A 72,089-nucleotide genomic window follows, 5' to 3' on the forward strand; every position below is an offset into this window, starting at 1 on the left:
TAATTGTCACCATCCATCTTCTGGAGCCGCATTACAAGGTCACGTGCACCCTTGGTAAAATTTTTCAAACCCACCCCTCAACCAATCTCTCTCTCACCCACGGGATTGACAGACACACACATGCACTTTCTGATGCAAAATTGTTTTTTTTTTATTTTTTTAATCACCCCACTTCCTCTCTCTCTGGTTCCTTTTTCTCTCCCCCAGAACCACTTTAATCATCTCCCTCATTTGCCTTCCTTTATTCCCCCATTCATCCATTTTTTTATTATTCCTTCCACTGGCTTCCCACACTTCCTTTTCTTTATTTTTATTATTCTTATTTTCCACACACCAACACACCAAACCAACAAAAAAAAAATAACTAAATAAACAACTCAAAAAAAAAAATACAAATAAAAAAAAAAAAAAAAAAAAAATACAGATTTGCACAACAACTTTGTTTTATTTATATTAAGGATCCACCCTGATCACCGTTCTCCACAAAAAAAAAAAAAAAAAAAAAAAAAAAAGAAGCAGAAGAAGCAGGAAGATCTGCACACACACTTCTTTTATTCATGTCGGGGCTCCTCCCGTTCACCATTTTTACATCAAAAAAAAAAAAAAAAAACAAAAAACAAACAAACAAAACAACCACACCCACAGTGGGATTTTTCTCCTCTACTCAGCCGCAGGTCTCTTCTTTTTGCCTCCGTCGTGGCCGGCCCTTGACGGTGTTGCCTCCGTGCTTCCTAGTCCACCGAGCACGTTCACTCCCTGCTCCTCCACTGCAGCATATGGCGGCCCTCCAAATCGGAACATCACGGTGGCCTTCCGCTTCAGCTCCTTGTTTTCTGCCCTTAGCACGCTTATCTCTGCTCGCGCATCCTTATACATGCGTTGGAGCAGCGCCAGCTGGGAGTTTAAATGCTGCACCTCATTTGTCCTACTCTGCAGCCGGTTCGACAAGTTTGTGACCGCCGTCATGCTTTCCACACATGCCTTCAGAGTATACTGATTGGCCTCCACATCCGACTGCACAGCCATTTTTTGCTCCACCGACTGCATCGGAAAGTTCAACGGAGCAAACCCAGTGGTGTTTGGTTGAGGTTCACGGGACACCGCACCTGCTATCTCTCTTGTGGACTCGTTGAGGTCGGGAAAGAGAGTAAGTAGACCACGGGACGACGAAGCCATTTTCTCTCGCAACAGAGTGTTACAGACTCTCTCTCTCAGCACAACAGTGTTACAGCCTCTCTCTCTCAGCACAACGCAGACTTCTTCAGAGGTTTCTCTCAGTTTCTTGTCTCAGCCTCTGCCTCGGCCTCAGCTCCGTCTTGGTTAAATAGCCGAGGCAGCCACGCGCATCGCGCGCCTCTTCTCGCCGACAAACTGGCACGCCTTTTCATGGCACGCCTTTTGATGCATTCGGGCACGCCTTTTGATGACACGCCTTTTGAGGGTGCGGGCACACCTTTTGAGGGCACGACTTTTGAGGGCTCGATATCTACATCCATGTATATCTTTTGGGCAGCCTATATACACACTCATACAGTGTCTTCTACACCAGCCAGCTTTATCAATCCCTTTGTTTCAACCTCAAATAGGTTTCTATCTTCACACCTATTTGAGTTTGAGGGGGGGTTATACACAGTATCATGTATAAGTCACTCATGGCGCACTCCCTAAGTCGCCCCCTTGGTACATCACCACAACATTCTACAACGGTCCGACATGACCCCATAAACTGTCCCGACATTGATTCCGGTCAGCTTCTACAACGGTCCGACATGACCCCATAAACTGTCTTCTACATCGGTCTGACACGACCACACAGTGTCTGCTACAACGGTCCAACATGACCCCGTAAACTGTCAATTAACTCAGAATTTCAATCAATTCAATTACTTATCATGATCAGTCTCAGTTTAGTAGTAATCAGTGGTATTATCAGTAAACAGTAGTGAGGGTTGTCACAGTCTCCCCTCCTTATTTTTCTTATTTTTTGAGAGGTATTTATCCATGGAAAAGGCTACCGTGTGTGTGCACTGTTCTTGGGCGCATATAGTATGCACTATATAAAATAAAATAAATAAATTTTTATTATAAAATGTATAATTTTTATCACAAAAAAATTTAATTTTTTTTTCTTTACAAAAAAAAAATGTAACTTTTTGTTTATCACAGAAAGTATAATTTTATTTCTATCAAAAAGAGAGACCTCAACTTTTATATTCTCTTTTATGTCAATTCTTTTAATTTTAATATTCATAAAAACGCCAGCACAGATCTGCCCCACTCTTTTGTAATTACTTTTAATATATTCATTTAATATAAGTGAGAGACTCCACTAAAAAAAAAGCAATGGATTTCTTTGTTTCATTATTAGATTTGAAGTTATCATCATTTATTAATCCGGGATTGTCATGCTCTAATCCTCTAATAAAGTAAACTTAATTAATTGTTTCATCAAAATCAGTTTTCTTTTCTCTAAAAAATGTGAGTTATACATGAAATGAGAGGATTACATATATCCAAAAATTAATTAGAACAAAGTCACCCCTTCATAAAAAATTTAAAATAAAAAAAAGCTTCAGACACCTTTATAATTTTATTTTATTTTATAAAAAAAAGTAGGTATGATGAGAGCAACAGATTAGAAAAAAAAATTAACAGAGAGAGAGTCCCATATAAAAGTGATTTGTCTATGTTCTTTGCATTTAATTATGAGGTATTAAAAAGCAGCACGTTTTAAATTCATATAGTTGCCCCTATGCCCCCAAAAAGAAAAATAACCAACTTGTTGATTTAAAAATAATAATAATATAATAACATAATAGATTCTAAATGACAGTGCATACAAAAAGAAAGATATATAAAAATGATATATATTTAATTGAGACCTATCACTTTGATAGGACTTTCAGATACAAAAATGTCAGAACTTATATCATCTTAATAGAGCGCGGATTCTCGGCCGCATTACCCAGCAGTCGTTTCCAACAGCCCCCAAAACGACGTCGTTTTGGGGGCAAATTTTCAAAAAAAAAAAAATGCAGAGGAAGGAAGGAGAGGAGGAGGGAGGAGGGAGGAGGAGGAGGAGGAGGAAGGGAAGGGAAGGGAAGGGCAGGGCCGGACTGGAGGGGGCCATAACCAGTGGGGGAGGAGGAGGAGGAGGAGGAGGAGGCGGCGCCCGAGGCGGAGGAGACGGCGGCTGCTGCGACGAGGTGGGTTGGGCGACGATCGGACGGCTGTGACGGCCGGCGACGAGGCGACGGTCGCAGCCTCCTCCCTCCTCCTTCCTCCCTCTTCTCCCTCTCCGCTCCTCTCCCTCTGGTTTCTCTGCGAAGAGAGAGAAAGCAACAACGAAAAAAAAAAAAAAAAAAACCCCCCCAAAACGACGTCGTTTTGGGGGCTGCCGGGTAGGACTGCCGGGTAGGGCGGCCGAGGATCCGAATTCATCTTAATAAAGGATTTAATAAGAAATACAAAAAAAAAAAAAAAAAAAAATGTGGCTGCTTTATCATTAAAAAATGTCTATATAATAATTATAATTATGTAAGAATAGTGGTTAAAATATATAGACATGATGTCACTACCATGTCATCACTTGGATTGGGCGAATCGATCATTTGGTTGCATCACTCAAATAATTTTTATCATTTAGGCCAATCGTGGAGAAATAATTTTTTATTTTTATTTTTTCACTTATGATTGTACTGTTTTAAAAACCAACTTGTTATTCATTAATTCAATCAACCAAACTTTGCAATAATGATGAATGTACTCTCTGAAGAAATTATGGGTGTCTAGATTCATTTGAACGATGACTATGTCAAATTTTTTTTTTTTACTATCTTTTTCATCCCACCAATATAATTATCTCTTAATTCTTAACAATCATATCAAATAAATTGCAATTTTTTTCCGTGATTCATGTGAAACATGTAACCCAAGAGCAAAGGCCTCCAATATAAATATATATATGATTTTTTTTGTTTTAAATTTTTTTTTTTATGTCCAATAACATTACATATCTTTAAAGGTGAGTGAGTTGCTAGGGTTCTAGCACAACAATTTATGGAAAGATGATTCATGGAGTGAATATAGTTTTTTTTTTTTTTTTTCCTTCTAATTTTTGGGGTTGTCTTTACGACATTTGCAACACCATATTTGGTGTTAAAATAAATTAAATATTGTTTGTATTTTAGGAAAATTTGTTGTTTGCAAAGAAATGAAAAAAAAAATCAAGTTTTATTTGTGTAAGTGATTTTCTGACCACACTGCCCGCTTAGTAACCAGCTGGAGAGTACCGACAGAATAGATGACACCTGGCTGACCTGCAACAGAAAGAGAAGATTCCGGTGGTGGTTCGTCCACCCGGGGGCACTCTGACGATCAAGTCAATATATCTCTCAAAGATAAATCAAGTGCTAAACTTACAAGCTTGAGTATCAAAAGCATACCTTGGACCCATGGGGGTGCCTCTCTTTTATAGCCAACATAAATCTAGTCCCAATAGAAGCCTAACTTCTATGGACTTAGGATTATTGCTAATCTTAGACTTCCAGTAAGATTAAGATAAACTCTCTAAGAGTCTTATCTTAATACAAACTGAAGTCTTCTCTCATTCTAGGACTCTTGCCCCTCATCTGCTTATCTCGAATTCCGATATCTTCGGAGGTAACCTCGGCCTATCCGAGATGACCTCGGCATAACAACCAGGACACGTAGCACCTCGGCTGACACGTCGGCGTCACCTTAGCCACGTGTTGGTACTCAGAAAATATGTCCCCACAACTGCCCTCTAGGTTCTATTACCTCGGCATCCTGAGGTAATGGAACCTATATCTTTCCTTCATTTAATTATGACCCCGGTTTAACTTCAACTTGTAAACTTTTCTCAAGTTTCAACAAGTGTTAAACATAATCTCGGTTTAACTTCAACTTGTAAACTTTTTTCAAGTTTCAACAAGTGTTAAACATAATCTCGGTTTAACTTCAACTTGTAAACTTTTCTCAAGTTTTAACAAGTGTTAAACATAATCTCGGCAAGCTCTTCTCTTCTCGGACTTAATCATCTTAGGCTGAGATCTTGTCTTCTGGGATCTCGGATCCGAGATCTGGAATTTGGGATCGGCTTACTTGGGCTGAGCTCTTGTCTTCTCATATCCAGTGTTATCTCGACTTCGCTACGGCAAACCATTTCTTTTCTCTGGTTTGGATGCCTTTGTCCCTGGCGTGTCCTCCTCGGCTTTGGCATACTTTTCTATCCTGGCCATCAGCTCCTCCATGCTTTTCGACAATATTTTTGCCAGTGATTTTCGAAACAGGCAGTCATCCTTCAAGCCGCTTTTAAACGACATGACCGCCACCTCTTGGTTGCATCTTGGTATTTGGTTGAATACCTCATAATACCTTTTGGCATAGGCCCTAAGGCTTTCATCCTCGCCGATCTTCAGGGCCATTAGGGCGTCCACCCTCAACGGCTGTAACTTGTTTGTTACGAACCTGGCTACAAACATCTCGGCCAGGCCTTCCCAAGTTTTCACAATTCCTTTCGGCAGCTTATGAAACCAGTCTGATGCAATTTCTCCGAATAATGAAGGGAACACTTTGCAGAGCAACGGCTCGTTCCCAGTGTATAACGCCATTGCGTTTAGGTATAATTCAATGTGAAAGTTGGGGTCTGACTTCCCATTGTATATCTGGAACCTCGGCATACTGAATCTCTTCGGGGCTTCAAATTTGTCCAATTCTACCGAGAACAGTGTCCTCGGCTTGACAGGTGAGGTCACCTCGGCATCTTGTTGCTTTCTCTGGAGGTAATCCCTCAGATCCTCCTTGGTTCGTCCAGGAGCTCGGCTATTTCCGGATTTCAGCCTCTTTGGTGCACTACTTCCTGTGTCATTGCGAGTCCTTTTGGACCTCCCTCCATTGGTTGCGTCGAAATAGAGGTCCTTCCCCTGAACATGCCGATGTTCTTTGGAGTCAGCTTCCTTGGTGCGATGTGTCCTCTGTGAATCTCCCCTTCTTGATTCTCCTCGTCCGACCTCCCTTGAAGGCCGGTGAGAATGTTCCTTGGTCCTATCGTGCTGAGGAGTCGTAGGAGTTGTCTTCTGCCCCCCTGCCTGGGCATCTTTCTTGGCTGCTGGAATCGGCGTGTCTTGCGACGGGAACGGTGGCTGCATGACGTTGTTCTGCGTCATGAAATTGACGACCGTTTGCAAGTCCGCCAATTTGTCTGCCATTCCCTTTATCTCGTCGTCCCTCTACAAGCATTTATCTTTCCATACCTGGAGGTCGTCCTCGTTATAATACCCGCTCCGGTCCGATTTCTTCGGTACGTCGCCCTCCTAGCCAACGTCCTTTCCTCCGTGATTCTTATCACGAGTCTCTTTGTTGCAGTTGTCTTCTTCGACGTCAAGGTCAATATGTTTCCCACTCTCGGTAGGAGTGTCATTCCCAACCTTCTCTTTCTGTCCGTCGTTGGCCATCTATTCTCCTTTCTTTCCCACAACAATTTATGTAAAGATGATTCATGGAGTGAATATAGTTTTTTTTTTTTTTTTTTCTAATTTTTGGGGTTGTCTTTACGACATTTGCAACACCATATTTGGTGTTAAAATAAATTAAATATTGTTTGTATTTTAGGAAAATTTGTTGTTTGCAAAGAAATGAAAAAAAAAATTCAAGTTTTATTTATTTATTTATTTATTTGCCTTTTCAGCTCAAAAGGCTAAAAATAAACTCAAAAATCAACATTTTTGAAGCCGAATTTGAGACATTGTTTAAGCAAAAAATAATAAAGAAGAAAAGTTTCTTTTTTTTTTGAGAGAGATAGTTGGGTTGGCCCCAAAGAACAGGGGAAGTGAAGAATAGTTGGGCTAGCAAAGTGTTGTCGGCTACAACCAAGCCCATTAAAACTACTAGCCCAGCCCACATCCTGTGACATTTACTAACGACGTCGTCTTATGTGATTATTAAACAGACTATGGCACCGCCATAAGGCCTGTGATTTGGATCGGACTTTAATTATTCGATCCGGACACGGCCCACATATATTTTATTGTTCTCTGTTATCCGTTACAAAAACTCATCCTTACAACCCCATCTCTCTCTCTCTCTCTCTCTCTCTCTGTGTTCGTCTTTCTCTCTCTAGGGTTTCTCTTCCCTCTGTGACTGCCCAAATTACTCGCCTTTCCCTCTATCTAGGGTTTCGCAACTTCAAGGTAAACCATGGCGACTGCTTCAGGTACGTTTTCTCCAACTTTTTCTTTTTTTCCTTTTGATATATACATATAAGTCGATTCTTGCCTTTCAAATTGATTGATTTCTTTGGTATTTATGATTACATGAATTTTCGATTTCATCATTTAATCTATTGGAATTGTTCAATTCTGCAGTTTTTTTGGGTTCCTTCTCATGATTATCTATGTTTTTGGGTATTTGTTTTGACTAAACCGTGATCTGACTAGTTTCTCAAAAGTCAGCTCTTTCTGCTAATTTAAACGTGGCCTTAGGTTTTTGAATTTCAATTAATCTTTTATTGTTTGTTTTGGGATCAAATCGTGGTGGTCTAGTTGTTCCCTACACCACTGTTGGGAGGAAATGTCTTGTTAATTGGAATTAATGGCATGGGATTTTATTGGAAACAAACCACTCAAGTCTTCGGTAGTTTAAGCACACACATTTTTTGAGTCTTTTCAGTACAATTACTGATTCTCAATGTATGAAAAACTTGGTTCTTTTGTTTGTTTATTTATTTTTTTATTTCTCTTTCTGAAATACAGGTTTTCCACTATTTGTTTCTTCTTTTGTAAATATTGACATTGACATGTGCATCTTCAAGATATCTCGTTGAACTGGGCTTTCCAAATTTTGCAAACTTAGTACCTGCCTGGCAATGGTTCCACAACTATTGCTTCTAAACTTTTCTGAACTATAAGTGTACACACTTATAAAGTGTTTTAGGTTTTAAAATAAAGAATTTTATTTCATTCTTCTTTTTATTATACTCTATATAGGAGACTCTATATAGGATTCCTCCTGGGTCCAGTTTGTGGGATTTGGACCTACATATTTTACTATGAAGGCAATGTCTTCCCAATTAGGCAATCTAATCATGTGCTTATATATGAACTATTTTATAATGTATATCAAAATTAATATATTTCATTATTTTTCATATATACGATTGTTTGGCATCATTCTCTGTAGTTTGTATTGAATCTTAACAATTCTCGATTTGATTCGATTCGATTCAATTCACGATTTCCAAACTTAGGATTTCGATTCACTGTATGATTCTTGATTTGGCATTGTGATACTTGCAGTGGCATTCAAATCTAGGGAGGACCATAGAAAGCAGCTGGAATTGGAAGAAGCACGTAAAGCAGGTCTTGCTCCAGCTGAGGTTGATGAGGATGGGAAAGAAATTAACCCTCATATTCCTCAGTATATGTCATCTGCACCTTGGTATCTTAATGCAGAGAGACCGGTATGTTTTCTTAAGTAATCTTGTTTTGTTACATTTACTGTTTTGCGAAGGCTGGAGATTGAAAACTTTTGTTATCTTTCTACTTGTTAGAGTTTAAAACATCAAAGGAAATGGAAGTCAGATCCAAATTATACCAAATCATGGTATGACAGAGGTGCAAAAATTTATCAGGCTGAAAAGTTTAGGAAGGGCGCTTGTGAAAAGTAAGTGAAAGTTGCTTTCTTTCTTTGTCTTTCTATGTATGGTGCATGCATGTGTTCTCTATTCTTTTCATTAATTTTCGCAATAGCTAGTCATTGACATGAAGATGTAATCAATATAGATTTTAGTTGTAGAAGAGTTTCATGTAATCCGCTTGTTTCAGTACCAAGGTTTAAACTATGAAGGTTCTACCCTGCCTTATGGATGAGAACTCTGCCTTGGGGAGGGAAGAAGGGGTATTGGTGGGATGGGGATAGTGTGGCTGGGGTTGGTTGTGGTTAAGTCTTAGTATATCATTTTGTTTAATATATTAAAAATTTTAACGTGCCAATTTTATGATGATTGTTAGATTGCTTACTGTTAGGGCTGCAAACGAGCCGAGCCGAGCCGAGCCGAGCTTTGCTGAGCTCGAGCTCGAGCTCGGCTCGTTTACTTATCGAGCTCGAGCTCGGCTCGATAAGGAACTGGGCTCGAGCTCGGCTCGGCTCGATAAATTTTTTTAATATTATTTATATTATTTAAATATAAATATTTAAATAAAAAATATTATTTATATTATTTAATATATAAAAAATGTATTTATATTATTATTTATATATATATTTATATATTTTTAATATATAAATAATGTATTTATATATATTTATATATTATTTAATATATAAATAATATATTTATTATACAATTTAAATAAAGATAAACAAGCCGAGCTTATGCGAGCTCAAGCTTAGCTCGTTTACTAACGAGCCGAGCCGAGCCAAGCCCTTAATGAGTCGAGCCGAGCTTGTTCATGAACAGCTCGGTTCATTTGCAGCCCTACTTACTGTACATAATTGGATTTATTTAATTATTCTTTTGATATCTTGTGTTGAGGAATTAACTTCATTATAGCATGTGCTTTGCACACTATAGGGACGATTGTCTGGAGATGCCCTTGCTAGCAGGAGAGTTATTCATTACACGAGACATAGCTTGTTGTTAATGCTCATTAGGTCTTGTATAGTTTAGTTAATTCCATCGTCACATAGTTGGTACCTTTGGGGGAGATCTTCAAGAGAGCTCTTCTCTTTATTTTCAATACCATTTAATTAGCTCATCATAATCTTTTTGAATTTATGACATATCATTGCTGGAGATGGCAAATTTGAATGCTTGAACTCTACGTTGTGCATTTTTTTTTTTTTTTTCCAGCTATCAATAACTTACTTTGACTATAATTTTGGGAAAGCTATACCACATATTTGTTATGTGTATTTTTTAATATGAATGTGGGGAACTACAGTTGAATTGATATGAGCTCTTGTTACGCTCTGCTGCAGCTGTGGAGCCATGACACATGACTCAAAGTCATGCATGGACAGGCCACGGAAAGTGGGAGCAAAGTGGACAGACAAAAACATTGCGCCAGACGAGAAAATAGAGACCTTTGAGTTGGATTATGATGGCAAACGGGACCGTTGGAATGGCTATGATGCAGCTAGCTATGCCTATGTCATTGAGAGATATGAAGCGAGGGATGAAGCTAGAAAGAAATACTTGAAGGAGCAACAACTTAAGAAATTAGAAGAGAAAAATGGTAACCAAAATGGAGAGGATGAGGTTAGTGATGATGAAGACAATGAAGATGCTCTGAAGGTAGATGAAGCCAAGGTTGATGAGAGCAAACAGATGGACTTTGCAAAGGTTGAGAAGCGTGTGCGAACAACAGGTGGTGGGAGTACAGGAACTGTCAGGTGATTGTTCTTTCTTGTCTTTATTTTTTTCTTCCTCCTTTTATTGTTTTCTTGTTCCTGCCATTTATTAAAAACTGTCATACAGCCTAGTTTTTTGCTTTTTGTTTTGTTTTTGGGGTTGAGGGGTTCCATTGTTGAACAGGTGACAGGTATACCCTGTATGCATGCTTGTTGGTTTTGTGATGTGGAAATAGTTTTCTCAATTTTTTGTTGGATATCATTTCACTTACCAAATTTTTTTTTTTTTTCTTTTTCCTGTCAGGAACCTGCGTATTCGGGAGGACACCGCAAAATACCTTCTTAATCTTGATGTAAACTCTGCCCATTATGATCCCAAAACCCGTTCCATGCGAGAGGATCCTCTTCCAGATATGGATCCAAACGAGAAATTTTATGTTGTGAGTATACTCAAAAGTGTAAAACATTTGTATCAATGGGTTTGTCGCTCAATTGCATGGTGTTGTTTTATGTACTGATCACATACATAATTGTTTGTTTCTTTTCATTAATAGGGAGATAATCAAAACAGAATTAGTGGTCAAGCTTTGGAGTTCAAGCAGCTCAACATCCATGCTTGGGAAGCATTTGAGAAGGGGCACGATGTTCACATGCAAGCTGCTCCGTCCCAAGCTGAATTGCTTTACAAGAATTATAAGGTCAATAAGGAGAAATTGAAATCTCAAGTGAAGGAGACCATTATGGAGAAATATGGGAATGCAGCTTCTGAAGAACAACTTCCAAGAGAGCTTTTACTTGGACAAAGTGAGAGAGAAGTGGAATATGATCGCGCCGGTAGGATTATTAAAGGCCAGGTAAATTTGAATAACAATCTATGCTAGTTGTTTTTATCCGAACTTGATAGTTTTCAATAACTTTTTTTTGTAGGGATGTCATAAATTATTGGAGCATGCTATTGGGGCCTCCAAATTACCCACTTGGTTTTTTGGGGGGAGTGCATTTAGTGTTTACCTAATCATTTTGCATGTGAAAATTTTTGTGGTCTTGTGGGTACATGGATTGAGTCTTATTATCCATTATAAAATCTTTTAAAAAAAGAAAAAAAACTATGGTTTTGCATTGGCATATTTGCATTATGAATAACAGAACAAATACATGATTGAAAACCACCAATAAATCATGAAATTAAAAAGCGAACTTGTTTTAAAGAAACGTGTATGTCGAGTTGCAGTTAACGTAAATAATTGACTCCATACGCTATCTCCTCCTATATAGCTTTGATGGACTGATAAGCTTGCTTATCTCTGAAACATATTGAAACAATTGGAAGTAACATCACACAACCACGTGACTTCGACCATGAACCCCCCCATATGTTGTTCTTTTGATTTGTAGAATTACTAGCGTAGTTAACATGCTTTGATTTACACTATTTTCAGGAGCAAGCCCTTCCCAAAAGCAAGTATGAAGAAGATGTTTACATCAACAACCATACAAGCGTTTGGGGTTCATGGTGGAAGGATCATCAGTGGGGTTACAAGTGTTGTAAACAGTTTATTCGGAACAGCTATTGTACTGGTGCTGCTGGTATTGAAGCAGCTGAAGCTGCAGCAGACCTAATGAAGGCTAATATTGCTCGTAAAGAGGCTACAGAAGGCTAGTTCCCCCCCCCCCCTTCTCTCTCTCTCTCTCTCTCTCTCTCTCTCTCTCTCTCTGTTTGCATGCACGCTAGCGCGCACACATTTATCTGTTGTATTATCTTTTGAAGTTGCAAATGTCTTCTGCTGAAAGTTGATGGTCTCTGATCTATATATTTCACGAGCAAGAAGATTGTCCACTATGTAGTTCCTTTTACTTTAATTCTATTAGCATTTTTCTCTAGTCTGATGCATTTTGATTGTGAAAATAGAGATGCCTGCACCAACTGAGGAGAAGAATCTTGCCACTTGGGGAACTGAGATTCCTGATGATCTTGTTCTGGACCAGAAATTACTAGGTGAAGCACTAAAGAAGGTAAAATTTCTGTCTGGTTTTTTATGTATTCTTGCCTTCTAACTATTTGGGTTTCTGATTTTTCTCAACTACTTGAACATTGGGAAAGCATTGCCGAATTTTTTCCATCTAGACAATATAAGAAACTTAGGCTCTGTTTGGAACGATTCTCAAAATCGTTTTCCATGCTTGAGTTCGCGTGCGGTGTTTGGATAGAGTCGTGGAATTAATTTTTCACAACTTGGCAGAAAACTTTGTCAAACAGAGCGCGATTTTCAATTTTTTTTTTCGAAATTTGGCCTAACCGGTCGTCCGGCCGGTTGACCGGAACAGTGATTTTTTTTTTTTTGCAATTGTTATGTTAATTTTTATATATTTGAAAAACATATTTTCTAATTTTTTTAAAAAAATTTATGTGTTTTAAAATAATTTTGAGTTGTATGTTTGGTTATGAGTTGTAAATTTTTGTATCGAATATCAAATGTGACATCAACGATTCCCCACTCAATTCAAAACTCTTTTTAAAACTATTTTCAAAACTCTTTATCAAACAAATTTTTCACACTTAAATCATAATTTCAAACCTCACAAACTCAAAATACAACTCATACTCTCAAATCATAATTACAAAACTCTACCAAACGCAACCTTAATTGAGTTTTCATTATATATATTTTGACGCAGGATATGTATAAGCTTCTGAGATGTATTTCTAATCAGAATTGTAGTAACAGTTTTGAGTGTTTTTATATACATAAATGTACTTCTAGCCACTGATGTGTTGAAACTTTTGTAATATTTGGTCTGGACAGGAGGATGCAAGAAAGAGAGAAGAGAAAGATGAAAGAAAGCGGAAATACAATGTGAAATGGAATGACGAGGTATGCTTATTTTATAGTATTGTTACATTACATCCTATTTTAAATAAGCACTATTATAATAATTTTACATGATATAAGAAAGTAAATGAAAAGTTTGAAAATGCCCATCATTTCATATTGTTTTCATTTTTGTGCAAAAATAACTTTTTGGTGTTTCCTAAATAGTGGGTTGTTTTTTGGTTTTAAAAATAAAATAAAATAAACCCTAAAATAGTTTTTGCAAACATCTGTAATTTTTTTTTTTTTCCCCTCCAGAAAATGAAAGCACAGGCACCAAACAGGCTCACTCATTGATTCGGACAAAATGGATTGTTTTTCTTGCAGTATCACTCACCAATATATATCGCTATTTTGCAGGTTACTGCGGAGGACATGGAGGCATACAGGATGAAGAGAACCCATCATGATGATCCAATGAAAGACTTTCTTCACTAAATTTAGACAAATGAATAATATTGCCAATTAAATCCTTTGTGGACCTGCAGAACTTCTTTTGCTGTTTATTTGTACAGGAAGCTGGATGGTTGTTCCTTGGTTGCGTGTGATTGTTTGGCTTCAATTCTCTACCATACTTTCTTATGCATGTAAAACATCTTATATTTTCTTTAATTGTTCCTTTTTCCATTTTATTGTGTGCGCTTGCTTGTGTGTGTTCCCGTGGGGAGTGAAGGAGAAAGATCACACTGAAATGCTTACATCCATGCATTGGTGTCTTAGCTGTAACTGTTTAATAGATAATTGCTGATGTTTCTTTTTAAATTAATAAAAGTATGATAAGTATTGAATTATTTATTTTTTTAAACAGCTTTTTTTCTTTTTCTTTTTTTTTTTTGTTGATAAATCTATTTGTTTCAACAATGCTAATGGTATCAATTTATGAAAAACTCTCAAAAATTTTATATAATACCTATATAATTCTATATAAAAAAAAAATCAAAATTCAGTGTAATACCCAACTTCGTTTGATTTGGGAAAAAAAAAATGATATGTAAATATTTTCCATGGCAATGAGAAAAACCCAGAGAATGCTTGCATTACATCCATCAATTAGAAGACAAATACACAAAATTAAATAAGGGCCTTGACGCCAAGTTGTTGCAATTCTCTCTGCCTCCATATTGGGAAGAGAGCACCTTCGCCTAGTTCTTCTACATCAAATTGTTGCATAGCCCATGCGTAGTATACAGTGTGGATTGTATCCTGATTAAGCAATAAGTATCACAAAACTGACATCAAAATCACTTTGCTTCGGAAACTGAGGGTAAAACATTAAATAAGTATTGGCCAAGATGACTGCTTTGATCAGTAAAACAAAAAAATGTTAACTCCTGCTACTCAATAAGGTTTAAGGAATTCAGACCTGTAATTAAGCTGTGCTATTTTTCAGACCCAAAAATTAAATAAGTAAAAATTGGCGGCAGTAAATTTAACATGAATGATAAATGAAAATAGTAACTACCACCATACCATAATTTCAAACTGCAAGAAAGTGAAGATTTGTCATTTTTACCTTGCCCCCTTCTGTTACTGAACCATTTCTATCACGCACACAATAGACCTGCTGTGTTTGGAACTGTGACAATAAGAAACAGGGGCCATCAATATCAGACTTTAATTCCCCCCGAAAAAAACTGTTAATTAGTTTTGCCAATAAGGTGCCTACCACCACAATGATGATGGGTGTCCCCCATCATTTTGGTTTCTCTTACTTCCACATCAGATATGTGTAGAATCTGCTTCAATAAGAAGATATGAATAAGTAATCAAACTTCACAAATTGATATTTTGAGTTGGTGCTTACCCTATAACTAATCATCTTTACGATTTCTCTCAAATATGTTAATCCAAGTGCATGAGAAGAAGAAGAAAAAAAAAAAAAAAAAAAAAAAAAAAAAAAAGAAGAAGAAGAGAGAGAGAGTACTTGCTCAAAAAGAAGATTGTCAGAAACAATTTTTTACAACATATATCTAACCGACAAGTCATATCAACACCTGCTAATATGTATAAAGTGGAAAATGAATATGACCAAAACAACCAAACAAATTAACCTAACTACAGAAAAGTAGTTAATTGAAATCAGTATAAAGATTCTCCTTCTAGCTACAAGGATCCTACTAGAGTATAAAGCTTCTTTCTCGACATGTCTTCTCCTATAGACTTATTGTTCTATCCACCTCTAATAACTTACTCTTCAATATTCTTATAAAATTCAACCACAAATCCCTTGATTTGAAATCCGCATCCATCCAAACGGACTCTTAAGTTCCTATAACATATTTGAGCATACCCAGATTTATGTAACACATCAATTAACATAAAATTGGCGCATTGCTATTTAAGGAATATTTCCTATTATTTCTTCCATTCCAATATCAACTACTTCACCATATCATTTAAACAACAAAAGTAAATAGTCAAATATTACCAGTGCTCTATGTGTGATTAATGTTTTTATTCCTCTCAACCTCTAGCACCCAACTTTCTTTTTTTTGTTGCTTTTGAGCTTTTTTTTTTTTTCCCTTGTAACTTCATTTCACATGCTTGAAAGAATGTGAAATTCTCTCCAACTTATCAACATACATGGCAAGAACAACTGAACCTTTGTAGCACCAAAACATAAATTAATAACTCAGTTCTCTCTCACCTTGTTGTCAAAGAAGATACCCTGGCTTTCAAAAGCCTCGTGTTCTGCTTTACACCGTTCAATCACTTCGTTTCTACAATATTTCTTCAGAACTTCAGCATCTCCCTGTAGTCCGTGAAACATCTCTTATCAGATAGATTTCAGAAACTCCATTAACAAATGGTCATCCCTCCCTATTTCTAACATGGCAACTAAAAACATTAAAAGAATATAAGAAATCTTCATGGCCATCTTACTAATAACTAACCTTGAAGTAAGCATTAAGAACCGGTTTGATTACTTCCTCAACCTCAGCCACAAATTCTGGCAGAGAGAAAGACCTGAAGCGTGCAAATTTCACGTCAAGTAGTTAATATAGTTTGTTGAAAAGAGACGAAACATTCTAAAACAGAAACCAGTATATGATCAGCATACGGATCGCGGCGATGTATTTCCTTAAATGATAGTGCAGTAGATGTTTCTCCAAAGACAGTTTCGCTAAGACTGTCAAAGAGAGGTTGGTCAAATAATTACTCAAGAGTGTCAATCTTTTATAAATAAATCATATGCAGAACAGAAGGATGGATAAAACTTGAGAAGCATACTCCTGAATTTTATGAACAACCGGATTATCAGTAGTATCCCATCTGTCCCGGATGTCTTCTGCAAACTGCAAATTTCCACGCAGACAGCAATTGCAACAAATTTCAATACGGAAAATTGTTAAATTGTATGTATTTTCAATCATAAGAACCATAAAAAGGTAAACTTATCGTAGTTGCACAATTAAATGTTACCTACAGAGAAAACATCAACTTTGAAAGGTTAAAATATTCCCAAAAATGAATAAAAGATTGCACATAATGCCTCTCAAAATCAGGGTCAAGTACAATAGCCATCAGACAGATTGGAGCCCTTGAAAACTATAAGTATTGTAATATTTTCCTAAAATAATTCCAGCCTTTTATGGACCTGTTTTTTGTTTTTTTTTGCAATAAACAAACTCCATCGACTGCATCATTCAATTATTAAGTTCAATACAGCTCAACCACATTCCTCTTATTCAATTAAAAATTTAAAACATAAGATGAGATATATCTACAAAATAATTCTAAACAATTCATGTAATTGGACTCTTTAGCGTATTCAACATATTTCAGCCACGTTTATCATCTAAAGGCATTCAACATGATATAAACAACACCTGAGGTCTGATCCTATTCATCCATTCTCAAAGATAAGCGTATTAAGACTAAAACTTAATGCTCAGAGCCCTGCATTATAGAGTATGCCGGTCTGGATGAAAAAACTTGACCAAATGACAGAATAATTAGGCAATAGAAGTAGAACTGATTTTTTTTTTTAAAAACATATTATCTTGTACCTCCTGACTCTTTACCACCACAGGTTCACTTAACCCACTCGTGCGCTTGAAAATAGGATGACCCTGCATCTGGAGGAAAGAAAAACATTATGGTCTTAAAAAAAAGGAAATTAAAAATTAAAAAAAAAATTCAAATATATCCATATAGAGTTTGTAAGACTAATAATTTACCTTCTCTTTGAATGCTTCCCACTTCTTACTCCATTTTGACTGCTTTGAAGGTACAACAGCAACATCTGTGCTTGTACTTCTTTCTACTGTTGATGAGGAAGTTGATGAAGAAGCTCCATATTCAATCCGCTTTCTCTTATTTGGATTACTACTCAACTCATCCTTTACAATGTCATACCCCTTCTTCGCCAGGTCAATGGGCTTCGCTTCCTTCAATTTTTGGAAGGCCACAGAAACCTTAGGAGAAACAGAAGAAACACTAGACTTAAACTTGCCAAATAATGTATTTGCAGTATCACTAGACCCCGGTTTCTGCTGATTTTCCTCTCCAGAAGTGGCCTTGCTACCATTTTTCACATCCGTGCCATCTTTAGCTGAAAATTCAGAGTATTCTTGCTTCCCAACCTCCAATGTCTCTTTGACCTGAATCACATAACAAATTAAACGTTTCTAGTATTTCATCATTTGCGGATTGTGGTAGTACTCAGTGGTTATGCACACAATTTATAAAACCAATTTCACCTCCTCTGTGGCAGCAGAAATTTTCTCCTTCAGGTTGGCAGAAACCTGCAAATAACAAAATTACAGATGAACCGTGATATATTCAATATGAACTAGAGGCGTGATCAGATACAGAGCTTGCAGACATGCTGAATAGTAAGCACCTTTTGTGCCACCACATCTTACCAAATGAGCAGCACAATTTAATAAAATATATCACCCACTAGGGAAATAAATACTAATGATATATTTTGGAATCTTACTTGAATACTAGAAGCAACTAAAACAAGCAACAGTTAGCAATTAAGATCCCCGTCCTATCAACTAAAAGGATATATTTTGGTATCATATTTGAATACTGAGCTATATTCCCGTCCTATCAATTAAGATCTAAAATGGAGTGTATTGAGTAATCATACAAGAAAAATGTTCAAATGACATAAGAAAAAATTGACTAACAATGCAAGTACATGAACACAATGTTTTTTCTTATTATGTTTTTTTTTTTTTTTTTTAAATTTAGAATTAAAATTAAATTTTAAATTAAAAAAAAGAAAGGCATTCATGCAGGCATGAAATGAATGCATGCAACATCAGTCACAAGCTAACAAAGCAAAGCATCGAGGCCAATTTTTCAGGCTTGAGATATAAACTTTACACTTCTACAAAGACACCAGGAAAAATCCAACATTAAGTAACATATATGGGGGGGGGGGGGGGGGGGGGGGGGGGGTAAGTAGTAGAACCATGACAAGGCAAAAGATTAAAGTTTCCAATAATTTGCCCAGATGAATTCAATCTAATCCATGAGTTCAAACTGGAAAGTCACAGGGAGTACATCATCAATATGGAGAAATTTGGATCAGACCTTCTTTGCCATAGCTTCAGCCTCCGTCCACACACTATCCTCCTGCTTGTACAACTGCTCAGTTGTCTGCTTGGTTCTGCATTCGCCAGTTCACCACTCAGGGCCTTCGTTAGAAGTGTCTGCCCAGCCTTGACATATATGTCTCAGCTAAAAAAATCTAAAATATTATATAACCAAAAAAAAAAAAAAATTGTGACCAAAATGGGTTAGAAAATTACCTGACTTTCAGATCTTCTGTCACCCCTTTTAGTTCCTCTGCTTTCTCCTTCAGTTCCTTAACTGACCGTCGGAATTCCTGATTTCTGCAAGCAAGTGAATTGAAAGGTGAGCACATAACATCCCAAACAATTAGGGCATGTTCGGGTGCCCATAATAAGTTGATTGAATGGCCCGACCAGCATTTAACATAGAATTTCAAGTAAAATCCACCATCTTGAATGGAACCATGAAAGGAAAATGACAGCTACAATGCAAATGATTTTGAAAATTCAGATTTTTGTCATTTCAAGGAACCCAAAAATCTTCACATGACAGAATATAATGCAGTATCCTATTTTTCCTATTGGTCACATTTTATGAGTAAAATACCACAGCGAATGCACAAGAATAAAACTGAAGAAACCCAGATCAAGAAAGCACAATCCAAAAAAAAATAAAAGAATAAAAAATAAATAGAGAGAGAGAGAGAGAGTTGGAACTGAACATAGTATCATGAAAGAGCATCTTGAGGGAGAAGAAAGAGAAGGAAAAGGATAACTCAATAAATCATTTCATTTTTTAAAGTTTATTAGTAATAAGACATTAATAAGAAAATAAGGCCAACAAACAAACAATTGTAAATAATAAATAAGTGAAACGATAGCATTGATTGAACTAGAGCAAAAGAAATGAGCTCAATCAAGCTTCGCAAAGAACCATCCAAAGCAATCAGCCAGGAAATTATTCATCCTGTTAATGTACACTAAACCTAACCCACTAACCTAACCCACTACATCCACCCCACTAAACCTAACACACTTACCATCTCCACTACCACCCACCACCTCCACTACCACCACTCACTTACCTCACACCTCTCCTATATAATAGCTTGTAACATACAAATCAAAATATACAATCAATTGTAATATATCTACATCAATCAATAATACATACATAAATTACATAAATTCTTACATGGTATCAGAGCAAGGTTGAGAAGCTAATAATTCTGCTTCACCGGCGGGCGGCAGCCTCGCCTTGGCCGCCCGCCGGACCTCTACCCATACCTTCACTCCGCTGCTCTCTCTCTCTCTCAAAATTTCAAAACTTCAATTGATGAGTTCTGCTCCGATGCTCAGATCCGAATTGACGACGTCGTCTCGTTCCGACGACGGAGATGTTAGATCAGCGCCGTCAGGTTCCCTGCGATTCCGCCACTGTCGTCTTGCTTCCTCATCTCTCTCTCTCGTTTCCGATGACGCCTCAACTCTTTATACTCATCTGTTGGTGGCTCCGCTAGATCTAAGAAGATCTGACCACCGTAGGCCCACACACATCCGTCGCAATCCTCGACCTAATGTTTGTCCTCCACAATGGACGACAACCCCATGCCATCTCTCGCTCTTCTTCGCGTCGCTCCGCCACTGTACACAGTCCTCATCACGTCGCTCCTCCAGCGATGCTGCCTTCCCTCCTGTACCACCAACCATCACCGCCGTGCTTCGCCTCTAAGGACCATCTTCAAGATTTCTGGATTTTTCCAAGGACCTTTATCAGAAAGAAGGCAACCTCCTTGATCAGCACAGAACGTGAATCTTGGAAGTTGTTTTGGAATCTAGAAAAGTCTTTACAGTACTCCACAGCAGTCTAAAACCAGGACCAGCATTGATGATAAACATTTGGTGAAGAGTTTCAGGGTAATTGTCACCATCCATCTTCTGGAGCCGCATTACAAGGTCACGTGCACCCTTGGTAAAATTTTTCAAACCCACCCCTCAACCAATCTCTCTCTCACCCACGGGATTGACAGACACACACATGCACTTTCTGATGCAAAATTGTTTTTTTTTTATTTTTTTAATCACCCCACTTCCTCTCTCTCTGGTTCCTTTTTCTCTCCCCCAGAACCACTTTAATCATCTCCCTCATTTGCCTTCCTTTATTCCCCCATTCATCCATTTTTTTATTATTCCTTCCACTGGCTTCCCACACTTCCTTTTCTTTATTTTTATTATTCTTATTTTCCACACACCAACACACCAAACCAACAAAAAAAAAATAACTAAATAAACAACTCAAAAAAAAAAATACAAATAAAAAAAAAAAAAAAAAAAAAATACAGATTTGCACAACAACTTTGTTTTATTTATATTAAGGATCCACCCTGATCACCGTTCTCCACAAAAAAAAAAAAAAAAAAAAAAAAAAAAGAAGCAGAAGAAGCAGGAAGATCTGCACACACACTTCTTTTATTCATGTCGGGGCTCCTCCCGTTCACCATTTTTACATCAAAAAAAAAAAAAAAAAACAAAAAACAAACAAACAAAACAACCACACCCACAGTGGGATTTTTCTCCTCTACTCAGCCGCAGGTCTCTTCTTTTTGCCTCCGTCGTGGCCGGCCCTTGACGGTGTTGCCTCCGTGCTTCCTAGTCCACCGAGCACGTTCACTCCCTGCTCCTCCACTGCAGCATATGGCGGCCCTCCAAATCGGAACATCACGGTGGCCTTCCGCTTCAGCTCCTTGTTTTCTGCCCTTAGCACGCTTATCTCTGCTCGCGCATCCTTATACATGCGTTGGAGCAGCGCCAGCTGGGAGTTTAAATGCTGCACCTCATTTGTCCTACTCTGCAGCCGGTTCGACAAGTTTGTGACCGCCGTCATGCTTTCCACACATGCCTTCAGAGTATACTGATTGGCCTCCACATCCGACTGCACAGCCATTTTTTGCTCCACCGACTGCATCGGAAAGTTCAACGGAGCAAACCCAGTGGTGTTTGGTTGAGGTTCACGGGACACCGCACCTGCTATCTCTCTTGTGGACTCGTTGAGGTCGGGAAAGAGAGTAAGTAGACCACGGGACGACGAAGCCATTTTCTCTCGCAACAGAGTGTTACAGACTCTCTCTCTCAGCACAACAGTGTTACAGCCTCTCTCTCTCAGCACAACGCAGACTTCTTCAGAGGTTTCTCTCAGTTTCTTGTCTCAGCCTCTGCCTCGGCCTCAGCTCCGTCTTGGTTAAATAGCCGAGGCAGCCACGCGCATCGCGCGCCTCTTCTCGCCGACAAACTGGCACGCCTTTTCATGGCACGCCTTTTGATGCATTCGGGCACGCCTTTTGATGACACGCCTTTTGAGGGTGCGGGCACACCTTTTGAGGGCACGACTTTTGAGGGCTCGATATCTACATCCATGTATATCTTTTGGGCAGCCTATATACACACTCATACAGTGTCTTCTACACCAGCCAGCTTTATCAATCCCTTTGTTTCAACCTCAAATAGGTTTCTATCTTCACACCTATTTGAGTTTGAGGGGGGGTTATACACAGTATCATGTATAAGTCACTCATGGCGCACTCCCTAAGTCGCCCCCTTGGTACATCACCACAACATTCTACAACGGTCCGACATGACCCCATAAACTGTCCCGACATTGATTCCGGTCAGCTTCTACAACGGTCCGACATGACCCCATAAACTGTCTTCTACATCGGTCTGACACGACCACACAGTGTCTGCTACAACGGTCCAACATGACCCCGTAAACTGTCTGCTACAACGGTCCGACACGACCACGTAAACTGTCCTGCTACAACGGTCCGACATGACCCCATAAACTGTCTTCTACATCGGTCTGACACGACCACACAGTGTCTGCTACAACGGTCCGACATGACCCCGTAAACTGTCTGCTACAACGGTCCGACATGACCCCATAAACTGTCTTCTACATCGGTCTGACACGACCACACAGTGTCTGCTACAACGGTCCGACATGACCCCGTAAACTGTCTGCTACAACGGTCCGACACGACCACGTAAACTGTCTGCTACAACGGTCCGACATGACCCCGTAAACTGTCTGCTACAACGGTCCGACACGACCACGTAAACTGTCCTGCTACAATGGTCCGACATGACCCCATAAACTGTCTTCTACATCGCTCTGACACGACCACACAGTGTCTGCTACAACGGTCCGACATGACCCCGTAAACTGTCTGCTACAACGGTCTGACACGACCATACCGTGTCTCCTATCCTGTTTTATTTATCAGTTTACTTTCCTGTTTTGTTACTCTCTTCAAACTCAAGTTGGTTAGTTCCTATCCTCCTTGAGTTTGAGGGGGGCTGTTAATGTACACTAAACCTAACCCACTAACCTAACCCACTACATCCACCCCACTAAACCTAACACACTTACCATCTCCACTACCACCCACCACCTCCACTACCACCACTCACTTACCTCACACCTCTCCTATATAATAGCTTGTAACATACAAATCAAAATATACAATCAATTGTAATATATCTACATCAATCAATAATACATACATAAATTACATAAATTCTTACACATCCAATGCTACCCCCAAAAAATGTCCTTTCCAGGTTTCACAGCTGTTGAAATAGCTCGAGGTTGATTATTTAAATATTAAAAAAAAAAAAAAAAAATCAGTGAGTACACACCTGGTAGCTTCGCCTTTAACTTGTTTGGAGAAGTCATTAAAGACACTGAATTGACGATGACTACCCAAATACCCATTTGCCGGAAGCAATCTTTGTCTCGTACTTGAACCCGAAACCTATACACACACACACAAAAAAAACCCAAAGATTTTCTTGGTGTTTAAACAAGAAAGCATGATGGAGAATGGGGATTGTGAGATAGCTTGTGAAGGAAGGAACCAACCTACCTGTTGAAATGTTAATAGCTGACGATAAAAGGAGCGATTGGAGATGAAAAAGTCTCGGACCAGCTTTCTGATCGCCATTAGAACCTGCTTGTTTTCGAGAAAATTTCTAATATTTCTTTTTTTGTTTCTGAAAGAAACTTTCTTTTGCGATTGGAGATGGTGTTCTTTTCTTTGTTTGTGACTTGCGAGAGAGGAAAGGAAACTGCTTGCTAAGGCTACAAAGTTGGGCCGCCTAGCCCATATAGGTATATATGGAAAGGCGGAGAGTCTTTGGGCTAAAAATTGAGCCCAACAAATATATGGATTGCTATGGTATGTTATTTGGCCCATAACAAGGGTTCGGGCTTAAGCCTCCCTATTCATCACTAAAAAATTCAATATTTGTCTGCAATTTTATTTGTTGATATTGCATTTGAAGTATATCTAAGTAGTGAGGCCTCATTGATTTGAATTTCAAAAAGTAGATTAATGATTAAAAATTCCATACCTTACTCTGATTACTTTGATATATATATATATATATATGTAGAACAAAGTAATTATTTGAATTTTAAATGGGGTTGAAATTTTAAGTTAGGTCTGTTTTGACGTTATTTTCTTTAAAAGTATTTTACATATTTTTTAGGGAAATTACAAAAATAAAAATAAAAAATTCCAGGATTTGACCTTTTTAACAAATTAAATTATGAATTTTTAATTTTATCAATTTAAATCCCAATTTTTGATTTATTTTCAATTTAAACGATTTGTCTATTTTTGTGAAGTGAAATCAACGAAAAAATAGTATTTTGATAATTAAACTCAATAAAATACTATTTTAGATATTTTATGTATACTTACATTAATTTTAATAACTAAAATAGTCTTTTTCTGTCGATTTTACTTAATAAAAATATGTGAATGGTTCAAATTGAAAGCAAATTAAAATATTGAAATTTAAATTGACAAAATTAAAAATTTAGAATTTATTTTATTACAAGCTTTAAACCCTAGGGTTTTTTCTATGATTGTCCCTATTTTTTATTATTTGGTTGATGAAAAAAAAACGTAAAATATTTTTACATTATCCAAAATGACTTATCATTAAACAATTCGTAGGTCGACTTTTAAGAAATTCACTTCCAGTTCGAGTCTTTGAGATATATCTTTCCAAATGTGAAATGGTTACTTTTCAGTATACAATAGAAGATTTTTTTTCAAGTATATATCAACTAAACATCAGAAATAAAAAGAAAAATGTTTTTTATGCAAATTCAGTTTACATGACAAATATTTCCCGAGTGTAGTATTTTGTGTTTCAATATATTCAAACTCTACACTCGTTGCACATGTTAGGCGATGCTGGCACAAATAATTTTTTTAGTTGAAGAAGTAGAAGACTTAATATATTACACATCTGATATTTAATAAAATATATCAAAGTATAAAATAGATTCCAAAAGGATAAATAGAATATCCACGTAGGAAGAATACGAGTCACCACATTGGGAGAAAAAACAAACTTCCACACGGGGAGGAGAAAACTTTCATGAAATGAGGAAACCTTTATATAGAGAGATATTATTGCAACACAAAAAATAAAACAAAATGATCACCACCAAAAAAACAATACCAATTACCTTCACGATCTATTCATCACCGCAACCGGTAACTTTGGTACCTTAATTCCCGTCTCTACGTTACAAAATAAAATATTCTGAATCTAAGATGGTTACCTAGCGTATAATGACGCATCTAACAGTATCAGATCCTGGTCATAAATTAGATATGATACTAGATCTTAAAGCTTTCTTGGTAGCAAGCCAATAATGGAGACAAGAAGAGCGGTTGGCTGGCATGGTGATAGAAATCGTAGGAGAAGAAACTGAGGGGAGATTAAAGTTAAAAGTACCACCCTCTCCCCCTTAGAAAATAGAGAAAGAGCAGTTAGGATTTCTAAGAGAAGTTTCTAGGGTTTTAAGAATTGTTAGGGGAACTAGACTGAGGATGGTAAATAGAGCATATGCTGGTATAAATGTTAGGCAGCCACATGTTTTCTTTTTTCTTCGTATTTGATAGCCCTGTGTATTTGGCTCAATTGGTTTTTTGTTTCAAAAAAATAAATTAAAATAATCTTCCACTGGTCTTATATTTTTACCATTATATATCTAATAGCTCGAATCATTGAGCAATCTGAAGAAGGAAAAAAATAAAAAATAAAAAACCTGATTTAGTTGTAAGGTCAACTAAAATCAAACAATAACATCATAATTACTTCATAAATATACTAAAAATTCTACATAAATAAAAAACATAAGTATCAAGATATGCAAAAGTGCCTTTAGAGAGTATATGTTTATATTTTAATTACTCTTGGTGCTGGAAAAAAAAAATGAAAAAATATATTAAATAATAATTATTTACCTAATATTTGTAAGTTGCTAAGGTGGTGTAATGGTTAAACTTTGAAACATCTTTGAAAAAAGGATGAAATCCAATTTTCCTAATTCAGCTACCAAGCTGCAGATCTCAATGGTTTGATAACAAAATTTAATTGATTGATCACAAGTCAAATTAGAGTAGCTTGATTTTTCATACAATCTTTAGATTGCATATTAGGCCAAGTTTGGGAAGACTAAAAAAGTACACTTTTTGTCTTTTTGGACTAAAAAATTGAGGTTGAAAATATGGATGTTTGGGTTAACTTTTTGACTTTTTATTGAAAAATGTGTAATAAAAAATTGTAAAAATTGATTTGTAGGGAAAAATTTGAATTGGGAGTTGTGCAGCCGTAATTGTTGACTTTTGGTGAATAGTGTTAACTTTTTAACTTTTTGAGTAACTTTTTGACTTTTTGGCTTTTTGGATCTTCCCAAACTTATATATCAAGCCAAACTCAGAATAATCTTACCTCTTTTCTTTGGTACATTGAAAGAGGGCAGAGTCAAACTTGTTAGCAAAGTACAAGGTTCTTCTTTCTGATCACTGGGCTAACTTGAACGACTAACTTTCTACTTACCAAACCACAAATATAACATATCAACAAAGTCAAAAAAAAGTTATATGCTGGTACAAATGCAAGGCAGACTCAAGCCTACGTTTTTTCTAATGCAAAATCAGTCACAAACTAACAAATCAAAGCATGGAGGCATAATTTTCAGGCTCGAGATATATAAACTATAGCCTTCTATAGAAACACCATAAATTCCCATATGGGTGGAGAATTAGAACCATGACAGGGCACAAAATTAAAGCACGAGTTATCTTAATTTGTTAAAAAGAATTCGATCTAATCCATAAGTTCAAAACTGTAAAAAGTCACAGCGAGAGCAGCATCAATATGGAGAAATTTGGATCAGACCTTCTTTGCCATAGCTTCAGCATCCTCGGCCTTCAGTTTGTCCAACTGCTCAAGTATCTGCTTGGTTCTGCATTCGCCAGTTCACCACTCAGGACCTTGATATATATATATATATATATATATATTTTTTTTTTAATTACAAAAAAAATATCTAGCGAATTTGTTAAAAATTTACCTTTCTTTCATATCTCCTAAAAGTTCTATTATTGGTTCTGTCTCCACTGCTTTCTCCTTCAGTTGTTCAATGATTGACTGTTGGAAATCCAAATTTCTGCAAGTAAGTGAATTGAAAGATGAGTAGTTAGCATCCCAGACAACAATTAGGGCATGTTTGGGTGGCCCTCAGACAATTGAATGGCTCGGCCAGCATTTGACATAGAATTTTAAGAAGAGTAATGATATTCGAACAGAATATACGAAACCCCTATACAGAATGATGTGGCTTTTTGTGATCCTTTCATTTCCAATCAAAACCCAATCATCATTCTCATAATTTTGAAAATGCTTTTGACATGTTTTGTTCCGTATTTTTATTTACAAATCAGTATCCTTCCAAGCAAAATGCACCATCTTGAATGGAACCATTAAGAAAAAATGGCGGCTACCATGCAAATGATGTTGAAAACTTGGATGTTTGTCATTTCAAGAAATGATGGTATATGAGAGCGAATTGGTTAGAAAATTACTGATAATCCAGAGCATCTGTCAGTCCTTTTAACTTATCTACTTTCACCTCAAGTTCCTTGACTGACCGAAGTAATTCCTTATACCTGCAAGCAAGTGAAATGAAAGATGGATAACATCCCAAACAACAATTAGGTTATGTTTGGGTTCCCCCCAACCCAAGATAATTGAACGGCCCGGCCAGAATTTGACATAGAATTTCAAGTAAAATGCACCATCTTGAAATTCAAAAAAAAAAAAAAAAAAACCACATACATGCATTTTAATCATCCCACAAAATTCAAACAAATTTAAAAAGAGAGCTGGAACTGAATATAGTTTCATGAAAGAGCATCTTCAGGGGGAAGAAAAGGGAGGAAAATGACAACTTCATATATATTTTCATCTTAAAGTTTATTAGCAGTAACACAGTTGAAAACAAAAGTAGAAATTTTGGAGAACTATCAGACTATCAGTGCACCTGTTAGCTCCGCCTTCATCTTTTTTGAAGAACAAATTAAAGACATTGAATTGACGACGATTAACCCAATACCCATTTGCAGGAAGGAATTTTAGCCCCATGCCTGAACTTGGAACCTAGACAAAAATAAATACAATCACAAACTCAAACCATATATATATAACAATAGCATCCACAGACATTCAGTTTATATAATTTTTTTAGGAGCCCACTTGATATTATTGGCATTGTATAAGCATTTTGTTTGTAATCAACCAATTAGGGTTAGTCTAATTGGCCAAACACTGAATTCATTAAAAAGTGTTCTACTCTTGCCACAGGTAAAACCATTTTTTCCCTGGCTTCCATATTGATAACAGGATAACAAAAAGAGAAATGGTATGCAAATGGAAAATTAGCATAGCATGATATGACAAATATTTTCTTGAAAATATTAATAAAATTGATGAACTTCCATTTTTAAAATGACAGGGACCCAAATCTAGCATATCATTCTAGATTAAAAAAATCAATATTATAGATTTTTTGTTTGTAGAACTCTGCAACACAAAAGTTGAGATTGCTGACCCCTTTTTTATAAATAAATAAAATAACTAGAAGGCACATATGGCCCTGGTTTGACTATCATTTTAGGGATAAAAAAAAGGACAAAATAACAAAATATGCTAAATAAGTTAATAAGGCCTCGTTTGATAAGCGGTGATTTTAGTTAAAAAGTTAAGAAGTCACTAAAAAACTCAAAAAAATCAATAACTTATACCAAAAAATTAAAGATTTACTTTTCTCTCTACTTTTTGCACGTCTTTTCATAAAAAATCAAAAAATCATCCCAAGTATACTAATTTTTTTTACATCATATTTTAACCAAAAAATAAAAAAGTTACTAAAAAAGCATGTTCTCAAACGAGGTATAAGACAAAATATCACATTAAACCCATAACAACAATGTTAGGTATTATGAAAAATATTTTATGAAAATGATCATGAAAGATTTTTGACCCTTAGATTAGATATATAATAAATTACAAAGTATAATGAGCAAAGTTAGGGATCATGAAATTTTTTTCATGAAAATGATCATGAAAGATTTATGAATCTTGGATTGCCTTGATTAGTGTGTGGTGCTTTATTCTAAGTGTAATCCAAAGGTCACAAAACTTTCATGATTATTTTTATAAAAAGTTTTTCATGATACCTAGCATTGCTGAAGTATAATACAAAGATAGAGATTTGTTCATGATCATTTTCATGAAGAATTTTTCATGATGCCTAATATTTTTCAACCCATAATCATTACACTTTTTTTTTTACAAAAATAAAAAAAATAACTGAAAAGTTCAAATCAAACGAAGCTAAAAAAGTCTCAAACACAAAAAAGTTGACTATATTAACACCAAACGAAGCTATAATGTAAAAAACAAAAAAACAAAAAAAAAAATACTAGCTTTTTTTGGGTGAATAAAAAAAATAAAAAATACTAACTTCATGCTCTAGTTTTCAAGAACAAAAACCAAAGCAATCATTTTCGGTTATAAATATGGTCAAAATTAGGCCAAGTTCAAGAAAAAAACAAGAATGATCATTTTCACATATAAATATTATCAAAATTAGGCCTCGCAACAAATGGAGGATGGATTCTCTGTTGCTAGTGTACATTCAAAAGGAGATTAATCACAAATTTACTAATTAGAGTACATCATTGAAGACCTCAGGAATCTAAAAGAACTTCCACTTAAGTAGTTGATTGAATTGCTTTTCACAAAAAAAAAAAATCAATTAGTTGAGGTTGAATACTATATATATATATTTTTATATTAATTTAGTATTAAATTTTAATTTATTCCTCATTCAGTTGAAATAATGATAGTTTATAAGAACTGATTAAAAAATATATATATTCATATTTGAAAATAAAATCACAAACTCAAACCCTACTATATATATATATATGTTTGAGAGTGATTGTGTGCGTGTGTACAAGGAAGATTTACACTAATAATACTGTATTTGGCTGGAGAATTTGGTAGGGATTTAAAAAGTAAAAGATGTGTGAAATTAAGTGAAATATAATTATATTTTATTCATATTTTACTTATTTTTTTTCTTTTTTTTTTTAAATCTTTTCTCAAATCTCCTAATCAAATACAACGCAAGTATTTATGCAAGAAAGCATGAATGAAAATGGGGATTGTGAGAGTTTGTGGAGGAATCAACCTGTTGAGATGTTAACATCTGAATACAAAAGGAGCGATTGGGAAGGAATAAGTCTCGGACCAGCTTTCTGCTAGCCATTAGAACTCGTTTGTTTCTCGAGAAAATTTGTCAGTATCTTTTTTCTCAAGAAACTTTCAATTGCTTGCTTGCAGTCGAAAGAACCGATGATGATGGAGGATTTGTGTGACTCGCGAGAGACGAAACTTCTACGGCTATAAATTTGGGCGGGTCTGACCCGACAGCCGACTTACCCATATTAACATTTGATGAGTTTTAAGCCTAAAAGCCCAGTTTTTGGCATGAAAATTAAGTATATGGATTGTTCTGGGTGGCTATTCGGGCCATATAAAAGGGCCTGGCTTTAATGTCTCTGTTCACCACTTGCAAGGAAAAAAAATTGAACCCACAATTTAAAATTGTAATAAAATTTCAATAAATGGATTCATGTTTCCATCTATGACAATTCACTTTTAATTACTCAATGGTGCCTAAAAATTTAGGGATATAAATATTACCACCACATTATTACATGGTTAAAAATTGTTGAATACAATAAAATAAGAATTTTGAGTACAAAATCTCAACAAAAAAAAACAAAAAAAACAAAGAATTGTTTACAACATTAACTTTTAACTTTGGAATATTGATATACCAATGGTTGACACCACATTTTATAGTTTTGTCGATTATGACTTATTGATTATGGTTAAGTTCGATTATGATACGTCGATTAAGATCATACCTTTTTTATTATTATTATTCCTATCGACAAATATGTTGACATGGCGTGACAAATTTACTAGTAACGTGAAATAGAAGAAATGATGATGTAGCTTAAAAAGACTAAATAAAAGCTAGTAAATATATCTGTTAAAATCAATTAGAAACCATACGCTAAAATCGGGAGATCAATACCAAGTCAAAGTGCAAAATTTGCAAGTAATTCCTATAAAGATGAGATATGATTGAGTGGAGCAAAAATCAAGGAAGATTATTGATTGATGACTATAACACGAGATAACCAAACAAGTATAAAAGGAAAACTTGAAAAATGAAGAAGGCATCAACCAATCATCCATAACCACTCACAAATGGTAAAGAATTATTTACGAGTAGTTTAAGTTAGCTATTTTAAGAGCAGATTAAGCAATAGTAGTTTTTCAACCTCATTTTTCTTGTCTCTGTTGATTGTTGTATTTTTTTATTTCTTTGTTCTTGTTTAAATTTTTATAACTACTAACAAGTGGCAATTTAATTGAATAAATACATATTCTATTCTATTCTGCCTCGTTTTCTTTTATTCATTTACCTTCAAGGAAGTCCGTAATCTGTTCAAGACATAACACTCAACCACAAAGTTTGATATTTTTGTGTTTATTCAAAAATTAGTTTAGGTCTGTCAATCAATTACATTCAATTGGGCTTAAACCAAATTTTTACCAACATATATTGGCACGCCCAGTAGAACCATTCTAATTTGGAGTAATGGTATTTGTGGAGACGTATTTTGTGAATGACAACACTTGGCTAAGTTAATGCCAAAGTGTTAGTCGAGGTGCTACGTGGCTTGGTTATGTGCTGAGATGATCTCAGCTAGACCGAGGTTGTCTGCAGAGATGCTGGAATTTGAGAAAAGTAGATAAGGGACAAGAGTCCTAGAACATGAGAAGACCTTAGTCTGGATAAAGATAAGACTCAAAAAGAGTTTATCTCTATCTAGATAAAGGTCTAGGATGAGCATGGAGCCTGAGTCCTTTGAAGTGAGGCTTTTAGGGGGATTAGGTTACTGGTGCTCTCCAATTGAGTTCCCCTTTTGGTTGTGTGGTCAAAAATCAACACTTACAATTTGGCGCTGTCTATGGAAACTTAAGGAGAATAGATGGCCAACAACGGGCAAGAAGAAAAGATTGAGGATGATATTAACAGTGAGAGTTATGAACATAGAGATCCTAACGTCGGGAAAGAAAACCGTAATGAGGAAGCACGGGATCCGAATCCTGGGGAGAAGGACGTCGGCAAAGAAGGGAATGCCCCGAAGAAAGCTGGCCGAGATGAGTGCTACAACGAGTGCGACCTCCAGGTATGGAAGGATAAATGCCTAAGAAGGGACGGCGAGAGGAAAGGGATGGCGAACAAGTTGGCAGACCTACAGTCGGTTGTCAACTTCATGATGCAGAACAATGTAATGCAACCATCGTTCCCGTTGCAGGACATACCGATACCAACGGCCAAGACTAACACCCAGAAATGAGGGCATAAAACAATCCCAGTAGTCCCGTAGCATGGCAAGGAAAATGAGCGCTCACATCGGCATTCACGGGATGTCAAGCGAATAGAGTCGGTGAGAGGTGAGTTGCAAAAGACATCACGAACCAAGGTGACTTATGTCAAAGAGCCTCGGCATATCCAAGGGAAGGGACTTTGCTTTGATACAGTGAATGAAGAAAAGTCTAGGAGGACACACAATGACGCCGGGAGAAGCGCGCCGAAAAGGCTGAAATCTGTTGATAGCCGAGCTCTGACCGAACGAAGAAGGATCTAAGGGACTACCTCCAGAGAAAGTGACTCCACGCCGAGCTAACATCCCCCGTCAAAGAGATTCCATATGCTGAGGTTCCAGGTTTATGACGATAAGTCCGATCCGAACTTTCATGTTGGCTTATATTTAAATTCAATGGCTTTGTATAGCGGGAATTAGCAGTTGTTGTGCAAGATGTTCCCTTCATCCTTTGGGAAAACTGTATCGAATTGGTTCCACAAGTTGCCAAAAGGAACTGTGAAGAGTTGGGAAGGCCTGGTCGAGATGTTTATGGCTAGGTTTGTAACAAACAAGTTGCAGCCACTAAGGGTAGACTCCCTACTGGCTTTGAACATTAGCAAGGGTGAAAGCTTTAGGGCTTATGCTAAACGGTATTATAAGGTGTTTAACTGAATACCGGCATGCAACTAGGAGTTAACAATCATATCTTTCAAAAATGGCCTGGAGGATGAATGTCCGCTTTGAAAGTCACTTGCAAAAACTCTACCAAATAGTATGGAGGAGCTCATGACACGAATTAAGAAATATGCCAGAGCAGAGGAAGACACACACGGAGCAAAGGCACCAAAGCAGGAGAAGAGAAACGGTTCACCGAAGCGAAACCGAGGTAACACTAGTTTCAACAGGCAGGAAACAGGGTTGAGGGCTGCACAGGTAGTCACTACTGTATTCAGAATCCCAGTCTACAAGGTCCTAGAAAGGGTTAGGAACCAACCATATTACAGAGCACCAGAGAAGATCCCTGGTGAGTTTATGAGAATGAGCCTTGGGAAGCATTGTACTTACCATAATGAATATGGGCACTTGACCTAGGGATGTAGGGCTCTGAAGACACACTTAGAGGATTTGGTCAGATAGGGTCACTTGAGAGCCTTAGTAGATGAAGCCAGAACGAGGGAAGAGTAAGCAAGGCTACCCAAGGCACCAGCAACACTGCCTCCACCATCGCCACCGCAGTAAGCAAAGGGACCTTGGGTTATCAATGTGATTCATTCAAGGGTCAATGAGAATGATGTACGTGGAGAAACTCAGAGGGTAAGTGTAGACACCCCATTTTTGACCGACCTTAAGACTCAGACGTCACCAGTTGAGCGCTCAGTGATATTGCATATAGTGCTCGTTCAGAAGTTTCAGAGTCTCGGCGGCGAGCCTTGCCTCCGGACTTCCGAACTCTTTCGTGTCTTGCCTCGGTTTGCGAACCAGGCTCTGTTTTCTCTGTTTTCTCTTCCCGAAGGGAGGGAGAGGTCTCGTAGATCATCTCTCAGTGGCCGTAGGCTACGTTTTGCGGTCGTTGGACATTTTTCCCATTTTGGAGCCCGGTTTTCGGTTTTTCAGAGCCGACGGCCGTGTGCCTCGGTTCGGAACTGCCTAATCACCTTCGTTTGCTCCGATTTTTGGCACACATCTTATTTCCTCCCTTTTGAGGAACACTATGGCCCGAGAGACCAACTTCGTGGTCGAACGCCACCTCCGGTACTTAACAGCCCATTTTCGGGGCCCCGGGCCGCGCGTTTCGGTCCCCCGAACCTCCGTTTTGCATCCGTTTTGGTTCATTTTTGGTGGAGACCTTATTTTCATAGTTAGGAAGCTTGTAGGAGGGTGGGAGGCCAGCAATTGTTCCGAAAGCCAGCTTTTTTTCCTTCATCGCTCTCCGACGCTCGTTTTCCTCACTTGAAAGCCAATGTTGACCACCCCGGGACCACTTTCTTGAACCCTAAACCCCATATTTGTGTTGTACACACCTGGGAGGCCACCAATATTTGGTGGCCGACCAGTAATTGTTCCTGACCCTTTTGACCCCCTCTAAAAAATGGTCTTTTCTCTGTCTTGGTTCACTTTTTCTGGGTTTCAACCACATGGTTGTGTTGTGCACACATGGGAGACCACCTTTTTGAGGTGGCCGACCAGTAATTCTGCTTGCCCCCTTTGACCCTTGGTCGGCCGGCCATGGGAGGTGGTCGGCCGGCCCCCTGAACCTTCTGAACCTGGCCGGCCGTGACCCCCACACCTGGTTCCTTCTAGCTGTACCCTCTATTCCCCCCAGATCCTGTATCCGAGGGGGGGTCTTTTGGGAGGAAAATTTGAATTTCATTTTCTCTCATTTTCCTCCATCCCTTTGCCTATATAACCATCCCCTTAGCTGCATTTTTAAGGGTTACAAAATTTAGTTTAAGGCTCTTGCATTCAATCCCTCTCTCTCTCTATCCCAACCCTCAAAACACCCTTAGTCCTACACCATTTACCTTACACCTCATAGCACAAGGCCTCCATCCTCCATTCCAGCAACTTGAGGCTGCTTTCCAGAGGTGAAGAACTCCCAAACTTGGCCCAAAAGTTGTTGAAGCATTGGTCTACAAGGGTGAGTCTCATTTTCCCTCTTTTGTGCCTTATTTTGCTTTGTATCTAAGCCATACTTTCTAGCATTTTTGGGCTCCGACCCAAACTATAAATAGTCATATTTTGAGCCCCTTTTCATGTTTGATTAAGGGTCTTTCTCTGTTTGGGGCCAGCAGTTATCACTTGCCTATTTAACTCTCTATTAGGCCTTATTTTTGCATAGTATTTTAGGCCTATTTTTGAGTTGTTTTGGACTCTTCCATAAACTGTAAAATAAATTTTTTTGAGCCCCTCTTCAACATTGTTGAAGGGATCTCCTCTGTTTGAGGCCTCTTGCTATCACTTGCTTCTTTATCTCTCTTTTAGGCCAATTTTTGCATAGTATTTTAGGCTTATTTTTGAGCTGTTTTGGATCTTTCCATAAACTGTAAAATATATTTTTTTGAGCCCCTCTTCAACATTGTTGAAGGGCTCTCCTCTGTTTGAGAACAGCAACTGCCACTTCTCTCTTTACCCCTCTTTTAGCCCTTTTCTTGCATGATAGTTTGGCCTTATTTGTGATTATTTTCGTGACTTGATGTAAACTGTAAAGTGCCTTGTTTTGAGCCCCTCTTAAACTTTGTTGAAGGGATCTTTTCCATTTGGGGCCAGCTGCTGTCCCTTTGTGTTTAACCTCTCTTTTAGGGCCATTTTTGCATGATAAATTAGCCCTATTTGTGTTCATTTTTTAGGCTTGTTATAAACTGGAAATATTCATGTTTTGGGACTTTCTTGCATCTTTCTTCATGCTTCATGTTCAAATAACGCATGTTTTGTATAGTTATAGGCCAATGCGTATGCCTAGTTTTGTATTTCGGGGCCATTCCATGCATCGGGTGCCATGTTTCCATGTTTTCATGTTTCGGGACCATTTTGCATCACATTTCAATGCTGAAACTTGCATGTTTGTATGCCATATTTCGTGCCTTGCCATGCCTTGTTAGAGTGGCATTTGTGTCTTAGGATCGGCCCTCGGTTTGCGTGCACGTGTGCACGCATTTCGAGTGTCTCATTTTCATCTCGTGGCCACTGATGTAAGTGTGGCTGAGGTCCACTCATGTTGGTGTAAGCCATTGTGCATTGTATATGCCATTTCATTTCATAGCATTGTGTATGATAGGTTGTATGTTAGGGCATTGTGTATGCCTCATTACATTGTGCATTGTGTATGCCATCTCATAGCATTGTGCATGCTAGGTTGTATATTAGTTGCATTCATACATGTCATGCATATTGCATTGTGTTTGGGATAGGAGTTAGCCCGAGCACGGGAAACGAGGGACGGTTCGTACTTCGAGTGACGGAACGTTTCTCAATTCCCAATCACCGACACTCCGGATTATCCATGATGGAGTTTAGGTCTTGTTGTGTTTATATGTGCATTCATTTCATATTGAGTCGTGCAATTCGACTCCTCGGCCATCATACATCGATATGCGTGATTGGTGGCACGAGGATCGAGGACTACACTCCCTGAAGAGTAGTCATGCATACATATGTGAAAATACTTTGCCATGCCCCTTTGTTGCTCTCTGTTGCAGCAAATCAGAAATCAGCAGCCTTCCGGAGCTTGGCACGCATTCCAAGAACAATTGCAAACAGAGGCAAACCGGGGCATCGCGAGGGATTCTCCGCACAAGGCAACCCGAGCATACATCATTCATCATCTGGAGCAGATTTAAGGCAGTCCCTGGCTTGCATGCCAATTTATTGCTTTCCTAATTTAATTTGTTAATTAATTAGGATTTTGTACATATTTGGACTGTATTATTTATTCATTTGGGACTGTATTATTTATTCGGACCCTCCGAGCGAGGGCACAACTGTAATAAGTGTGCGTGTGTGATGTATGTCTTCCAACCCCACGTCTTTCTCCTTTTTATTTACCCGCTTATGATGGTTAGATTAGGGCACGTTTCAATTAGCATACAGTATGATAGCATGTTTGCATTCATTTCATCTGTCTTGCATGCATCGGGCTCAGCGCATCATACTAACTACATTGTATTTCAATTCCAAAGTTGAATACATGTTAGCTGTAGCATTTCATATGCCATGTTTAGAATAGCCGAGCCTTTCTTAGTTGCATTTTTGCATGTGTTCATTAGGCATTTCTGTATAATTAGGATCATGCATGGATTTCTAATTAGCTTCTATTTTGGCTTAGAGTACTCGGTAAGTTTTATGCTTTAGCATCCTTGCATGCGTGTGAGTGACTGCCATGATAGCTTGCTTACCATGAGGTTAATTGCTTATGTGATATATCTGCCTGAATGCCTGTGGGTGAAGGTTGGGTTATTTGGATTGGAACAATTTGTCGACTGTGAGTTTTAAGCCCACTAGATGGTGGCAAAATCATATTTTCTAAAGCCCACCCGAGGGTGGCAAATCCACGTCTTAGCCTACTTGCGGGTAGCACCATCAAACCACTTTCAAAAACAAACATGAAATGTTTTGTTCCAATTCAGCCGACCCAGTCTATACTTGTATGCTGTGCGCATCACGTAGTAAATCTAGGCTAATAACCGGAATAAGAACACATAAAGTTTTCAAAAATAGATATCATGGTTAGTAGAGGCCGATCTTTGATCGGGCGAGCGGGGGTGCTCACGAAGTGACCTTCCCTAATCGTACCCAAGTTCCCGAGCCGAGGCAACTTTGGTGATGACGGACACGTGTCCTTAGGCAAACGAGTCAGGGTTTCCTAAATTTCTTCAAAATAAAATATTTAGGTGGCGACTCTATATCTGGCAAAGAAGTCCATGTTTGGCACTTCTTTCAAAAATCTGTTTTCTCAAAACGATTTGCCGGATTTGGACTCTTTGGTTCAGATTTAGAACCGTGACAATTTGAGAGTCCGAACTGTAGTGAAGCCCAAATGAACAGAACGGGGGACTCGCCCTCCCCGGGCCGTTCAGGGACGTCTACAGTAAGGCACCTACAGCATGTGTATTAGGTCCAGCAAAAGAAACCTAGGACAAATGAGTACCAGGGACCAATGGTTTCTTTTACTGAGGCGGACCTGGATATGGTACAGTATCCACATAACAATGCCCTGGTAATAACGCTAATGATTGAAGAGTGCCAAGTGAGGCGCATATTGGTTGATCAAGGCAGTTCTTATGACATCATGTATGTTAGATGTTACAAGAAGCTTGGCCTTCACCCAAATGATCTAAAACAATCCAACAGCCCGATGGTTGGATTCAACGAAACGTCGACGTGGCCTCTAGGAGTCACAAATTTAGAGGTACAGACAAGCATAAAGAAGGTAAGCATAGAGTCTACAGTAATTGACACCACTTCCTCTTATAATGTTATCTTGCGAAGACCGTGGTTGCACACAATGAGGGATGTTCCCTCAACGTTGCACCAGCTGTTGCGGTTCCCAACGAAGCATGGAATTGGTCAGAGGGGATTAGATGCAGGCAAAAAATTACTCCATGGCAGCAATGAAATCCACCTACAACATGCGAGAGGTAGAAACAGTAGAAATTGAAGACGAGGACATGGAGGTCCTAGATGACGTCGACAAAGAGCCAGCTGACAAAAGTGAGAAAGCTTTAAAGAAGATTCTGGTCCAGGAATGTGATGGAAAACGCTTCTTCCTTCTCGGCTCAGGTTTAGCCAAAGAGGAGGAAATGAAGTTGGAGGCTTTCTTGCAAGCAAACATAGAAGTGTTTGCCTGGACGCCATATGAGATACCTGGGATTGACCCCGAGGTCACTTGCCATAGCTCAATGTAGACAAGTTAGCAAAACCTGTCATCCAACTAGCAAGGAGGCTGACATTACAACATATGGATCCAGTTGAAGAGGAAGTAGACAAGCTGCTAGAAGCCAGAGCCATCTGAAAAGTACACTATCTGACCTGGTTGTCTAATACAGTGGTAGTGAAAAAGAAGAATGGTAAGTGGAAGGTTTGTGTGGACTTCACCAGCCTAAATAAGGCTTGCCCCAAAGACAGTTTCTTACTGCCTAGATTGATCAATTAGTAGATGCCACTTCAGGGCATGGATGGATGAATTTCCTAGATGCATACAGAGGATACCACTAGATAGTAATGTATGCCCCAAATGAAGAGAAGACGGAATTCATCACCCCAAAAGGACTCTATTGTTACAAAGTGATGCCTTTCGGGTTGAAAATTACAAGAGCAACTGTTACGACCCAAACCTGCTCCTATAGGTTTAGCGTCGTAACCGGCCAGTAATCCTTGGATTACAGAAGGCCTCTTAGCATAAAAACACGTAGTTAGGGGCTGCGGAAGCAAATATACAACATACGAAGTCCATTGAGCTGTGAAAACATACATGGAACTGAAAATCTTAACTTTATATACATGCAAGTGACATCATAGGTACATTATTTACACGTCACTATCAAGTACATACAAAAAGCGAACTTGTTCATAAAACAAAAAGAAACAGTCTTATATATTCATAATGACACAGCCACAACACATGACTTGATCTGAGACCTCCTCGTGAGGCGCAAAGGGGTGGTTGACCAACACAAAAATACCCCAGGCATCATCTTAAGCCTGATCCCGAGCTTACTCACCTACATACATAATAAATAACTAGTGAGCGGAGGCCCAGTGAATAATAACAAAGTAAATGGGTAAATGAATGATGTCCCATAACTGTGGCTTTGACTGAAATGCACATTCGTATTTTCATTCAGAGCATATATATATATATATATATAATTCAAGGTTCATGCTTAGTCTTACATAATACATCCATCAACGCTGACAGATCACACACAGATTGTTCTTAATCATACTTGTCAGTTCTATATAAGAGCCTCCGGCCGGATAACTTGTCAGTTCCACAAAGGAACCTCCACACTGGGAACTTGTAAACTTGTCAGTTCCACTTAGGAACCTCCAGCCAGGTATAGATAGCTTGTCAGTCCCATAAGGGACCTCCAGTACCGGGAACTCGCATATACTTGAATCATGATAATACTTGAACCATAGCATAACGTCATAGGTGCTTGTTAGACTTGGACAATCATTCATTGCATAAGACATAACATTTCATAAAGCAATTCTTAATCCGTGAGCAGAAAATAATTTACTTGAACATAGCTTTACTAAGTTATTACTCACAGATAATAGATGCTCCAAGTAAACAAATTGTGCAGCCAATTCAGCTTCCTTGTGGTGCGTGACCTAAACAGCACGACGGACACATAAATTGAACACACACGTTCGGATTGTACATAACTTATTTCATTTATTCTTAGTGTGTTTCTAGCCTTTAACCTCATATGGGGTCTTAAACATGGCCTAAGAGTGCTTAGGATGGAATGAGGATGCTAAAATGCACTTGAAAACATCCTTCAAATTTTGCTGAAAACAGGGTCCACGCTCGAGCGTGAATTTTCTCGCTCGAGCGAACATGCAAAAAGTAAGGGTTCGCTCGAGCGTACTGTAAACTTTGAAAAAGTACTGGTTGCTAACATTTCACGCTCGACCTACGCTCGAGCGTGAGGCTTAGGCCTTCGCTCCAGCGTGACTTTCGTCGCTCGAGCGTGGTGCAAAACATATGAACTTTTGGGTACATGCATTTCACGCTCGAGAAGTTATCATGTCGCTCGAGCGGAAGTGCACGCATTCAGAGTGCTCGCTCGAGCGTGAACTCCTACACTCGAGCGTGGATTCAAATTCTGGAATTTCCATATTTGATCTCGAAGCTTCATACTCAAACTAAACACTTCAAAGCTTAATCTTTTGGGCCAAAATTCTGGAAAACATTTAGAAACTCACAAAACATCATGACTTTAAGATCATTTCATGAAATTACGGCCAAAAAGCATGCCAATTGTTCACAATTTCAACTTAAACTTTATGGATGTTCCAAAAACATAACATGCATGAAATGATTTGAGTTTCAAGCCTCCAACCATGATCAAACTTGGCAAATTTATAGAAAACATGATGAATTCCTACAATTAAGCTCAATCTATGACATGCATGAGAGAATTCTTAGCAAACATGCTCTAAATGTAATGAAATGAACATGCATGCATGGATTAATCTTTCTTCCTACTTCTTAAGCTTAATTCTTACATCTCATAGCTCAATTCACTTGAATGCATAGATGAATTAACTTAATTTCAAGACTAGAGACTTGACTTCTTACCTTACATGTTCAATTAGGTCCTAGGTGCTAAATTCTCGAGCTAGATGATCAATCTTCAAGGTTCCTTCTTCTATTCTAGCAATTCCTTTCAATTGAGTTCAATTTTCTCCCATCAATCTCTCCCTCACGTTTCTCTCAACAAAAGAGTGATATGGGAGTGTATGAGTGCACAAGGAAGCCCACTAATGCCTTAATTAGGCTTTAGACAAAGTGTAATTAATTAGGGCCAAATAAGTGGACATTAAATTAATCTAATTTAATCATTCCGAATCGAATTTCAATTGAACTTACCATAAAATTTTAAAAATCCTAATTAGCACATAAATCAAGTCAATATCAGAGTCAGATGTCGACAAGGCCTTCAATTCGCAAACCAAGACTAAAACAAGAACAGATCTTTTTTATGCTAGATAGATATAAACACAAAATGATGCAATACACATATAATTAATTGATGATTTCTTCGTAATTACTCATTTGGCATACTTAAACATGAATTAGCGTTAAACATGGGTCGGGGTTGTTATAGTAACCTACCAGGGGTTAGTGACCAAGATGGCCGTGAAGACCAAGGAGCTTAGAAGCCATTTGGCCAATTTAAAGGCTGTTTGTGACATCCTAAGAGCATATCGGCTCTGACTTAATACTTCGAAATGTGCATTTGGAGTCAGGTCTGGTAAGTTCCAGAGATACTTGGTCACCAGAAGGGGCATTAGGGCAAGCCCAAATCAAATCAACGCCATCATTGACTTAAAGAGCCCGACGCTAGCTAAACAGGTTCAAATTTTGACCGACAAAGCAGCAGTCCTAAATAGGTTCATTAGCCGAAATTCAGATAAGTGTAAACCATTTTTTAGTTTATTAAAGAAGGCCACTGATTTTTTGTGGATAAAAGAGTGCGAAGTCGCCTTGACCGACTTGAAAAAGTATCTGATAACAGCTCCAGTTTTGTCAAAGCTAATACCTAGAGAAGAATTATTCCTATGCTTGGCAGTTTCTGAACACGCAGTAAGCGCGGTAGTAATCCGAGAAGAGGAGGGAAAACAAAATGCGGTATACTATGTGTAGGGGTGTGCGCGGTGTGGGTCGATGCGGTTTAGGAGAAAAATAGAAATAGTACGGCGAGTAGCGGATTGATAAAAGTGTTATTAGAAATTGCCATTTTTTCTATCAAAAATCGGCAGTTTGGTTGGCAAATAATGGCAGTTTTGACTTAGCGGTTCGGCCGGATTGGCGGTTTATAAGAAAACATAATTTAAATTATAAAACGTGAATAAAAGAGTAAAAGATCTAATTTATAAATTAACTAAAATAGTCAAAATTAAAATGTTGTGTTTTCATTATGTGCTCCTAGACAATATTATGAGAACACTTTGATTAAAGTAAAATAAATAAAGCACTTTCATGTGCTCACTAGACAATATAATGAGAGCATCACTAATTTATGTTTTATACCACTAGAAAAGCTTTGATACAACAAAGAAACAACTAATAAAACACTGTCTATTTGTCCACTTCGGTAAGAGATAGATATTGAGGAATGGAGAGAGAGAGAGAGAAAAAGGAAAAAGAACCACATACCAGGCAACTCAGCGAGCAGAAAGCAGCAACGGAGAGGAGAGAGTAGCAGCGGCGAGCAGATAGCAGTGTCGGCGAGCGGACAACAACGATGGCGAGGCTAACGGCAATGGCGGAAAGGCTAGGATAGTGCTGATCGGCAAGGTAAGGAAAGAGGAGGAACAAGAGCATACAACAGCGCCAATCAAAGAATGAGATGAGATGTTTAGATGTGAATTAGGTTTAATTGAGAATTTATTGTGTATGTGTGTGTATGTACATTTGGTATGATAGATGTAATCTAATGGTTGGAAATGTAACTTGGGTGTATATACAGTGGTAGGGGAAAATATTTTAACAAAACGGCGGTACGGGTCGATTTTTTCAACGGGTTGGTATTTCCAAACCGCCACCCGTGCTGACCCGCTAGTCCTGGCATCTCAACCCGCCTACTCGCCTGCCAGAGTTGGAAAAAAATGGCAGCTTAGAGCGGTTCGGAGCGATTTTGGCGGTATTGTGCACAACCTTAACTATGTGAATAAAACCCTTGTAAGTGCAAAAACCAGGTACTTGTCCTTGGAGAAACTGACATTAGCCCTGGTGATGACTTCCAAAAAGTTGAATCACTACTTCCAAGCCCACAAGATTGTGGTACTGACTAAGCATCCCTTGAAGTCTCTGTTGCAGCATAGAGATATGACAAGTAGAATAGCCAAATGAGCAGTGGTGCTGGGCCAATATGACTTGAAATTCGAGCCTAGAACAGTAATTAAGGGCCAGGTTCTGGCCGACTTTGTGGCCGAGTTCACCCCTGGAGCATTCCCATATCGGGCTCCGGTAAGCCGCGGTTTAGGATGTCCAAGGGAACCAGAAGAAACTCAACTGAGGCCAAAGGACCCCACTCCAGCAAAACAGAAGAAAGAAGAGAAACCAAAGCCCTGCGATATCTACATCAGTGACTCGTTTCGCCTGTTTATTGATAGAAGTTCAAATCATCAAAGAGCGGGGACAAAAGTGGTTTTAGTATATCCAAATGGGCAAATGATTGAGCAATCTATTTGTTTGGGGTTCAAGGCCTCAAACAACGAAGTAGAGTATGAGGTGCTGATTACAGGAGTAAAACTAGCAGCAACCATAGAAGCCGATGAGGTGGTAGTCTTCTGTGACTGCCAACTTATTGTGAATCCAACAACGGGCCAGTATGCAACCCGAGATGAAAGAATGATAGCCTATGTCAAAGAGGTTATCAAGCTGCTAACACTGTTTGAAAATTGCCAGCTACAATAGGTTAGTCGAGATAACAATAGTCATGTCGATGCCTTAGCTAACCTTGCTAGCGCAATGAAATCAAGAAAGGCTAGGATAACAATGGTTGATTATTTGTCAGGCCCAAGTGTAGAGCCTTTGATAATGGAGTACGAGGCAATGTGTGTGGAAATGGGTCCTAGCTGGATAGACACCATAGTTGTGTTCCTCAAAGAGGGTAGACTGCCAGAGGACAAAAATGAGGCACACAAAACCAAGATGAAGTCGGCCAGGTTATGCCTATCAACAAAAAGTCATCTATACAGAAGATCCTTCACCGGACCTCTACTTCGGTGTGTGCATCCCTCTTAGACAGAGAACTTTTTATATGAAATCCATAAAAGAGTTTGTGGCAGCCATACAGGGGGCAAGTCACTTGCCCATAGAGCCATCTTCCAGGGATACTGATGGCCATACATGCAAAAGGATGCTGAGGTCTATGTAAAGAAATGCAATAAGTGTCAAAGGTTTGCACCTTTGATACATCAGCCTGCAACAGATCTGAACCTAGTATCTAGTCCTTGGCCGTTTGTCCAGAGGGGCATGGACCTAGTGGGACCATTGTCACAAGCAACCGGCTAAAGAAAGTTCCTACTAGTGGCTACTGAGTATTTCACAAAATGGGTAGAGGCTGAACCTCTCACGAAGATTTGAAACATTAATGTGAAGAACTTCATCTGGAAGAACATAATCACCAAGTTTGGGATTCCAAGAACCATTATAGCAATGGTACTCAGTTTGACAGTAGGCTAATTAAGAACTTCTGTGCAAAATATAAGATCAAAAACTACTACTCTACTCCTAGTTTTTCCCAGAGTAATGGTCAGGCAAAAGCAACCAACAAGACCATTTTGGATGGGATCAAGAGGAGGTTGGAAGCAGCCAAGGGCAAGTGGATGCAAGAATTGCCCAATATTCTGTGGGCTTATCGAACCACGCAAAAAAGATCAACTAGGGAGTCTCCTTTTGCCATGGCATATAGCACTGAAGTAGTCATCCCACAGGAGGTCTGCATCCCTGGAATCAGAACACAGGGGGTGGAGAATGAGACCAACGAAGCATTCCTTACCCAAGATCTGGATTTATTGGAAGCAAGAAGGGAAATAGCAGTAATTTGGCTGGGGGCATACCAGTAGCAACTTGCTAGGACTTACAACAAGAGAGTCAACCCAAGAGAATTCAAGGTTGGGGACCTCATCCTGAGGAAAGTTGTCTGCAACAAGAAGGATCCTAGGAAGAGCAAACTTGGCCCAAATTGCGAGGGGCCTTATAGAATCATCTCGGTTGCCGGCAATGGGGCATATCGGCTTGAAAACACTGATGGCAAAGAGTTACCACGACCCTGGAACACTTGCAATCTGAAGTTTTTCTATCATTAGTTTTTTAATTTTGAGATTTATGTAATATTAGCCGAAGTTTTAATAAAGTGCTAGTTTGATTTTGTGAGTAATTGTTGAAATTTGTGCGATAAGACTAAACAGTCTTATGACAATGTTTCCGATTGAAACATGACGAATAACTTAGACTTATCATATAGTATAGTTGAATTATACTTGCCATATGATAGAGTTGAACTAAGTTGGCGATGTTTCTGAATGAAACATGACGAATAACTTAGATTTATCATATGGTAGAGTTGCATTATACTTGCCATATGATAGAGTTGAACTAAGTTGGCGATATTTCTGAATAAAAAATGACGAATAACTTAAATTTATCATATGGTAGAGTTGAATTATACTTGCCCTATGATAGAGTTGAACTAAGTTGGCGATATTTCTGAATGAAACATGACGAATAACTTAGACTTATCATATGGCAGAGTTGAATTATACTTGCCACGACGGTAGAGTTGAACTAAGTTTGATCTGGTTAGATTAACAGAGAAACCGAGGCAGAAATCCTCTGCTAATCTTTGTTTGAATCAAACCTCGGCAAGAATTAGAGCCGCATGCTTAATGTGAACATGAGTGGTACTTAAGTTCACATTAGGGGGCAGGAAATGGGAATGGAATAAAAGCATAACACTTGTAAAATTTTCTGAAATTTTAAGTTGAAGTTATCCGAGATTACTATCTGAGATGTTAGTACTTTTATGTGCTTGAAGTGTATTTAGCCTAGATACCCAGCCAAGGTGCTGGACTTGGAAATGTGTTGTTTTGATAAAATAAGAAGCCAATACTTGTTGAATGTTGTTCAAACTATTTTTATAAAGAGCATGTTGGCCAAGATCACCGTAAAAGGTGAAAATCCGTGGTAAGTTGGTCTGGGGTGAAAAGTTAAGAATGCACCCGAGATAAAATGGGTCCGAGGTGATACGCGTTAGATGTGTTATAACCTGAAGTGATTACATAGTTAAGGTATACTTGTAAGAATTATTCTAAGTATGGAAGCATACAAAGTAGTGAAGACAGATAAAGCATGTATGAAGAGAGCATTCAACACTTAGCAGACAAAGGAGGATATGCATTCATAGAAGAAACTGGTTCAGATACAAAGCAAAAGGCACATTAGTCTGGCATGAAAGATAACTTGTATAAAAGTATATATATCGCACTTCGGCCTAACAAACAACTATTACAACTACTGTTCAAGAAAAAAAGTGCAAAATTAACGAAAAATCCTAAGTGTTGGAAACATTGGCATTGATCTCGGATTGCTCAACCTCGGTTGTTGGCGTTGTGTAGACCTCGGTTGGCAATGTTGCGTCCTTCTTCGCCGCTATCTCAGCATTTATTTTAAGTAGGGTTTAGTCTAAGCTTTTCTCGACTGTTTGGACCTCGGCCTCAGATGTTGTTTGTTTGGGAGAGGCACCTTTAGAAACCAGGTCCTCCTCATCATCATGAGTCAAGTCCAGGACTTGATCATTCAGAACGACTGACTTGGCTCCAGTGGCAGCTTCCATCTCTTCATCAGCCTCTTCATCGGCTTCCTCCTCTTTAGGAGTTGGAGAAAAGGACACTTGGAGCTAGTTAATGTCTCGTAGGGGGAATACATTGGTATAGAGAGTTTGTTCAAAGTTGTCGTCTAGCGAAGATAAAAGCCTCGGTTGCAGGCTTGGTTGACCTGGGATTTGAATACATCGCGGACGGCGGCCTGCCCCTCGGAAAATGCCTTCTCATTGGCCGCATTGATCTTGACCTCTTTGGTAGCCAGAGCCTCCTAGAGCTCCGCCTTGGCCACGGCAATTTTGGCCTCAACCTCTTTAGCCTCTACTTTAAGCACCTCGGCCACAGCCTCTGCCCCCTCAGCCCTTTCTTCAGTTTTATCTTAGGCAGCCATAGCCTGGTCTATCAAGGCTTTGATCTTGGCCTCAAAGTTGTTGAAGGAAGAGAGGAAGCTAGTAGCTTCCTTAGTCTTTTTAACTAGCTCCTTCTTGATATCCTTGGTTTCATCACAAAGGAGTGGGTATGTTGAATGGCCTAGAGAGAAAGAAACAAACAAGTTAGAATTGCTTAAGTAAAGGCAGAAAACCGAAATGAAAAAATTACAAGTATCGAAAACTTACCAACACACAATGCTGCATCATTAGTGCAAAATTTTCATATTCATTGATTTCGGCCATACGGTTCAGATCGGTTGGTAGGAGCACGGTTGTGGATAAAGCGGCGCCGACCTCGACACTATCAGTGGCACTTTTTGCCAGCTCTCATCAGTCGTTCTCTAACCATAATGACAGGAGTCCAAGGCTTATCGGCTTTGAAAAAACCTAGGCTCGCTACACCTTCGAACCTCGGCTTCTTCGACCGAGTAGTGGTAGAAGGCTCGGCCTCGGCGAGCCTCTTCTCGGGCATAGGTGGCCTCCTCTCAACCTTGGCTAATTTGGAGATCGACACTGTGTCCACTAAGTCTGTTGGGATTTGGGTTACGATGGTCTTTGCCTTGGCTCTCTTAACTCATTTTGGTTTTGGATTGGGTTGGGATTGTGTAACAACCCCGACCCATGATTAACGCTAATTCATTTTTAAGTATGCCAAATGAGTAATTAAGAAGAAATCCTCAATTAATTATATGTGCATTGCATCATTTTGTGTTTATATTCGTCTAGCGTAAAAAGATCTGTTCTTGTTTTAGTCTCGGTTTGCGAATTGAAGGCCTTGTCAACATCTAACTCTGATATTGACTTGATTTATACGTTAATTAGGATTTTTAAAATTTTATGATAGATTCAATTGAAATTCGATTCGGAACGATTAAATTAGATTAATTTAATGTCCACTTATTTGGCCCTAATTAATTACACTTTGTCTAAAGCCTAATTAAGGCATTAGTGGGCTTCATTGTGCACTCATACACTCCCATATCACTCTTTTGTTGAGAGAAACGTGAGGGAGAGATTGAGGGGAGAAAATTGAACTCAATTGAAAGGAATTGCTAGAACAGAAAAAGAAACCTTGAAGATTGATCATCTAGCTCAAGAATTTAGCACCTAGGACCCAATTGAACATCTAAGGTAAGAAGTCAAGTCTCTAGTCTTGAAATTGAGTTAATTCATCTATGCATTCAAGTGAATTGAGCTATGAGATGTAAGAATTAAGCTTAAGAAGTAGAAAGGAAGATTAATCCATGCATGCATGTTCATTTCATTACATTTGGAGCATGTTTGCTAAGAATTCTCTCATGCATGTCATAGATTGAGCTTAATTATAGGAATTCATCATGTTTTCTATAAATTTGCCAAGTTTGATCATGGTTTGGAGGCTTGAAACTCAAATCATTTCATGCATGTTATGTTTTTGGAACATCCATAAAGTTTAAGTTGAAATTGTCAACAATTGGCACGCTTTTGGGCCGTAATTTCATGAAATGATCTTAAAGTCATGATGTTTTGTGAGTTTCTAAATGTTTTCTAGAATTTTGGCCCAAAACATTGAGCTTTGAAGTGTTTAGTTTGAGTATGAAGCTTCGAGATCAAATCTGAAAATTCCAGAATTTGAATCCACGCTCAAGCGTAGGAGTTCACGCTCGAACGAGCACTCTAAATGCGTGCACTTCTGCTCGAGCGACATGATAACCGCTCAAGCGTGAAATGTATGTACCCAGAAGTTCATATATTTTACAGGACGCTCAAGCGACGGAAGTCGCGCTCGAGCGAAGGCCTAAGCCTCTCGCTCAAGCGTAGGTCGAGCGTCAGTCGAGCGTGACATGCTAGTAACCAGCACTTTTTCAAAGTTTATAGTACGCTCGAGCAAACCCTTACTTTTTGCATGTCCGCTCGAGCGAGAAAATTCACGCTCGAGCGTGGACCCTGTTTTCAGCAAAATTTGAAGGATGTTTTCAAGTGCATTCTAGCATCCTCATTCCATCCTAGGCACTCCTAGGCCATGTTTAAGACCCCATATGAGGTTAAAGGCTAGAAACACACTAAGAATAAATGAAATAAGTTATGTACAATCCGAGCGAGTGTGTTCAATGTATGTGTCTGTCGTGCTGTTTAGGTCACACGCCACAAGGAAACTGAATTGGTTGCACAGTTTTTTTACTTGGAGCATCTATTATCTGTGAGTAATAACTTAGTAAAACTATGTTCAAGTAAATTATTTTCTACTCGCGGATTAAGAATTGCTTTATGAAATATTATGTTTTATGCAATGCAATGAATGATTGTCCAAGTCTAGCAAGCACTTATGACGTTATGCTATGGTTTAAGTATTATCATGATTCAAGTATATGCAAGTTCCCGGTACCGGAGGTCCCTTATGGGACTGACAAGCTATCTATACCCGACTGGAGGTTTCTAAGTGGAATTGACAAGTTTACCAGTTCCCAATCCGAAGGTTTTTTGTGGAACTGACAAGTTATCCGGCCGGAGGTTCTTATATAGAACTGACAAGTATGATTAAGAACAATCTGTGTGTGATCTGTCAGCACTGATGGATGTATTATGTAAGACTAAGCATGAACCTTGAATTATATATATATATATATATGCTCTGAATGAAAATACGAATGTGCATTTCAGTCACAGCCACAATTATAGGACATCATTTATTTACCCCTTTACTTTGTTATTATTCACTGGGCTTTCGCTCACTAGTTATTTATTATGTATGTAGGTGAGCAGGCTCGGGATTAGGCTTAAGATGATGCCTGGGGTATTTTTGTGTTGGTCAGCCACCCCTCTGCGCCTCACGAGGATGTTCCAGATCAAGTCATGTGTTGTGGTTGTGTCATTATGAATATATAAGACTGTTTCTTTTGTTTTATGAACAAGTTCGCTTGTTGTATGTACTTGATAGTGACGTGTAAATACTGTACCTATGACGTCACTTGCATGTATATAAAGTTAAGATTTTCAGTTCCATGTATGTCTTCACATGTAGCACTTGTGCCATTTTAAAACTTTTGGGAAGTGTTTTTGAATTCTTTATTTTGTTTTGAGAATCTTTTGTGTTATTGTATCTTAGTTTTGGAGGAGTACAAATTAATTTAAACTTGTTGGGATTGTTCGTTCACGCTTGTTTACGTTGAAAAGTTGTTTGGGAACATAGAAATTCTATTCTAGGGTCAACACCAGCCTTCCTAAGGGTCGACTCTTACTTGTTGATGAAGTTTCTGGGTGTGTTGCTGGAAAATAGGGTAGACACCAGACTGGAGAGGGTCGACCCTCTTATGTCTGTGTGTTAGTTGCTGGAAAATAAGGTAGACACCAGACTGGGAGAGGGTCGATCCTCTTATGACTGTGTGTTGGTTGCTGGAAGATAGGGTCGACCCCCTCCTGTCTAAAAGGTCGACCCCTGCGTGATTTTTTCAGATTTTTGAGGTTCGAATGGGCCCTATATAAGGGGGGTTTTGGGCCTATTATTTTATTTGGCCTTGAGGCTATTTGTTACTAGTGTAAATAAACCCAAACCACTTTCCTCTCATTACTTTTTCTCCTCTTTTCCTCTCAACCCATGATTTCTCTCTTCTCTCTCTAAAACTTAACTTTTCGCACTTAGATCTTCAGATCTACTTACCTAGAGCCATCTTTTCACCTTGGCCCTTTGGGAAAGGTTATAGATCTTGTCAAGGGCTTTCTATTGATCCATATGGTTCGTGGTTTCGTTGCTGGTGATTTTTGGGTTGTTTTCTCTTCGCTTCAAGAGGTAGGGATTTCTTTGCTCCTTTTCAATACTTCATCTATGGATAGACATGTGGTAGTTTTTATTGCATAAAAACCATATTCATTATGGATTTTCTTGAAAGCCATGAAAAGGGGATCTAGGGTTTGATATTTGTGAATGGTGTTGTTAAATTGTTTGTTGTTGAGTAATTTGGGAAATGATTTACTATATTTATGAAGAAAGGGAGGAAGGCCCTAATTTGATATTATTGATATAATGGGTTTAAAAGGGAGGGAGATGAATAATCTTTATATTTTGCTTATATGGGTTGGATAATTGTATTTATATCAAAAGAAAATAAAAAGAGAAGTAACCACGGAGTTAGTATTGTTTTAGACTAATCACGTGAAGTTGAGTTGAGTTATGGTATTGATACCAATGGGATTGGTTTTCCAAAATAAAGAGAATATGGATTAGGTTTTGGTTTTGGTTTTGTAAAATGACGAGAATGAATTCTTAGAAAATGGTTGGAGTTGTGTGGATTGGAAAAATAAAGAAATGTGGTCTTTTTGAAAGAAAATGAAATTATCACCCTTTGTAAACGAATAATGAACTTGAGGTCAGATCTTGAAACCTTCACATATTATCATTGTTATTGGACTGAAAGTCATGCAAGAATTGGATTTTTGTTTTTCTTTCATATTAGATGCAAAAATGGATAGATATGAATGTAAATGGTGGGATTGGATATTTGAAATCTCTCACCTATGAAAATATGGATAGTTTATCTATTTGGAGATTGTATATATGTTTAGAAATATATGTTTTGAGCTATCGGTGGAGGATAGCTATGACTGTTGTAGAAATTGCATGTGGACTAGGTGAATTGAAGTTAATCACTTGTGCTTGTCATTGAATATGACTATAACTATATACATTGGATATGTATGGCTATTTGGGAGTGGAAAGGGGATGTACTCCATATGTGATTATGTGTTCATATACATTGTGTATGTATTAAATTTATGTTGTTATGCATTCTAGTATGTTGAAATGGTTGGGAATGTGCTTACGCTTTGAATGAGAGGTACCATTACCTTCCAGCTAGCGCCTGGAGAATTGGTCGCGCTTCGAATGAGAGGTACTAGTACCTTCCAGCTAGCGCTTGGAGAACTTGGCAGAGGTACCATTACCTTCCAGCCAGTGTCTGGTAAATTGGGATTTTGTTATGGAAAGGTGTATCATTGGCTTATCATGCTTAAGGCAGGTAGAGTAGAATTTATTTATCATTATTGTCTCAGTGTATATGGGTATATCATGGGTTATGATGGTATTGTTCTAGAAGGCCGTGTTGCCTCAATTGTTGAAGCAAATAGTTATTGATGGCTTGTTATTTTCCTGTTGTATGAAAGGCATACTTGTATAGTTATGAATGTATTGGAAACGAGCGTAAGTATCGTATTGAGATTGTGAAAAATGTGAAAGACTTTGAATACTTGTGGACATATTTTGAAAAGGCAAATTAGGTATAAGTCTGGAAAGTGAGAGAAAATGTAATGAGCTTGGTGAAATTGTTTTCTTCTGAAATTTGCTATAATCATATGAATTTTTGGAAAAGGTAACAAGAAGAAAGAAAAGTGAATTGCTCATATTATTGAATGAAATGAACGATTTTGAGAAAAGTTCTTATATACGTATATTTCTATATAAACTGTCACATTATTTATACATTATGAGACTAAGCATTCATGATCATAGCTATCTGTAAGTTGCTATTGTTTAGGATCATGTTGAGTTCCCTACTGGACTTTTTGTTCATCCCACGTTGCTAATCCTTTTTCAAGTGAACAACGAGAAGTGCTTCAAGGTCATGGATCTTCTTTACCTATTGGCCACAGGTCTTTTATTTGTAGGCGGAATGCCATTGATGAAAAAGGGTTAAACCCTTTCTTTTACTGTTAAAGATGTAAACCTACGGGCAATTTATTTAGTTATGCTCATGTTGTATTTAATTTGCATTCGAATGAGAGAATCTTTATTTATTTTTACTTGTTGATGTAAAGAGTTTTTTGCATGTTATCTCTGAAATTGATTTAAATTAAAGAATTTGGTAATGGTTCCGAGTAATAAAAAGTAAGGCGCGACATCACAGCTCAATGGACTTCGTATGTTGTATATTTACTTCCGCAGCCCCTAACTAAGTGTTATTATGCTAAGAGGCCATCGATAATCTAAGGATTACTGGCCGGTTACGACACTAAACCTATAGGAGCGAGTTTGGGTCGTGACAGATTGAGATGGCGAAGAAGATTAAACTGTGATGACCCCTGGTAAGTCAACCAATAGATCTTCAACAGTGGCTTTACTACGACCCATGTCGTCGGCAGTCGCAACAACGGTAACTCTGGTGCCGAAATGGATTGCAGAAAGGGCAATTGGAGGATTGACAGAATCGTAAGCCGATACCTCAGATTCTCGGCATTTCAGACTTAAGGCCACACATAGTGTAAGAGAATTGAATGTCGGCTAGGGTTATCCTGGCTTTTTCTCGGCATGCCAGTTTGATTATGCCATTTATAACCCTATATGAGTTGATGGCTAGTTGCATGGGGTTAAGTTTGTAGTAGTAAAGGACTTTGCTAAACAGGATGTCTAGAGGGAATCAAAGTCCACATTCTATGAATCCAACGACTGGAAAGGGTAGGAATCTCCATCAGGCATGATAAAGTCCTCTTCCCCAGCCAACCTGATTTGAACGCCAGCTAGAATAGAGAACTCAAGACAAAAGTAATCCAGTTTGGTCGGGGTATCTACTCTCCACCTAAACATACCCATGATCTCGGCTTAAACTTTTTTGTGATGTATTTCAGAGAAAAGACACTAGCAAAAGTTTGAGAACCTCGGCTACGCTCAAGAGAGTACTAAGGTGAGGATTGAGAAGATCTAAAGGGGAAATTTGTTTTGATTTTCCTAGGTGTATGATTTCTAGCCAATCCTAAACCTAAATCTACAAAGATCAGAGACAACAATCTGAGAACAAGCAAGAAAAACAGAAAAGAAACATGATTCAGAATTAAAAAGAATCAAACGCAAACAAAATTCAAGAATCAAACGAAACAGAAATATATAGAGAAACATAGATATGGCAAGAATAGTGCCAAATATTCAAGAACACAAATATGATCGGTACAATAGTGAGTACTCAAATGGGGGAACAAGAAATCAGATTTTCATGCATAGAACAGTCAAATTAGTAAAAATTGTGGGCAAATGTACAGTAACAATACTATTAAGCATCCTAGAAATACAAAAACAAACTTCGAAGAGTGAAGCAGCCTTAAGAACAGAAAATGGCTCTTATTATTCAGAAATTGAAGTGAAAACAGAGAAGGTAGGGTACGACTATGAATATAAATGCAAATTCTATAAACAACATATACAATATGGAACATATGGCAAGAGGAAGTTATATTGAAGAACATAACCAACAAGCAGTAAAGAATTGAAGAAGGAAAAGAAAAAAATTAAAGAACTAACCGAGTAGGGCCGAGGAAACGACGCCGGAACCATACTCGCCGGAGTCAGACTGTAACAGTCACCGAAGTGAAACAATGAGTGCCTCGCCGGAAGCAGTGGACGACGTAGTTGCAGGAGCTTGAAAGAACTCGAAAATGGCATAATGTAGAGAGAGAAAATCTCAAACAGAAGGGAAATTGATTTTGCAAAAGTGAAGAGACGGGGGAATAGAGAGAGAGAGAGAGAGAGAGAGAGAGAGAGAGAGAAGTTTTGTCAAAAATACGAAAAGATGGCAAAAAATAATGAAATGCCTTGGACGACATGTTTGTCAGGAGACGTGGACAGAAATAACGCCCCCTGACAGCGCGTGTCAGATACGAAGCAATGAAGAAAAGACACGTGTATGAAACGGTTGAAAAGGCTATGCATGATAGCTCATACGCAGTTAGAACTCTTAGAATTCTTGAAGTCAATGAAGCAATAACCTCGGCTAAAGGAGTGGTTTCGTTTAAGATGCTTGAAGAAATTGATTCTTGATTCTTGGTTCTTGATCCCTAGAAAAGTGGTCAGCTGAGTCCTGGCTACTTGAAGTCGACAAGTCATAATCTCAGACGGAGAAATGAATAGATTATTAGCCGACATGCTATATGAACAAACGATGTAGGTTCCATTATCTCAGGTTGCCGAGGTAATAGAACCTAGGGCAATTATGGGGACGTATTTTGTGAATGACAACACTTGGCTAAGGTAACGCTAAAGTGTCAACCGAGGTGCTAGGTGGCTTGGTCATGCGCCGAGATGATCTTGGCTAGGCCAAGGTTGTCTGTAGAGATGTCAGAATCCGAGATAAGCAGATAAGGGACAAGAGTCCTAAAACGGGGAAGGACCTCAGTCTGGATAAAGATAAGGCTCAAGAAGAGTTTATCTCTCTCTAGATAAAGGTCCAGGACAAGCATGGAGCCTGAGTCCTTTGAAGTGAGGCTTCTAGGAGGATCAAGTCACTACTGGTTATAAAAGCGAGGCACCCTCGTAGGTCTGATGTAAGTTCTTTCTTGTGAGTTTAAGCACAATTTGCTATCTGTGAGAGATATTGATTACTAACTTTGATCGTCGGAGTGTCCCCGCGTGGACAAACCACCGCCAGCTTCTCATCTTCCATAGTATTGAAAAAGTAGACTAATGCGTATAAAATCATGCCCTCAAGTGGCATGCTTACATCTTGTGAACCCATGGATACAAACTGTCAATGGAGTGGCAATGTTCCCATAGATAGAGATTATCAGTGAAATGTCTCATATTCTGAAAATTGTCAGTGTTATAGTGGTGGTTTCACCATTTATTGCCAACATAATGGCATGACAAATGATGTGAAAAGAATAATTTGGCATTGTGATGATGAAATTTATTGGTACGGGAGTGAAATTTTAACCCTAAAAGAACAAATTAGTTCTCTTTATAGGCAAATATTTCAAATAATTTCATCATCTTTGTATTATTTAACGCAAAGATATTTGAATTACTATGATAGAAAAATTCATCAGCTTAAACGCTAAATTTTTCTAATTGATGAAAAAATTTTATATTGGAAGCAAAAATTAGAAAGCATAATGGCCAATGAAAAATTAAGATATTAAAATAATGTGGCTCATAGGGTTAATACACATATTTTTGAAGAGTCAATCATTCATGAAGAGCCAAGGTATGTGGCTTGAAGGGTTAGCACACCAAGTCATGAAGATAATATGACTTTGGAGAATTTTTATAGGCCATTAATGGCTAAAATTAAAAAACAACCCCTTAATATTGAGAATTTTGATGATAAAGGTTTACTTGGGGGGCATGATTTTAAGCCAAAGATAGCTGAAACTTATTAAGATAGGGGGCATGATATTTTTCCAAACGTGACAAAAAGTGACAAGCCATTAATGGTTAAAAAGAAGAACAACTCCTTCTCTCAAAAAATATTAAAAATTCATCACAAAATAATAATGAAGATTCACTTTGGGGGCATAATTTTAAGCCAAAGATGGCTGAAAATTATGAACATGGACGGCATGATTTAACCTAAATATGGCTGAAAATTATTAACAACCCACATTTGTTGAATTTGAATTTTTTGACGTTGTTAAATTTGTCAAAAGTTTTGTTTTTCTAAAACCATTTGAATTTTTTGACATTGTTAAATTTGTCAAAAGTTTTGTTTTTTTAAAACCATTTGATATTATGGTTTCTGCTACCCAACTATCACCAAGGGTTTGTGGTTCATATCAAAAGTTAATTTTGATAAACTAGTTAACTTCTTATACTTATAAGTTTGATGGAATAAAAAATAACCATATAATAGCCAATACTTGGCCAAACCCATAATGGCCAATGGCCAATGGCCAATTGGTTATACTTTGCATAACAGCCAATTTAATGGCTAATTGTTTAATGCCGACAAATGCCAATTTAATAGCCGATGGCTAATTGGTTATACTTTGCATCGACAGAAGCCAATTAATTATTTTTGTTTCAAAATTTGAAATAGTGCTAAATGTTAGAAGTGTAAACATATGCCTTGCTTCAGAAAATACAAAAGGGCTCAAACTACACCATTTATGGGTAATGTAAAGCCTTAGAAAATACTGGTGATGTAAATCAGGTGGGGGTATTGTTTGAACCATAAAATATTTTCTGTTGATTGTGGTAAATCGTCTTATAAAGCATTTAATTAGATTTCATTCTTCAATCCATTTAAATATGGGGGCATTATTGACACCACATTTTATCTTTTTATCGATTATGACTTGTTGATTATGGTCAAGTTTGATTATGATCTGTTGATTAAGACCATAAACTATTTTTTAAAATAACTTTGACCATATTTTTTATTATTATTATTTCTATTGACAAATATGCTAACATGGCATGACAAGTATTGTAATGTGGCATGGAAGAGGTAATGGTGTAGCTTGAAAAGATTAAATAAAAGCCAATAAAGATATTTGTCACAACCCAAACCCGCCCCTAAAAGTTTGGTAATCGGCCAGTAATCCGAGATTACCAAAGGCCTTCATGTACAATCAAAAATAATCGGGGCTAGCAGAAGCAATATACAAAAATACCAATGGTCCAATGAGCTGTGCATCTATATGACAAACATGTACACATATAAACGTTAATTTACCCACAAAACAATACATAACTTATAATATAATATAGTATACAAGACATATACACGTGTCGAAAGTGTACACCATGATCAAAAGCTTGACAACGGCCTTCCAGGCTTGGCCCTAACTCAAAGGCACTCAAAATAACTTGGTAGGCTTCAAAACGGTGGCTCAGCTAAAGAACCTTCTAGGCTTGTCCTCCGAAACGCTCACCAATGCATAGTTTTATAAAAATAGTGACTTAAAACCCAGTGAATAATATTAAAGTAAAGAGGTTAGTGAACGAATTCTAAATATATCATATCCGCAAAACAAATCATGACACAATCATTTATATGAGTCTCATATCAGAACATAATATAATGGTACATCACACAGAACATATCACATATCGTCTTCCGACTAGAGTAATCGGTTCCGGATATTGATTAAACACATATCACCACAATGAAGTGACTAACGAGATCTCGTATCACATATATGTCATAGACCCACATTTACATGCCGTTTCCCATGACATGGGACTACCTATGAATGCCATAACAGATTTGCAAACTGGACATTTGTTCACATAATCAAAATAGCATTTTCGAAATTATAACTTATCGGTAACAGTTAAAATATAATTCATATCAACATATCTTTACAGAAATGTTACTCACAGTGGGCTTTCAAAACCGATCGGTCTTCGAGTCTTGACTTACACACACAAACATCATAGTATAATTTCTCAATACACATTCGAGTCATTCAGTTGATTCTTAACTTTATTCGATTATCCGTTATTCGTTTGTTCAGTTACTTCTATTCTTCTTTTAATTTCTTTCATGCCTATGAGATGCTTATAGATGTAAATTACACTTGAAAACCATGTAAATGAAGGCTCAGAAAATGAAAATAAAACAAAATTGGAAAATCTGCCCTGTTTGACTGCACGTGCGGTGGCCTGGCCGCTCATGCGGTGGCCTTGGCTGCACGAGCGGGCGAACTTCAGAATACAATTTTGGCCAAAAAAGGATTGGCCGCTCGAGCAGTCTAGATACAATTTCAGTCTGAAATTCTGCTAGTGAATGGAACCTCATTCTTTCCAAAATCAAACTTCATTTCCAATACAACATAACTAGTTTAAACAAAATCATAACTTCAAAATAGAGCTTAAATTTCGTAAAAAACATTCAAACCCTTGAGTTGAAATACAAATCTCATCCTTGAAATTCATGGAGTTTATTTTTCAAATCTCAAGAATCATGCAAGAAAAACAAGTTTATGAACATGATTTCCGTGAATCTATGCCATGCATGAGGATACAACATGTTCCTAACATTATATAGCAAAATACATGCAAAACTCACACATAATTCATAAATTCAACTCCATAACGCTTAATCTTCAAGAATTTGGGGTTAGATTCTTACCTAGGCTTTTATAGTTACTTAATCTTGCATAATCTTGTTGAATACAAGCTTGATCTTGAGCTTCTCCTTCAAATTCTACACATTCCTCTTGGTTTCCCTCTTTCTCTATAACTTTCTCTCTTTCACTCTTTCTCCAGATTTTTCTTCTTCTTTTTGTTGACTCAAATGAGCTCATATCTCATATATATATATATATATATATATATATATATTTCTAAACTTAATCAAGTAGTGAGAGCCAAACATTACTTAGCGAATCAGATGAAATCAATTTTTAATTAAACTTCCCAAATGGCTCTAAAAATTTCCATTAACATATCCATGTACTCAATTTCGGTTTTTGAACCCATTAAGGTCGTCAATTTTAGTTCCAAAGTCGTAATCCCAACAGATATTGTTCCAATTCAGACAAATAGTCTCAAATTAATTCATAGCAATGCATAATTAAATAAAGATAATTGTGACACGTATTTTGGGAGCCGTTACAATATCTATTAAAATTAAGTAAAAACCATATGCAAAAATCAGGGTATTAATACCAAGTCCAAATACAAAATCTACAAGTAGTTCCTATGAAAATGGGATACGGTTGAATGGAGCAAAGATCAAGAAAAATCATGGATTGATGGCTATAACATGAGATGGCCAAGCAAATACAAAAGGGAGACTTGAGGAATGAAGAAGGCATCAATTAATCATCCATGATCACTCATAAATCGTGTAGAATTATTTAGGAGTAGTTTAAGTTAGTTATTTTAGGAGTAGAAGCGATAGTAGTTTTCCAACCCATTTTAGTTATTTTAGGAGTAGAAGCGATAGTAGTTTTCCAACCCATTTTTGTTCTCTCGATCGATTGCTGTATTTTTTTCATTTCTTTATTCTTGTTTAAGTTCTTGTAACTAGTAACAAGTAACAATTTAATTAAATAAATACATATTCTATTTTGTTCGGCTTTGTTTTCTTTTATTCATTTGCCTCCAAGAAAGTTCTTAATCTGTTTAAGATATAAAACTCAACCACAAAATCTGATCTTTTTTTGTTTATTCAAAAAATTAGTTTAGATCTGTCGATCAATTATTATCGATTGGGCACCAATACAAAAATATATGCTGAATTGTATGACCGCATTGAATCTATCACTTTGAAAATAAAAGTTCCACAACGTGAATTATATTTTCAATAAAATAATTACCATAACATTCTAATAAAATTTCGCTGTAATTTTTGTATTTGAGGATGATTTTCCTTTAAGATGAGCATTTGCTTCACAATTGAAAAACCCATGACAATGAATGATTATTTGGTGGCCTTGAATATTACTATACACTATTTATTTATTTATTTTATTCAAATGAAAGTTAAACAAACAGAAAAGCAACAAACAAGAAGTTAGGGACTAATTCCTCACACAGCTCACCCCGATCATATTTGCAATGACCAGAGCTCTAGCAGATTACGGGGGTTTCTAGGGTCACTAGTGCTCCTCCTGTTCCACTCCTGGGTTTGCCATTATTACATCGGCACAAGAGTCTTTTAAAAAGTGAGTTATAATTCACTTTTTAAAAAGTGAGTTATAATTCACTTTTCAGATTATGACTTACTTTCCTCTGTCGCAAAAAGTTAATTATAATTAACTTTTAATCAAAAAATTAATTATAACTATCTTCTTAAAATAGCCTACAATGACTATCACGTTGGAACACACGTGGCATTGCTCCAAGAACAACAACAACAACCCAAAAAAAAAAAAAAATCTCTATGACAATGATAGCACAAGATTTGAAAGACATTGGGCTGAATACCAAAAGTGAACTCTAACTTGTTCAACCTTCAAATTAATGATTCATAGTGTAAAACATGATTCGGTTAATCTTGAACTTGATAGCATTACAATTAGAACATCCATAGTTACCAAACCAACATACCAAAATCACCAACACTAGAAAACCCCTATAACAAAGTTGTAATATGTCATTTTCTAGGCCAGCAAACACACAAAAAAAAGGCCAAGTATAACATTTTCATGGCTAATCACAAGCCTGATTGGCCAAAGAGAAACGCTGGGATTGAATAGCAGCAGCTTTTTCAGAGACCAAAGCTTGAATGAGCAGAGTCTTGACCTCCCATGCCGAGTAAGGAAAGCCCTTTCTGGCATACGAGTTGAGCAGAGCAGCACTCGATTCCTTCACAAGACTCGCGAACACGTTCTCAACGTCGTCGTTTCTCGTCGTGGCCTCCAACAGAGTGAGATCGTATCTGTACCGCTCGAACGCTCTCGACCCAAACACCTTCGACACCGTCGATCCCTCTGGCACCATCCTAGGCCATGCTTCTCTCCTGCTGCTCCAAAACCTGTTCAATTTCATCACCAAACAAATGGGTTTTTCGATTTCTCACTTTTTCTGGTAATTTCAGTTTCGAAATCAGGACAATTTGCTCAAAAATGTCTAAAGATAAATAGATTAGATTATTCGTAACGTGAGACAAATTATCACTACACACAAATGGGTGTTTCGATTTCTCACTTTTCTGACAATTTCAGTTTCGAAATAAGGACGATTTGCTTAGAAAATGTCAACAAAAAAAAAAAAAAAAGTTCATCAAGTGCTTGAATCGTAATGTGAGACAAATTTCTCTCCGTACTTTCCTTTACTCTGTTTTCCGAAGAAATAATAAATTAAAAAAATTAAAAAAACCTTTCTGGGTTACAAGGAAATGGGAGAGACCCAGAAGAAGATTTGCTGCAGTATACATGGATTTGAAGTTGAAATAGGATGAGAGAACGAGAGAGAGATCTTACTGGGGGGTACACCTTCCTCTGTTTCTGGTGTAGAGAAACCCAGGCCTAGAAGATGCTTCTGTTGCAGCTGAGAAGCAAACAAGGAACGGAAGAAGAATAAGGAGTGGACTCAGTGGTAGGGAAGAAGAAGAAGAAGAAGAAGAAGAAGAGCTCCCCATCTTGAAGCATTTATTGTATGTAGTTCCAAAAACTAGCCTTTCATTCGTCACTACAGCAGAGTGGGATCTGAGATGTGTGTGTGAGTGTGGGAGATCTAATTTCAGCTCTCCTTCCTTTTTACATGAGAGACAGAGAGATGGGTTGGGTTGGGTTGGGTTGGGTTAGGTTTGGTTTGGTTTTTTTAAACAAAAGACAGAGATGCCTCTTCGAGAGTTGTGCTCAACAAAGGCACGACTCTCCCTTCTTCGGTGTCTTTGTTTTGAACATCTCTGGTTTACGTTTTTTGAATTTAGTTTTTCTAGAAATTGAGAATTTTTTATTTTTTATATTTTTTTATTTTTAATAAATATTTTTAAAATTTTAAATAATTTTTGTATTATTTTATATGCATCTTATTTAAATGTATCTAAATAATAAAATATTTTTAAAAATTAATAAATACACAAAAAATATATAAAAAAATGTACTGAATTTTTATATTTTTGGTATTTTGTTAATTTTTTAAAGATTTTCTCACAGATATTATATTTTTTTAGTATATTTATGTTAAGTGTGTCTAAAAATTAAAAAAATTTATTTAAAATATTAAAAAAATTTAGTAAAAAAAAATACGGAAAACGAAAAAGTAAAATTTTCTAAAAAGTGAATACTAAAAATTAAAACCAAACAGAGTGATGCTTTCAAATTTTCTAGACTAATTTACCCTTACATGTTTAAATGTCTTCAATGTAACCTCTCAAGGTTTGAGGGTAAACTTGACTAGAAAAAATGAAAGTTTTTTTTTTTTTTTTTTTTTTTAAAACAGGGGCAATGTCCCATTTATATAAGAATGGCAATCTGAACCCGACCCGACAGGGACTCAACCCCCCAACCCCGAATTGAGCGGTTATTTTTCAAAAAATACGCCCGACGGGCCGGGGATGGTATTCAAAATTTAATACCCGATGATATCCGAGCCAGGGACGGGAATACATGTCCAAGCCCCGGACTCGGCCCCGCCCTGTTTAGTCCTTGAGGTGAAATTACCATTATGTCCCTGGGTATATATACGCATGTGTTTGTTTAGGATTTGACACACTCGACTTAGTCTCTCACACTCACTCACACACACGACGCTGCTCCTCTCCCTCGCCGCTGTGTTGTTTAAGGTTTGGTCTCCCCCTCTCTCTTTCTCTCACCGCCGCTCCTCCCTCACCGGCAATCCTCCCTCACCACCGCTGTTGTTTAGGGTTTCGCCTCTCTCTCTCTCTTACACGACGGGGCTGTTGCTCTCTCTGCTCCCTCACCGCCGCTCCTCCCTCGCTGCTCTCTCTGTTTAGGTATTTCTCTCTCTCTCTCTCTCTAGGGATTTCAATCTAGGGTTTACACACACATATATACATATATATTGTTATCCCAGATAGGCAACCCAAGAGGGGGGGTGAATTGGGTTATTAAAAATTTCGCAATATTAAAAATAACACAATATTCAGAATTTTAATAAATAAAAAAAAACATAATAATAATTATCAATATAAAAGTAGAAGAGATAGAGAGAGAAAATCAAACACTGCGATTTATAGTGGTTCGGCACGCCAGGCCTACGTCCACTCCCCAAGGAACCTCCTTGAGAATTTCTTTACTATCAATTGAATAAATACACCACCAAGCTTGTGGATTTGGCACAGGACTTACTCTTATCTATTGAACCTCACTTAACAATAAATGCCTTACCCTTACAAAATCTCTCACAAAAATAAGGAATAAGAATAAGTGGTAATTGAACCCACTTTTACAATAATTCTCTCACAAAGAGTAGATATGAAAGTGTAAGAACAAAAGCTAGACTTAGATCTGAAAGTGAAAGAGCAGAATACTCAGAATTTTGGAGCTCACAGAAATATTTTCTCTTCAAGTTCTTGATTTTTTCTCCACATCCAACACCTCTATTTATACACAAAAATATACCCGTTGGACGCTCCTTGCTGACGTCATGGCTTACATAAGCACGCTCCTGACGTCATCGCTTACATAAGCACGCTCCTGATGTCATCGCTTACATAAGCAGGCTCTTGATGTCATTGCTTACATAAGCACACTCCTTAAATTTAAAATAGTCAGCAAATGATAAGAATTAAAAAGATAAAAATAAGATTGATTTTTTTCTTCTTGTTTTTTTCAAACATGGAGCCACCGTTTTTGTAGACAATTTAATACAAAGTTCACAACTTTCAAACAAACAAATAATTTTCTCCATCTTGTTTATAATATATATATATATATACATATATACATAACTCCATCTTTTTCTTCTTGTTTGATTATAATATAATATAATCAATGTAGTGTAAAAAATTTAATAGCGCACGTGATGTATTCTGCATATAATGTTATATAAGTTCTAATCAAAATTTTGCATACAGAAAAATCTCTATAAATAATATTTATGATGGATCTGAAAATATATGTCCTCTTTAAAATATTGTATATGTTGTAAAGATTTTATACTAAATATTTTACCACTCCATATTAATTTTGTCAAAATAAGACAACCCATAAATATCAAATTTGTCAAAATAATACAACCAATCAATCATTTTTGTCAAAATAATATAATTAATCGATTTGTCAAAAGATGAATAGTAATTAACCCTATTTTTCAAAAAGTGAATAGTAAAGTTTTTGAAAATATTTAAAATAATATTTAACATATATATTTTAAAAAGATAATATTATTTTATTTAAATAATATTTAACAAATATATATATTTTAAAAAGATAATAATTTGTGTCAAATAATATGTATATTAACTAATATATTTTAGACATCATCAAAATTAAATAATATGATTAACATATATATATATATATATATATATATATATATATATATATATCTGAGTGTATACATTTGCGATCTAGGGATTTCATTACTGTTTCTTCAACCTCTGTTTTTTTTTCTCTAAATTTATTTATTATGTATATATATGTCAAAAAGTGCAGATTTTATTATGAATTTGAAAACAGAAAAAGAAATGAAGCATATTTGTTTACATTCTCATATCTGTTTATTATTTAAACTGTGTTTATTTTTTGATCTACATATCTGTTTATAAAAATAATCTTTCATTTTATATGAACTGTGTTTATTTTTTATTAATTATTGATCTGTTTATTTTAAAGAATGTCACTCTGATTGTTGTATTATATGGTCTGATTGTTGTTCTGATTGGGAATTTGTGTTCTGATTGTTGTTTTAAAAATAATCTGATTTGTGTTTGGGAATTGGTGTTCTAATTGTTGTTTTAAAAATTATATTATCTGTGTTTAAAAATAATCTGATTTATTTTAAAAAATGTCACTCTAATTGTTGTATTATATGGTCTTATTGTTGTTCTAATTGAGAATTGGTGTTCTGATTGTGTGCTGACTGTTGTTCTGATTGTTGTTTTAAAAATAATCTGATCTGTGTTTGGGAATTGGTGTTTTGATTGTTGTTTTAAAAGTTATCTGATCTATGTTTAAAAATAATCTGATTTATTTTAAAGAATGTCACTTTGATTGTTGTATTATATGGTCTTCATTGTGAACTTCTAAAGCTTTGTTCATTGGATGTGGGGTATTATTATGAGGTTGATGGCTAGATAGACTGTCAAAGGATCATTTTAAGTAAACTGCCATTACCTAATGGTTGTCTTGGCAATTCGAAGCACTGAAAGATTATAATTCTTATACACCTGATCACTACTTTTTATTTGCATAAATTGGGTGAGATTGGTGTTGGATCCTCCTCTCGTGAAATTCCATTAGGATAATTGGATGTGATTAGTGTTTACATTATAATGGGTTGCCTTTATTTATTCATTTCATGTTATTTTTGTAAAGGTTAAAAATGTCAGAAGTTAACTCTCAAGTACCAATTAACTCTCAACCTCAAGTACCATTTGAGAGCGAGGCATCACAACAATCATTGCCAGCTACCAACTCACCTACCAACTCACCGTCTCCCCTCTCTAATCAAAATGTTATTGACTTAGAAGAAGAGTCTAATACTTGTGGAGGAACTAAAAGGAAAAGTAGTGTTGTGTAGGAACACTTTAAGAAACAACAAGTCAATGGAGTGGGGAAGGCAATATGTAATTATTGTAATAAGCATCTTGGAGGTGATTCAAAAAATGGAACTAGGCATTTGCATGATCACTTTAAGAGTTGTACTAGGAAAAAATTGTTGTACATGAGGCAAAAAGTTTTAACTAACAACTTTAATAGAGAACGTCCAAAAATAAATTCTTATATTTTTTATCAAGATTTTGCTAGGAAAGAGTTGTCACATGCCATAATATTGCATGAATATCCCCTCTCCATCGTAGATCATGTTGGTTTTATATGATATTCAGCAGTACTTCAACCATTATTTAAAGTACCTTTTCGAAATACGATAAAGAGTGATATTTTAAAAATTTATGATTATGAGAGGGTGAAGACATTGAGTTTGGTGGAGCATATTAAAAGTAGGGTGACAATCACAACTGATATGTGGACTGCTAGCAATCAAAAGAAAGGATTCATGGCTGTCACCGCACACTTTATTGATGATTCATAGACATTGCAAAGTCGCATTTTGAGATAAATTTGCAATGAGTTTGTAAATTTGCAAATCTTTTAAAAGTTATATCTTATTCAGTTCAATTTGCATATTATTAATACTTGTTCATGAATATTATATTTTAGGTTTATTTATATTCCATGTCCACACACAAAAGAAGTTCTTTGTGATACTTTGCTTGCATGTATGATGCATTGGAATATTGATAGAAAAATCTCTACTGTTACTGTTGATAATTGCTCCACAAATGATGTCATGATTACCATGTCGATGGATAAGTTGAGTAATACATCACTTTTGTTGGGCGGTAGTTTGTTTCATATGCGTTGTTGTGCGCATATTTTGAATTTGATTGTGAAAGATGGACTGGATGTCATACGAGTGGGTGTAGAGAAAATTCGAGAGAGTGTAGCTTATTGGACAGCAACACCAAAAAGACAAAAAAAATTTGAAGAAACAGTCAATCAATTGCATAATTCACATACTAAGAAATTAGGACTTGATTGTGCAACTAGGTGGAATTCAACCTACTTGATGCTTCAGACTGCCTTATTGTATAAGGATGTCTTTTCTCGATTGAAAAATAGAGAGCCCCAATATAAGACCGTGCTAAGTGAGGAAGAATGGGAGTTTGCTAGAGAGATTAATGGGAGGTTTAAGATATTTTTTTCTATCACAGAGTTATTTTCTGGTACTAAGTATCCCACTGCCAATGTTTGTTTCCCAACTCTCTTGTAAAATTGAAGTGATTAGAACAATGGCATCAAAAATGATGGAAAAATTTGATAAATATTGGTTAGTGATACATAGTGTTATTGGAGTTGATGTTGTACTTGATCCTAGGTATAAGATGAGTGTATTGGAGTTTTATTTTAGAAAACTTTATGGAGACAAAGCTGAAGATGAAGTTGATAGGGTTCGTCAGATTTGTTATGATTTGTTGCAAGAGTATCAGCACTGAGTTGGTAAGGAGACCGATGTTGTGGGTGACTCTTCTACTCAACCAGAAATTGTTACAAAGACCCTTTCAGAGTATGATTTGTTTATTAGTAGGAATAAAAGTAAAAAAATGAAGAATGTAAGATCAGAGTTAGACTATTATCTAGAAGATGATGTTTTGCCAAGAACTTTAGGTTTTGATGTTTTGAATTGGTGGAAAGCCAATGGACCAAAGTATCCAACTTTACAGGCAATAGCTAGAGATATTTTAACTATTGTTGTATCCACTGTTGCTTCAGAGTCAGCATTTAGTACTAGTGGAAGGTTGGTGAGTCCATATCGTAGTAGACTTCATCCAAACACATTAGAAGCATTAATGTGCACACAAAGTTGGTTGTGGGGTGCAAAGATAAAAGGTACTCATATTATTATTTCATCCAATCTACATATTATTATTTCACTTTTATATTGCCATGAAATAATTTCAATATTGAATTTATATTCTTTACTTTTTAAAAAATTCAACATTGGAATCAGTGACTATATATGATGATGATGAGATCGGCTCGAATGAGTCGTGTACCACTTTTGTTGTTAGTGTTCATCTTTTTTGTTTTAATTGTTAACATTTTTTACATCTTATTATTAATATTGATTTTTTTTTTTCCCTTTTTGTTATTTAACAAGAATTCAAGTTAAAAAAGATGATGAAAGTTGTAATGTGGTTGTATGAGTATTGGACAAACAATCTTGTTTTTTTTTTTTTTTTTTCATGATGGATTGGGTTTTTTATATTGTAATGGATTTGTTTTTGTTTTTTTTAAATTTTATTTTTTAGGTAGCCTATCTCATGCAGGCTGTGCTTGAGACTAATTATTATGTTTGTAACTTGTTGAATTTTCCTTTCTATGTGCTGCTGGATGGAATATGCCATTTTAGTTGACAGATTATGGCTGCTGGATGGAAACTGTCAACTTGTTGAATTTGGGTAGCCACTATTTGAATATGTTGAAAAAATGTTGACAGAATATGTTGAAAATATGTTGACAGATTATGCTATTGAGTTTAGCTTGACAAATTATGTTGTTATTGACAGGTTATGTTGCTATTGCGTAGGGGTGTTCACGGGTCGGTTCGGCTCAGGTTTGTCCTTGACCCAACAGCCGAACCGATACCTTCGGGTTAGAGAATCAGTCACCCATCATCGACCAATCTAGGGTTCGAAATCGACCGAACCAAACAAATCGATTTGGCAATCGGTTCAGTCAATTTCGTAGATCCGAAAGGAGTAGAAAAAATATTATGAAAAATGGAATTAAAATTTGAAAATAGCAAACTTAAACACACATATACATTCATTATGAAACAAAAAACACTTATATAAACATATACATATATTTCTTACAATTAGAATGAGACTTGAGGAGAGAAAATAAAGAAAAAACGAGAGAGGGATCGCCATTGTTGATCATTGTCCCTGTCATTGCTCATCGCAGCCGCAACCACCACCACGGCCATCGCTCATCATCGCCACCACCGTTAATTTTGCGCTCATCCACCACCACTGCCACATCATCAATAGAAAGAGGGTAAGGAGAAAAGAGAAATAAAGATGAGGAAGAGTAAGATTGATGGATCTGTTTCTGAAAAAAAATAAAATCGCAATGAGGGATGAGGGAGTGTAAGAAACGGATGGATCTGTTGAGAGAGAGAGAGAGAGAGAGGGGATAAGGAAGATGAGAAAGGAAAAGAGATGGTGGTTTTTCACACAGAGAAAGAAAGAGAGAGAGTGGAAAAACGGCATCAGAATTGAGGAGAGAGAAAGAGAGGTGATGAGATGCGACGTTTGTGGGTCAGAGAGAGGCGTCAAATTTGTGATAAATGTATATAAAAATCTTGAAAAAATAAGTTTGATTGGGAAGAGATAAGTGTGCAGTTTGTAAAAGATCTTGGGAAGATATACAAAGATGTTCGAAAAATAAAAGTGTACAATTTGTATAATTTTCAAGACAAAAGACAGACAGTAGGTGTCTGCTTTTGGTTAAACTCCCTAGACAAAGCTAACATAATAATAATAATATATATATCTAATTTGGTCGGATCGGTTTAAGCGGATTTAATTATATTATACCCGACTTTCGACCGAAATTCACAGAAAATTTGGATTTTACATCCATAGCCAACCGAGTTATTGGTAGAAACCGCCCGTATCGCATTCGGGTCAGACAGGCATGGTCGGTTTCACGGATTGTTCAGTTATTTGAACACCCCTACTATTGAGTTTATGGTGACAGATTATGCTATGTTATTGCAGATTATTTGAAAATATGTATACATTTTTTAATTTGCTATTGAGTTTAGCTTGACAGATTATTTGAAAATATGTACAGATTTGAAAATATGTACAGATTTTTTAATTTGCTATTGAGTTTAGCTTGACACATTATGTTGACAGATTATGCTATGCTATTGACAGATTATTTGAAAATATGTACAGATTTGAAAATATGTACAACTTTTTTAATTTGAAAATATGTATTGATTATTTGTTTGAATAGGATGTTTAAATTTATTTATTTTTTTAAAAAGATACTGTAATTCGGGGAATTTGCGGTGACGGGGATACCTGATCCCCGATTAGAGGAGGTGGAGGCGGGAGCGGGGGGGACGATGGGGTTCCCGTCGGGGATCGGGGGCGGGGACATGGAATTTCTCACTTTCGGGGATCGGGGACGGGGAGTGTAGTCCTCGGCCCTACCCCGTTGCCATTCCTGCATTTATATGACTCTTGTCTTATGTTATGGCATTTTTATTTATTCAAGTAAATTACAATGACACCCCTGCGATTTGGTTCAATTGCATCTCATCTTTTGATATTTTGAAAATTACATTTTCACTCGTATGGTTAATAGTCTCATTTCACAAACCCCCTACTTATATAAAAGACAACAATTCCTAATAGAAAATAAAGAAAATTATATTGAAAAAAATCGTAAAGCAAAGGAAAGGAAGAAAAAAAAAACAGAGGAAGTAAAGCCAAAAAAAAAAAAAAAAAGAGTGCATGAGTTCAATATTTTCATTCTGTCTAAATAATTACAATATAAGAGGGTTAGTGTAATTTTTCAAATATCAAGAATGATATGTATTAAATCCAAACCTCAAGAGATGGAAGTATATTTTACCCTATTTATCCTTACGTATTATTATATAGAATTGTACTTAGATGTTTTACTTTTCAAAATCTTTAATTATTTGATTTCTCAAATATTTTTTAAAAATATAGTTTATAGTTTTTTTTTACCCTCCTAATTTTTTTTGTACAAAATTGGATGACTAAAAATGTTTAATGATTTTTTTTTTTCATTTTAAATTATACTTCCATTTTATATTTAGAGCATATCTAATAATTCAATAGCTAAATAACTAATTATTGCTATATTTTAGCAATATTGATCTAGTAATGTAATTTTTTTGTTTTTCTCACAAAATGCCAAATATGAATGATATATGTAGCGAGCCATCTTGAGAGATGTGAAAACAAAATGAGTTATCAAATTTTAGTTATAGATAAACGACAAATTTAACACAAAATTTAACAACATTAAAAACAGCACAATGTTATTGGAGATCTCAAATTTTATTTTTTATTTTTTTTTTTTGGGGGGGGGGGGGGGACAGTGACTAGCCTTTTACCAGTGAAGTTCTTATACAATCGATTTTTTATCTTATTAATACTAAAAAGAGAATAATGACCCTACTAATTTTTTTATCTTTTTATTTTTAATAAGAGTAAAAAAAAATTGTATGATTACAAATAGATAGCACAAGACAGTATGAATGATGACTGCAGCTGTCTGGCCAAGAAGGTATATGTATAAGAATTGTCATTTACCATACCAACAAGGCTTATGGTCCAATGGAGAGTCTCTCTCAGTCGGGAGGTCCCATATGCCCCCGTAGTGTTGAGTGTAATTAGCTAAAAAAGTAAGTAGTTCCAAAACAAATGTGACAGGTGTACATAATTTTTTTTGATTAATGAATTTGTAAAAAAATAAATAAATGAAAACGATTTTGTCTCATATTCAATCAACAAAAATAAATCAAATTAGTTACAGTAATTCCAAAAATATCATGCCAGGATGCTATGTATGTAC

At 37.0% G+C, this 72,089-nt stretch overlaps 4 protein-coding genes and 1 pseudogene across 5 annotated transcripts; 2 read left to right on the plus strand and 3 right to left on the minus strand.

Annotated features, from left to right (window-relative positions):
• Window positions 1-6,964: 6,964 nt before the first annotated feature.
• Window positions 6,965-13,868, plus strand: LOC114277382 (pre-mRNA-splicing factor SLU7). Its single transcript, XM_028219282.2, has 10 exons — window positions 6,965-7,234; window positions 8,316-8,479; window positions 8,570-8,682; window positions 10,000-10,413; window positions 10,676-10,811; window positions 10,926-11,225; window positions 11,811-12,027; window positions 12,281-12,384; window positions 13,176-13,244; window positions 13,602-13,868. Exons 1-10 carry the CDS (start codon window positions 7,219-7,221, stop codon window positions 13,677-13,679), a joined length of 1,611 nt encoding a protein of 536 aa, XP_028075083.1. The 5' UTR covers window positions 6,965-7,218; the 3' UTR covers window positions 13,680-13,868.
• Window positions 13,869-14,169: 301 nt separating this feature from the next.
• On the minus strand, window positions 14,170-24,127 carry LOC114277383 (mitochondrial import inner membrane translocase subunit TIM44-2-like; annotated as a pseudogene). The gene is made up of 14 exons (XR_014350655.1): window positions 23,695-24,127; window positions 23,468-23,583; window positions 19,010-19,093; window positions 18,792-18,867; window positions 17,945-17,989; window positions 17,423-17,845; window positions 17,252-17,320; window positions 16,473-16,537; window positions 16,303-16,371; window positions 16,136-16,208; window positions 15,889-15,993; window positions 14,908-14,977; window positions 14,755-14,817; window positions 14,170-14,444 (listed from the first exon to the last, which is right to left on the minus strand). The product of XR_014350655.1 is annotated as a mitochondrial import inner membrane translocase subunit TIM44-2-like (transcript).
• A 2,429-nt stretch (window positions 24,128-26,556) lies between these two features.
• On the minus strand, window positions 26,557-30,549 carry LOC114277381 (mitochondrial import inner membrane translocase subunit TIM44-2). The gene is made up of 5 exons (XM_028219280.2): window positions 30,393-30,549; window positions 28,179-28,294; window positions 27,721-27,804; window positions 27,210-27,305; window positions 26,557-27,101 (listed from the first exon to the last, which is right to left on the minus strand). The coding sequence occupies exons 1-5, from the start codon at window positions 30,468-30,470 to the stop codon at window positions 27,029-27,031; spliced, it is 447 nt and encodes a 148-aa protein (XP_028075081.2). The 5' UTR covers window positions 30,471-30,549; the 3' UTR covers window positions 26,557-27,028.
• Window positions 30,550-61,247: 30,698 nt separating this feature from the next.
• On the minus strand, window positions 61,248-62,682 carry LOC114275185 (pollen Ole e I family allergen protein). Its single transcript, XM_028217180.2, has 2 exons — window positions 62,253-62,682; window positions 61,248-61,804 (listed from the first exon to the last, which is right to left on the minus strand). The coding sequence occupies exons 1-2, from the start codon at window positions 62,408-62,410 to the stop codon at window positions 61,480-61,482; spliced, it is 483 nt and encodes a 160-aa protein (XP_028072981.2). The 5' UTR covers window positions 62,411-62,682; the 3' UTR covers window positions 61,248-61,479.
• A 4,503-nt stretch (window positions 62,683-67,185) lies between these two features.
• LOC114275170 (zinc finger BED domain-containing protein RICESLEEPER 2-like) lies at window positions 67,186-67,957 on the plus strand. The gene is made up of 2 exons (XM_082904798.1): window positions 67,186-67,649; window positions 67,807-67,957. The coding sequence occupies exons 1-2, from the start codon at window positions 67,186-67,188 to the stop codon at window positions 67,955-67,957; spliced, it is 615 nt and encodes a 204-aa protein (XP_082760924.1).
• Window positions 67,958-72,089: the final 4,132 nt, after the last annotated feature.

This window comes from Camellia sinensis, chromosome 14 (genome assembly GCF_055761805.1).
Source record: "Camellia sinensis isolate YWXY chromosome 14, ASM5576180v1, whole genome shotgun sequence".
In the NCBI taxonomy this organism is placed as follows: domain Eukaryota; kingdom Viridiplantae; phylum Streptophyta; class Magnoliopsida; order Ericales; family Theaceae; genus Camellia; species Camellia sinensis.

Excerpts from the sequence above, each read along its gene's own strand:
- LOC114277382 (XM_028219282.2), top strand. Across the intron at positions 10,812-10,925 it reads CAAACGAGAAATTTTATGTT|GGAGATAATCAAAACAGAAT; the intron begins GTGAGTATACTC and ends TTTCATTAATAG. Across the intron at positions 12,028-12,280 it reads TCGTAAAGAGGCTACAGAAG|AGATGCCTGCACCAACTGAG; the intron begins GCTAGTTCCCCC and ends TTGTGAAAATAG.
- LOC114277381 (XM_028219280.2), bottom strand. The coding sequence starts at position 30,470 with ATGGCTAGCAGAAAGCTGGTCCGAGACTTATTCCTTCCCAATCGCTCC. Across the intron at positions 28,295-30,392 it reads AGATGTTAACATCTCAACAG|GTTCCAAGTTCAGGCATGGG; the intron begins GTTGATTCCTCC and ends ATTTTTGTCTAG. Across the intron at positions 27,306-27,720 it reads ACAGATGCTCTGGATTATCA|AAATTTGGATTTCCAACAGT; the intron begins GTAATTTTCTAA and ends ACTTACTTGCAG.
- LOC114275185 (XM_028217180.2), bottom strand. The coding sequence starts at position 62,410 with ATGGGGAGCTCTTCTTCTTCTTCTTCTTCTTCTTCTTCCCTACCACTG. Across the intron at positions 61,805-62,252 it reads AGAGGAAGGTGTACCCCCCA|GTTTTGGAGCAGCAGGAGAG; the intron begins GTAAGATCTCTC and ends GAAATTGAACAG.
- LOC114275170 (XM_082904798.1), top strand. The coding sequence starts at position 67,186 with ATGCATTGGAATATTGATAGAAAAATCTCTACTGTTACTGTTGATAAT. Across the intron at positions 67,650-67,806 it reads GCTAGAGAGATTAATGGGAG|TGTTATTGGAGTTGATGTTG; the intron begins GTTTAAGATATT and ends AGTGATACATAG.